The 72,089-nt window shown below is 38.3% G+C and overlaps 2 protein-coding genes across 18 annotated transcripts; both read left to right on the forward strand.

The window, feature by feature from the left end:
- Nucleotides 1-30,596: 30,596 nt before the first annotated feature.
- Nucleotides 30,597-32,478, forward strand: LOC148036367 (putative zinc transporter At3g08650). The gene is made up of 2 exons (XM_087678379.1): nucleotides 30,597-31,736; nucleotides 31,773-32,478. Exons 1-2 carry the CDS (start codon nucleotides 31,678-31,680, stop codon nucleotides 32,059-32,061), a joined length of 348 nt encoding a protein of 115 aa, XP_087534505.1. The 5' UTR covers nucleotides 30,597-31,677; the 3' UTR covers nucleotides 32,062-32,478.
- Nucleotides 32,479-32,501: 23 nt separating this feature from the next.
- On the forward strand, nucleotides 32,502-38,604 carry LOC148036368 (uncharacterized). 17 transcript variants are annotated; one of them, XM_087678364.1, is made up of 7 exons: nucleotides 32,502-32,658; nucleotides 33,512-33,654; nucleotides 33,910-34,128; nucleotides 34,207-34,293; nucleotides 34,433-34,482; nucleotides 34,653-34,755; nucleotides 34,890-38,585. In XM_087678364.1, the coding sequence occupies exons 1-3, from the start codon at nucleotides 32,510-32,512 to the stop codon at nucleotides 34,116-34,118; spliced, it is 501 nt and encodes a 166-aa protein (XP_087534490.1). In that variant the 5' UTR covers nucleotides 32,502-32,509; the 3' UTR covers nucleotides 34,119-34,128; nucleotides 34,207-34,293; nucleotides 34,433-34,482; nucleotides 34,653-34,755; nucleotides 34,890-38,585. The 17 variants fall into 17 exon arrangements, with proteins under 17 accessions (XP_087534490.1, XP_087534492.1, XP_087534502.1 ...); XM_087678366.1 differs by having other exon boundaries at nucleotides 34,223-34,293; XM_087678376.1 differs by having other exon boundaries at nucleotides 33,910-33,996.
- Nucleotides 38,605-72,089: the final 33,485 nt, after the last annotated feature.

The raw sequence follows: 72,089 nt of genomic DNA on the forward strand, positions 1-72,089 counted from the left end.
AATAGGAGATAGAAGAGAAGAAAAATAATAGACAAGAGGTACACAAGATAAAGACAAAGCTCAATGAATCATAGCACTATATATTGGTAGAACTTGAGAAGATAAACAAAATCCTTGTCTAGGACTACTTGGAAGCAATCTCCAAGCATTAGATCTCGTGGAGCTCCCTATTGGTAGACCAAACACTAGGTTCTTCTTTGCTACTCAGACGGCAAATTTGATAGTTTCATTGGCTGTGAAAGAGGGTAAAGCCCTAGGATGCTTGGTCAAAATTCACTCAGATCACTCCTTCTTCTCCCCATTCAAAGTGCTATTTGCTGCTTGTAAATTGTGATCACACACTGCACAATTTCTGAAGCCCTTCTTTTTGCATGAGATCTCCCAAAATTGGTTGAAAAGTCACTTGCTTTTTAGAAGTTCTCTACATCTTTTTAGGATATTTATAAAAAATAACATCAAAATATCAAAATAGGCTAAATTTGTCCAAAAATAATGTAATTTGAAAATTGGTTGAAAAGCCACTTGCTTTTTAGAAGTTCTCTACATCTTTTTAGGATATTTATAAAAAATAATATCAAAATATCAAAAATAGGCTAAATTTGTCCAAAAATCATGTAATTTGAAACTAACCATACTATGGACACTAGCACTAATGACTAAGATGACATTGTCTCTCTAGGTTAATAAGAAAACCGGTTGATGATGCACTTAAAAATTTTTCACACTATGTTCGTGTAGCGACACGACAGCGGCCTAATGGAGTATACCCACATGTAAATTATGTTTGAATTCCATGTTATTTTATAAAATTAATGGATTCATTAGAGATATTCTCCCCTTCCATTATTTGACCTTAGATACTTAATCCATACACTTATTTATTTCTCAGTCATGTTTGGGCATCTCTCCAATAGTTGCTAAAGTCTACTAGCTATTTTGCAATGTGATAAGGGCGACAAGAACTTGGCTAGGATTGTCTCCTTGTAACTAACAATAGAATAACTTGAAGAAGAATAAAAACTTTGTTTTTTATTACAAAAGAATAAAGTATAACAATATATTTCTTGATACAAGATTGATATAAGATAATATCTTGATATAAGACTAGATAAAAAACAAGATAAGAAAAGACATGACTTAGAAATACAATTCAAGACATACTGTATATAGATGAGTTTGCATCAAGGAAAGGAGGAGCTTGGCATGCAGATCGACGGCGGAAGGATTCAACTCTAAAGGAGTACATTGGCAACCTTGTTGCAGACTTGGTGGTCTTCCATAAGAAGTGCTCACTATGAGGGCAAGAAATAATCATGAAAATTCAAGCTTTGACCAATTTTGGACCTTATTAAGCAATACATGTGACATCTAGCTTGAAGAAGGTGGTGCTAGTTAAGTAGTCAAAGCTTCTTTACTTATTTAACCAAACATGTGGTGGAGCAATGTGTGTGCTTACTACATTAGGTGACCTTGCTAAAGTGTCAGATCTGCTTCTCCTAGAGAAAGAGCTAAAGGGGGATCGCATCATTTTTTAAGCAAAGAAGGAACTTATATTTTCATCGGAAGCTAGCCCCTCCTCTCCACCGATGAAAATGCCAAGGAACAATTGAGAGTTCTTGTTGGCTATCAGTTTTTTGTATCTACCATCACTATCAACCATTGCATGTATTTATCTTGATGAATATAGGATATTTTACTTTGTCCCTATAAATAAATATTTATTGAATAAATGTGTGGTTCATGTAAGTGTGACGATAATGTGTGATACATGAGTGACGCATCCGTATACGTTAACATAATTCAATGCGTAGTACTGCACTTGCGATTGTGTAAGTGTGACGATAATGTGTGGTACGTGAATGACACATTCACATATGTTAACATAATTCAACGCGTAGTACTGCACTTGCCGATTGTGCATAAGCAATAACGTAACTTGTATTCGTACGTATTACTACTTTCGATGCGTTCGTACGTTAAACAAAAATTAAGAGTCATGCGCTTCAAGAAACAAAACAAAACAACTTTACTCAATTATTTGAATTCAGTACACATCGCATGAGATATTATGTATATATATATAAATATTCCAAGGTGGCAGAGTATACAAAATTTTTTAGCCTTCCAATATGCTATGGTGCTATAACACTCATTACAAAACCTTGCATCATTAATCTCGTAACCTATGGAGGAGCCCCCTTGCCGTGTCGAACCCGAATGATAAAGTTCATGTCTTTATCTGTGATTGTGACACACTTTTCATGGATGGTCACAAGTTGTATATCATCGAACAAGCCGATGAGAAACCCCTCTGCAGCTGTTTGTAGGGCCTCCATAGCTATAGCAGTTCACCTTCTTGCTGGTGGGTTTTGGGATGAGAAGCTCGTATCCGCGTTAGATTCTCCTTATTTCTCAAAGGGTGACAATGCCCGGTTTCCATCTCCTCTTCTCCTGTGGTGGTCCTTGTGCTCTATGGGGAGCACCTGTTGTTGTACTAGAGGAGGGTCCGCCTTGTGCTCTAGGTGGCGGGCCTTGGCGTGAGGTCTTCCCAGGGCCACAACGACGACATGCTTGGTTGGTGTGTGCCATGCAAGCCCGAAGAGGGTAAGATGGAAAAGAGACAAAGGTTGGGGGTGTGAGAATGGAGGAAGCAAAGAAAGAAAGATGTGAAAATGAGAAGAAGAATGAACTTTTAACCCATTTAAACCCCAAAACTAGGTTAATGCAGCTTCCTATGCACTGTCCATCGTGTGATCGTAAATCCATAACCTTTTATCTGAATGCGAGGAAACTTCACACGTGTACTCTTTAGGTGGCCAAGAGTCCAATTTATTTTTTTTGGAAAAAAAAATTGCAGACCCCTAGTCCGAGGTATGCGTCTAGAGCCACTTTCTTACTAGGAAAGTGACAGATGCCAGGGGCAAGAAACTAACTCCAGATGCCAGATGATCTACAAGATTTTTTTTAATAATTTGGTCTCTTGGCCACCTAATGAGTGTACATGTGAAGTTTCATTGTAATCCGATACAATTTAGTATTTTAAAAAATATCCCACACCAAAATTATGGATGGATTGATGATTGAGAAATCAACATCGCGACTACTGGCCCTTAGAAACTTTGCACCACATAGACTATACAGAGGCATCAGGAGTAAAGTCTGCAACAAGAAATGGCAAATTTTTGCATATTTTCCCTATTGAAATTGACAGTGCTAAGAAAAGCTGTAAGTAAGAATTGAAAATACAACGAAGATGCACAGTCAAAGTTGAGAGCAAAGGACAAGAGTAAAAATTTAATTCATATTTTAAGGGCGAATATAATAGTTTTGCATTGGGACATAGTCATATGTCCAATGCATGAGGATAACACTATGCCAAAAAAGATAACATTACAAACTATGTTCATTCCATTGGAACGAATGCATCCTTCATTGCTTGAAGATTTTTTACAAGTTGGAACTCCTTGGGAGTTACAGTGATGTGCTTCGCATGTATTGCACAACGTTGAGCATCAGTCATCAAGTCAACTAAAAAGGCCTCTGCAGCATACTGTAGAGCATGAAGACATTCTTTTATGAAGCGATTAGGTCTATCCTGACCTTGTGCCAAAAACCACCTCTTGCTTTCTGTGTGGTAGAGGTCTTGCACAATCTCGCAAACAAGTCTTAAGAAGCTCGCCTTCGGAATCATGAGATGAAAAGAGCATTGATACTTCCTAATTTCTCTCAAGACCACTATACTTGGCTTCCACTTGCGTTTCTTGTGGGGATGTTGAGGAGGACCCTTGTGAGGGTGGCTTGAGGAAGCTGGGTTAGGTTGAGAAGGGGGGTGCATTTGAGCTAGTAGATGCTCCAAGGGGCTGAACATAGTGCGGGGCTTTGAGTGGAAGCTTATTTGCAACTACCTTAGACCTAGCCATCTTTCCTACACAAGAGATGTGAGAACTCAATGAATAAGATAGAAAGTGAAACCCTCTTTTATATAACCCTAAATTGTAAGACTCATTCACATAGATGTACACTCTCTCTTTCTCTCTTAAACTATGAATTGCATTCACACTAAACACATTATTCATCTTACTATCTTAGCTCTCTTCGAACCCATTTGTTGCCTTGTTGAAGCCTTGTTTCTAGCCACTTGGCATGGTTTTCTTTGGCACTTGAGGCTTCATAACTCACTCTTTTAGTGACACGACGTGATTCCATCATGTCTATAATCGATTCATCAGCACTTTTATTTACTCTCTTTTATGAAAGTTTAGCTTCATCCACTACTATAATCCTATACCACCAAGATAGCAATTGGATCATTGGATTGCTACCATTCACCCCTCCACTATGATCGGTTTTTCTTTGGTATGCACCACACGCTATCCAATGTGAATTTTTCATCCCTTGTGTCAACCTCTCTATCAAGCAATATAGGCATGGATTCTTTGTATTTGCACCATTGGAGATTCCACACATGTATTTTAAACTTTTTAAATCTCCTGAAAGATGCCATTCAATAACCAAGTATTGACTGAGAGCATCTCACCATGTTCCTGATAATCGATGATGCTTGGAATGCTTGTGTGCATAAAGAACAATTACAGCACCTCAAATGTTTCCTTAGAAACTTCAAATGCAGCAATCCACCACACATGGTGCTTGGATTGAACACTAAAGTTCCCTGGGTTGTTCTTGTCGAATTATAAATCTCTATTCATCAAAGTTAAACTAAGTCTTTCAAGCTTTACTCCTTTGATGACCTCAATTTCATCTAATTTTATAACAAATTGCAATTTACAATTACATTCCTCAATAAACATATTGTAGTACATTACCATTGCTGACTACACCTTGTATAAATCTAAATAGTAATTGTTAAGTTCGGTGAACTTCACCTCATATGCATTTTTTGTCCTAACCTTTAGTGTTTCCACGCATTGAACATGCATGGGATCTCCTATTAGCTCCAAAACCTTTGTATTAAGTTGCCGTCGAGTCTCTAGTAACTTTCAAGGTTGAGGAAGAGGCACGATTCTATTTCTCTTTAGCACAAGACCAAACCCAGCCTTCTCACCTTTGAATATCTTTGAGTAAGTCGTTGTGCTAATACCGGCCCTCTCACAAATAGATTGTGCATCCACAGTTGAGAACTCTTTTGACACATCTTTTAATATGCACTCAATCACCTTTTCCTTCATAGTCTTAAACTTAGGATTGCTCAAAGTGTTTCCCAATGTACTTGCCTTAAGCAATCTACCAATGCACGATCCAACCTCACCCTCACCTAGCTTCTCTTTCTAACCTACCTTACATGCTTTGATACGTCACTTCCACTGGCTGTTATTCACAATTAACTCATTGATTGGCTTCTTCTTTCGTTTGCACTCCTATATTAGCTTGTTGTTGATCTTTCTTATGTCGTCCAATTCTACCCTTGCCTCCTCATATGAGATACCAATGTCATGGATAGTGTCATGCATTGAAATAATTTGATTGTTTTGTTGAATTATAGTGTCACTTAGCTGTACCACTTGTCTTATGAGCTGTTGTATATGAAGTTGATGTGTAGAGATCACATCATGGCAAATTTTTATGGTTTCTTGGCAAGTTGTAAATACTTTGAATGCCTGATCATTCTGATAATTGAGCCGCCTAGTGTAATTGAGCAACCCATTTTCACCCTCACACACATACTTCAGCAAATTTGTGATTCCTGAGAAAGTTGGAGGTCTATTGTTTAAGGGGTCAATTGGGCAGATTCCCCCATCAACCCACAAATCCACATGTTTCAATCCCATTTGCCTGTAACTCTGCAAAACTTGAGGGTTGACACTTGTACGCTACGTTCTTTTGAATAGTGGGGCGTATTCAATCTCTACCTCAATATGCATCTCCTTCTTTCATGTATTCATTTTACTATTAATAGAAACAGGGAGCCTACTTGGTTGTCACAGGAGGTAGAGTGGAGATGCACAGAGAGGCACACAAAGGTGCCAAGGGAAAGGAGGGTATAAGTAATTCACACTGTTAATGAAGGTTGCATAAACACAGAAAGAGGTCATAATAGAGCATGAGAGAGTATAGATATGGGAGAAAATAGCTCAAAGGGTAGGGATGTCCAAGACTTTTCGTATTTTAGACATTTCTATTTTACCTCCAAAAAACACAAAATTTGTCCAGTTGGTTTTTTTTGACCAAAAGCTAGAATATAAAAAATCCCCAAAATATCTTAAATTTTTTTTTGAAATTTCATTTTCCTTGTTCTCGATTAAAAAATCAATTACCTCGTATGTACTAATAATTTTGCATTGAAAATGAAGTACCACACTCCCGTAACTAGCTCCTTTTTTAATATAAAAATTGGTTGAAAAAGACCTCTTGAATGAGGAGAGAGAAGGAATCTGACTATATCTTTGTAGATAATATAAAAAAGACAAAACGAGATTGCAAAAGTGGAGAGAGAAGAGGATTATTTTACTATTCTTCTCTCCTCTTTTCCTTGTTTTAAGGAGGAGAGAGGGGGGCTAAAAGGCCCATTTGTTAGTTCATTTTTTTCCTAATGAATCATGATGTCATCTTTAAAGCAATCTCAAACTACAAAAAAGTTTACATACTAATGTAAACATAATCAAAAGCTTCAACTTCACTTACCTTCCAATCATCAAAGCTTTACCAAGTTTTCCATTAAGCTACTTCTTTCTTGTTAATGTTGTAAAGAGCTACCCATACCTATGAGGTACTCTTCTTGTTCCTTAATCCCAAGAAGGAGAGGATATTATACTCTTAATTGTGATTGAAAAATAAAAATAAGGAATCTCAATTGGTACAACAAATATCTCATATTTCATATTGCTTTGATCATGATTCTCTATGGATTTGTGGCTTAGCTAAATTGTCCTTCGACAATGGCCCACTTTCCTATTATTCCTTGAGAGGTTTGAGAGGGGTTGTGGGGTGATTTTAGGCTTCTCTACATCAAATTAAGAGGTGAAAAGAGAATATAGTTTTTTTAAAAAAAATTGATGTATGATTACATCTTTGCTATGGGCTCTTACTTCAACATTATCATATATTTTCCAATCAATATATAGTTCTTACATATTGACATGCGTTGAGGCTTATTACATGTCTATGGTATATTGTGTGTACTTATGAATATCTATATGATGTATATATGGTGACTTGCATGTGATATGATTGTGTGTTGTGCAATAGTATGATGATGCATGATGTTAAGTTGAATATATTGTAAACACATGTATGTGTTTATGCATACATTTGTACGCTCAATTTTGCATGTGCCATTTATACACAAGAACAAGAATTAAGAGTCCTATCTAGAAAGTTTTGCAATAGGAAAAGATATGAAGGTATATGAAGAAAAAGACTAGAAGAGGTGGTGGAGGAAAGCAAAAGAGATAGGAGAAGCTAATGGAGAATGAGGCCAAGTCATAAGGGGGGGTTTCTAAAAAAGAGCCACACCAAGCTATTGCACGATAGGCCACCATGGTTGAAAAAATGGGATCATGTCAATAGAGGGAGATGGGGAGGATGGCGATGGATTAAAAGGAGACTAGTATGGCTGATTACTCAAAAAGGAGGTGTGAATTTTTTGCAGGATATGCTCCTAAGAAATCAACAAGAGAAGTGTTTCTCCCTTGGTGAGCTTGTTTTTTACAAGCTCTTTGAGAAGCCATTCAACTAATAAAGTCCACCTAGCCATAGGACAACTCTTGTCGAGGAAGTCACCCTCCTGCTTTCCGCACACATCCAAAACATCTTTAGTTTTCTAATTAGGTTCGTAGCACATTTATTTTGGAAATTAAAAATTATCTTCCCTAATTAATCATTCATCATCAATTTATTTTATGCCTTTAGAACACATACATGAAAAAAATTGAAACCAATTCTTTTATTTCAAACAAAGTAAATTCAATGGCCATTTTCCAATCACAAAACTTGTTTTTAGGTTGTGAGAGAGGCTTGTCTTCGATCACCGCTCACTAAACAATGGCTTTGGACTAAAACTATTGGTATCATGCCAATAAACCACCCATATCTAGAATTGGATCTTCTAACACTAGCCAAACAGCGAGATATGGAGGTTTCTATCTCCATTCTACATCTAGCATAAGAGCATCTAGAGCCTCCCTAATCCTCAAGCTTCCATAGAAGCAAAACTTACCCCCATGGTATCCTTTTCACGACTCAACCTTAAGCCACCATATCAAGCACTACTATTCAAGGTTTTTTTCCTTTATTAGTAATTTTGTGGTGAAATGATGGAGATGGTCCACAACCTAGCAATATTCTCTCATCTTTGAACCAATCAAAGGCCTCAAAATGAGCATACTCTCTAATGGTGAATGGTGAAACCATTAGAGATTATTCTAATTCATGCAACATTCCCTTTTCTGAATCAACTATAGGCCTCAAAATGAGCACATATCCTCCCCTCAAGGATATTTTGCTATTATACAAGTCAAACACAAGTAAAATTATGAAGTACTAAATTTCCAACAATGATTACAATCATTCTCCATCAACAAAAAAATTTAACTAAAGAAATCATTTTAACTTGAATAAAATAATTAACTGTGAAAGAAAAAATTGATTTTAGTAGAGCTTGTATGCAAGCATAGATAATAGGGGAGAAAGGCTAAGAGAGAGAAACAGGCTCCCTCTAACTTCACCTTATGCATGTAGATTAGTGCCTCCTTCAAATGAGTTTTGTGTGTCCCTCAACCTACCCATAAAGGAGAGCTTATCTTAAGCTTAAAGCAAGCTACTTTGAGTTTTCTTTGAGTGGTTTAGCTAAAATTAGTGGCCATTCACTTTTTTTATGAATTTAGGGTTCCAAAAAAAGTAAAATGTAACCTTTTTGCACTTGTACATAGCTCATGCTTAAAAATTTATGCACCTTGGGATAGAACTTAAAATGGCCAGAACTTTTGATCTAGAACTTGGAATTTGAATCTGTTTGTGATCATGGGAGATAAGTTCTATGATCCTATCACTTCACTTTACATATTTGAGACTTTTTTAAAAATGGAAAAATCCAATCTTCCTATTTTCTTATCAGTAATTCCTACCAATATCTCAAAAAAGTCAATAAAAATTTGGTCTTCAACACCCCCCTTATTACTATTCTTGAAGCTCACTCATTTATAAATATATATATAACATCCTTTCTTGCTTTTATTGCTATCTTGTATAGTATATCTAAGGTGCTAATATAGATATATTATATTCTGGCTTCCTTAAAGGAATCAAGATGTCCCCATCTTAGGGTTATTGTTGTTAGATTTTAAGACTTGTGGGTTGGGATGTGTTATGCTTTTGCTATGCATTCTAATTATAAAGAAACAATAATGCTCTCAAGGGTTATGGTAGTATTGTGGAAGGTCTATGCATATTGCTCAACATTGTCCTAACAAGAGGCTATAAGTATGAAGCTCTACCATGCTGTCATTCCAAGAAACAGGGATACCCATCCATAGTAGGAGCCGTGTGGTTGGATTCTATATTGTTGATAAGAGTTTATGCACTATATCGACAACTAGATATTAAAGCACTTTTGGACTCTAGACCTTCTGCATGTTTCATGGATGAGAAGTTTGCTAGATGGCATGCTATTAGAATTATAAAAAATTCATAGACTATATTGGCTCAAACTACACAATCCTAATATCAATTAGAGAAATCAAAAAGATAAACCAAGGCTGGTACAATTTACTAAAAGAGAGAATGCAATACCAACTTGGGGCAAAGGTATTCATGTGAGCAACCAAGAAAAATCCTAGTTTTCTAATATATACTTTTCCTAGAAAAAAATAGATTATCAAGATATGTTTGAAAAGCAGAAAGCCGATATGCTTCTTGAGCACTGACCATATAACTATGCCATCGAGTTACAAGAGGGAGATCAAGCACCTTGTGATCCAATCTATAAGCTATCTAAAGATGAATTGGCAAAACTACGAAAATATTATAAGAATCTAGCGAAGGATTTCATTCGACACTTAAAGTCACTAGCAAGAGCTCCAATGTTGAGAAGAAGGATGGCTCTCTCCATATGTGTGTCAACTTTAGAAGACTTGATATGATAAACATTAAGAATTATTTTTCACTTCCCTTGATCCCAAAACACTTGCAAAACTACTTGAAAGAGCAAAGATATTCACAAAGATTGATCTTCGTTGTGCTTATAATCTTTTGAAAAAAACTTATTTTAGGAAAAGTTTTCTTTAGAATAAGAGAAGGCAATAAATAGAGCATAGCTTCACAAAAGGTATGGATATTTTGAATCTATTGTCATGGCTTTTAGTCTCATAGATGTGCCAATGATCTTCAAACATCTAATTAATGACATCTTCCATGGGTCTTTGGTTGACTTGGTGGTAATATATATAGATGAGACTCTCATATATTCCTAGAATAAAAAATAGCACTAGCATTAAGTGTGGTTAGTTTTTGGTTGACTTGGTGGTAATATATCTAGATGAGACTCTCATATTTTCCTAGAATCAAAAATAGCACTAGCATTAAGTGTGGTTAGTTATTGATAATCTATGTGAAAAGAGCTTGTATGCTAAATTGGAAAAGTTCTCTTTTCTTCAATTAGAAGTGGAATGCCTTGGATATATTGTCACTCAAAATGGAATATCAATGGACAAGAAGAAGATGAAGACAATTCTTGAATGGGAAACACCAAGATTGGTTTAAGATATGCAATGTTTCTTGGGATTTGCAAGATTTTACCAAATCTTCATTAAGGATTATTCCAAGATCATCATGTCACTCATGCCATTAACAATAAATCATAAATTTATGTGAAGTTTTGATGTGCAAAAGGCTTTTCAAATATTTAATCATATTGATACATGTAGATCCATCCAAGCCTTTCTTCTTGGAGACCGATGCATTGGATTTTACTCTTAGCGATATTCTTTCACAAGGAGGTGATGATGGCCAAGTACATCTAATGGATTTTCATTCTACACAATTCTTAGAAACTAAAATAAATTATGAAATTTATGATAAGGAACTTTTGGCTATTATTGACTCTTTTATGGAGGCATGGGACACCCCATAAGATCACAATATTTACAGACCATAAAAATTCATAGTACTTCATGAGTTCTTGAGTCTTGAATCAGTGACAAGCAAGATGGAGTATCTTCCTTTCTAGATTTTATTTTGTCACAACACATCAACTTAGCAACCAACAAGGGAAACAAAGTACATTGTCTCAATGGTCATGTCTTGCATATAAAAAAGGAGATGCAATTCATGATCAACATGATTCTATTCTCTTGAGACTAGGATGATTCCAACTTGTCACAATAATGGCACAGCTCTAGACAATCCAACATTCCTTCTACAAGTCAAGAAAGAACTTTTCAAGTATTTCTTTGGACATATTATCAAGAAAAAAATTCAAAAAATGATGTATAAGTGTTGAAGGTTTACAAGAAGTTGAGTGCCTACTCTATTATCAAGGGCTATAACATATACCATCTAGATCGCTTCAATTACGTATAATCCAAATAAGGCAAAATCTTTCCACTATAAGATATTTTGAGATCAGTAAAATAATAGATATCATCTCTCAAGACTATTGGTGGCCTCAAATGTGAAAATTAGTAAATAATTTGTATACACATGATACATGCAACATAGCCAAAGTCCCTTGCTATTGACCTCATGGGTTGCTTCACCCCTTGCTTATTCCTAATCACCCTTGGTCATCTGTGTCAATGGACATTGATCTATCTTCCTCTAAGGGGTTAAATTTCATTCTTGGGGGGTGGTTAATAGATTTACCAAGATAGGATACTTTATCCCCACCCATAAGAGAGTTACTAGCAAAGGCATGGCCCAAATTTTCCTTGAACATATCTATCATTATCATGGGTTATTAGATGGCATTATTTCATACTGAGGACCACAATTTATGTCAAGTGTTTAGAGAAGTCTCTCTTCAATCAACCACCCTAAAATTAATGGAAAAATAGAGAGAGTAAATCAAGTCTTGGAATAATATCTCTGATGCACAATCAATTACCATCAAGATAATTGGGTGGATTTACTTCCCTTGGCTAAATTCACCTAGAATAATGCTAGTCATACTTCTACTAGGTAAACTCCATTCTTTGCCAACTATGGAAGACACCTTATAAAATTGACCCTTATATGAGTCATCCAATAAAGAATCTAGTAGCTATGAATCTACCTAAACACTTATCAAATATCCATAAGGAGTTCAAGTCACATATTCAACAAGCCCAAGAAATATATAAAGACAAAGATGATCGACAATAGATGGGGCTTGGACCAAGCTTGCAAATTACAACATCAGAGAGTGAGTTTGCCTTTTACAACAAGATTTATGTTCTTCTTGCTCTTTCCAACATCTAGATTATCTTGGGATATTTAAGATCATTGGCCAAGTGAACTTGGTCATTTATTGTCTCCAATTACTACAATCCATGAGAATTCACACAATATTCCATGCCCATTCCCTGTCTCAATCTCGGAGCCTTGCTATACATCCTCAATAAAAAGGGGGAGAATCTTACAACTACCCGCACCTATTGAAATTGAAGATTGCCCAAAGTAGGTAGTCAAGACTATTCTTTTCACTCCATAATCTCTCATGGAAGACTTGAATACCTTGTTCATTTGAAGGGCTAGGATGCTAATGAGCAAAAATATCTTGTGAAAGGCTTAAATACCTTGTTCATTAGAAGGGCTATGATGCTAATGAGCAAACATGGAAATCAGCCTCCCACCTTTATTGAGCACATGCTAAAGTAAAGGATTTTCATCAACAATATCCATTGAAGCCAAGAGTCTTACCAAAAAACCCTACCACTCCTTATGGAACTCATCGCTAAAGGAGGGAGTAATCTCATGGACACCAAGAAACCTAGCATCTTCTACAAACTTCTAGAAGATTTGAGAAAGTTCTAAAAGATTATAATAATTTTTAGAAGATTCTAAGAAGGTTCTAAAATACTCTTTGGAAGTTTTAAAAGAGCTCTTGCATCAATGCTTATATAAGCATAGGTTATCTCATTGTTTATGACAATGATATTGATGTCATCCAATGATGTCATCATCTAGAAGCTTGTCCTTAATCTCCTCAACTCTAGTATAAATAGGGGTCTGGGGAATTAAGCCCTTTAGTATTTCCAACACTAATTGTGAGATTCCTTCAAGGTAAATCCTCTCTAGTTCTAGTTCTTAGAGAAAACTTGAAATATCTCATCACCCTGGCTGGCAAAGATAGACTCGTGGATCCACTCATCAAAGTGTGTGCAAGCATCCATCATAGCAGGTAGGAGGGATGTGGTGGATATAAAGAGATGAAGAGAGAAAGTGTGAAATGAAACAAGTACTACACTAGTTCTACCTTAAAAACCTTAAGTTTTAAACCATTAAGGGCTGTTCGCATACAATATTTAGTTATGGCTTTACTTATGTCTTTGTAAAGTTTACATGCATATGTAAATGTGTTGATGTGGAAAGTGTATAACAAGTGTATGATTTTGCATAAATGCTATAATTTTTAAATATTGCAAGTTTGCAAGTGACAATATTCTATTGGTAAAATAAAAATAAAAATTTATAGGTGTTGGATATTACAACTTGTGGTGTTGGGATTTTTAGGGAGACTCTACAATTTCTAAAATATGTGGAGCCACACGTTTTTCGCTGGTAATAGTATCCTTAGCTTGGCTTTGAATTTTCCTACCATCTAGTTTAAAATAGAAGCTAACAGGTGGATTTTGCATAAACATTGTAATTTCCTGGCGCATTATACTCAAGGGCCAATCATCCTCCATTTGCAACACTTGGGGCTCGCAGCCCTCACAAATGATAGTAACATCCACAACTGCACTTTCACGCATGTCTTGATCAAGGCACAACCATTTACCCTTGAGCATCCTCCATCTACGATACTTGAACACTGGACATAAAGTCTGTCGTGTGACAAAGTACCTGTAATTGGAAAGGAAAGTTAGCCGATTCATCCCAAAGTAAGATAAGAGTCAACTAAGAGACAAATTTTTACCTGAAAGTCATGTCCCTTGTTGTGACTCGACACTCCACACTGTGTCAAGATTGTGAGTCATTTTTGATGTCCAAGTTTTGCCCAGAATTCTTGTTACATAATCCTTTGATGCACTTTTTATGACATATGTGCTTTTGGTACGTCTCAAATCATTACATTCCTTGAACATGTGTGCAAAAATTGCAATCGGTATGAACCAACTTAGATGTACATTCTTTGAGCCAGTGCTTGGCTTCATAGAATTCAATATGTCAGCTGAAATTTTTGTGCTACACATGTGCAAAATGTCTCTGCTATACAATGGCCATTCTATGCTATTGAGATTAGATATGTGCATAGACTCAAGGGCTCCATATTCTCGACTCCCCTTGGACAACATGTACTTGGAGTCATTGGTGCGCAGATCGGACGCAGGTAGCTCACGTAGTGAATTCCCAAAGGTCCCCAAGAACAAAGCACTCTACTTTTTAGCACAAAAACCAATGTAAAAACAAGCACGACATGAGACAAGAGACAAATTGGGTTGAATCTCCCCCATGCCTTGTGTGAGCGCTTCACAAAGCATGTATTTAATGTATATTTCCCATCTTTTTGCTCAAAAATAGCCCAATTACAAAAATATGACAAGCTTTTAGCTTTTGAGTTTGCTTTCTACCAAAAATAGGAAAATAAAGCTAATGGACGGTGCCCAAAGAGTCTGGCACGCCCAATCTCAATGTCCAAATAAAAATAACATATCCAGGCGCATAAGCGCATACAAAATAATAATAAATAATCGATGTCTCTATAGACATAACAAAATATAGGCGTGGCGCCTATCAAAATATAGTCCAAAGGTCGAAAACCCGCTAGACTCCAATGCTTTCCTCCGCCACTGCTGCTATCTCTACACATCAACTGAAGCATTCACAATCGTTAGTAAAATAACACAATTAAACCGACAAAAGTGAATACCTAGCAGTCTTCAGCTACATAAATAAATCAACTGGTTAAAAATAAATCCTAACCTTAATTTATTACGAGTGCGCACTCTAAACTCATAAACGTTTATTAATTTAATATGCATTTTGCGGAATCACCCGCTATAGAATCACCCATGTACACACTAAATTAATGAAACGCCCGAAAAGGACAGGCGTCCCCATCAACTTCTCGCACAAAGAATCCTCTTTGCGTATGAGCCCCGGTCATCTAAGTTTACGGAATCCACCGTAAAACCTCACGGAATCCACCGTGGAATATGCCTCCTGGCATCAGTCATAGAAAAAAACAAGGTCCTCTGCGAGCTGCTTAGCTGTACGTCCCTCAAAGAGCAATCTACCAGTTTCGAGGTCGTAACACTTAAAAGAACCTGTGAAACTCTCAACATTTTGCAACTCATAGCAATCCGAAGGGTATACTTTTGTAAATACGAGACAAGTTGTTACATAGATATCATGAAATTTCTCATTCTCAATGAGTTGCAAATACTCACTGTTTGCAATGTTTTGTAATATGTATTTGTTTTTGCATGAATACATGTTGTACAAACGCCTCTGTTACAAGGTGAGAATCATTATTCCTTTGTCCAAGTGCTAAAATTTTACCCTTCCAATGCTTTGATACATCTGCAATTGTAGATGCTTTCACCTTGAAAGCTCCCTTCATACTTGGATGCATATATGTACCCAAGACGAGCAACGATATGTATCAGTGATCCAATTCCCTTCTTCATCTTTTCTGTTACGTACTTCTATCGAGAGAATGCTTGTTCTTCTCTTAGGCATTATAACCTACACATTAGATGTAAAGAAGCATGTATTAACCTCTAAATAATAAGCATTTAAAGTTTGTCTAGTAATCACCAATATGCCATACAAATCAACATGGCATTAAGATATATTTACACTTTTATAAAGAGACATAAACATCGATATGGAAATGCATGTGGATATGTACATCGACACAAAGTATAGATTCAATTTCAAGGCATCACTTTAATCATACCATTTACATCAAATATAATGTAAAGAATAGCACACGAATACTCAGAGAATTTTGCCAAAATAAATTTTATTATGATGAATAGGAGTCTGATTTGACTCAATACATTGTATGAAATGTGGGTATTATAGAGTAGTTGTTACAAGGATAGTAGCCACATGGCATGCAAATCTTAATAGGCACATTGGATTGACACCTGAGATATTCTAAGACTCAACATTGTGTGTTATATGGATGATATGATACAAGAGTTTCATGGATCGTTGCCAATTGGCATGGAGATCCGAACGGACACATAGGACCAATAATGCATAGGATTTTTGAACCATCGACTTCCAACACATCCATATTGTCCAGCACAAAGGAATCACTCACCACTTCAAAATAGTCAATCGAGAATTATGACTTCACCTAAACCTTGTACAATACCTGCATGTACAAAAAAATACATGCACGAATCCCTTTTAACAAAAAATATCTAGATAACTGCATGAATAGAAGCAATATAAAACATGGCCCATTTACCTATAAGCTGATCTGCTGAAGATAAGGTTGAATCGTTTTGCTGATCAAAACCCATTGCAAATGATGGACATAAGAAAAGATCAATCCCATCAAGCATAAAAGTCACTAATTAAATGAATGAATTTTGGCACCAAAAAATATGGGTGATTTACCCATAAATTGAGCTACAGAATCTTTGCTCTACCTTGTGTTAAGTGCTACAGCAACAATTGATTCTTAAGTTAGAACTGGCATCAAACCCTATTGTAAAGATAGTAGAAAAGGGATAATGTAGAGAGGAAGAAAGTGAGAGTATGTGAGTACGCGGGAGAGAGACATAAATGAGCACCTATCCAATCTTGCCCAAATTGATATTTGCAAAAGAGAATAGCAAGAGTTAGTAGTTCCATGAAGGTATACTGAAAAAATAGTAGAAAAGAGGAAACATAGAGAGAGAAAGAGAGAGGAGAGAGAGATGAGCACTTATGCAATGTCACCCAAAATGATATCTGTAATAAAACAACAACAATGGTTAGAACTAACATTATGTTGTATTGAAAAGATATTAGCAAAAAAAAAAAAAAAACAAACATAGAGAGAGAGATTAACACCTTTGCCTCTTGCTCCAAATAAACTTTGCAAGAAAACAAAAATTAGAACCAACATAAAATTCTATTGAAAACACAACATAAAAGAGAAACAACACATAAAGAGAGGGGAGAGAGAGAGAGAGAGAGAGAGAGAGAGAGAGAGAGAGAGAGAGAGAGAGAGAGAGAGAGAGAGAGAGAGAGAGAGAGAGAGAGAGAGAGAGAGAGAGAGAGAGAGAGAGAGAGAGAGAGAGAGAGAGAGAGAGAGAGAGAGAGAGAGAGAGAGAGAGAGATGAGCACCTCTGTCTCCTGCCCAAAACAACCAGTGCAATAAAACAACAATAACAGTAAGAAACAACATCAAATCCTATTGAAAAAATAGCAAACAAGAGAAAATGCAAAGAGAGATGGGCATGGTGCATGGAGAAGAAAGTGCAGAGGTAAGCAGAATACTCAAAACCCTAATTACTTTCAGCAGGGAGCTTCAATGGAGACAAAAATTCACGAGTATAGAGAAGAGAGGGAAAGTGGTATGTTGCTCAACTTTTGGGTTAAACTGATTTCATGAGAGGGAAAAAAACTGAAATTGAAAATTATCCAAAAAAGGGGGTAAATATGAGGTGAGAGAAACTCAAATTTTGTGTACTATTCATTCTCCCTTTTTTAAAATCCCCCACTACCCCTTTTTTTAATAGAAAACCCAAGAATTGGAGAGGGAAGATTCACCCTCCATGGATGTCAACATCTAGCCTTCCTATTGGACAATCCAAAAGGCCCACATCTTAAACTATATTGTTTTCAAGGGCCCATTTGTGAGTTCTTTTTTTCCTAATGTGTGACTAGCATTAGTGTAAGCAATATTTCCTTCTTCTTCTGCTCTTGCTCTCTTCAAGGTTTAAGATACATCCCTTGATGCTTATCAAATTGCTTTGATTCTCATCTAAGTACAACTCCTCTTGGACAATGCATGCAGAACAAATTGTTCTACTATCAAGCCTATTCTATTTGATGATTACATATGTAGCATCACATTGAGTAGTCAATCATGACCAGTTGCCATAGCTAGACTCGTGGCAGTAGGGTGCCTTATCATCCCTTCCACCTATGTTGCATCTATGGGTCACACAAGCTTGAGTATTGCCATTTAGCATTGAAGATGAAGCCCAAGATGGCGGAAGGTCCCTTCTTTTGTTCTTTCTCCCCTTGCTTTTCTTCTCTTTAAGACTCCACTGTTTTTTCCTTTCTTTCTTAAAGTTTGCATCCTTGGCATATAAGCATAAAGCGTAACCACAAAGCAAGCCAACTATAGTTGGAGGGAGAGTTTTCCTTTAGTCTTCATTTACTCAAACATTCCACAAGGCTTAATCTATCTAAGCCATTATATATAGTGTATTGGAAAGCACATGGATGTGAATTTTATGAGCACATATCAAACTCAAGCCTTGTACCTATGCTTTCTCTTGATCATATATTGGTCTCCACTTCAACCTTTGACTTATGACAATATAAATTCCACTACCTCCTAGAAATTCTTCTCAACACTAAAGCGTTGTATACCCCTACTTATTTAGCTAAATAATAGCAAAGAAAATGGAATGAATTGACAACTACATAAAAGTGATGCCGCATTGATAAAGTTGCTCAACCTGGGTTTTTCAGGCATGAAAACTTGGCATCACTCCAAGATCTACAAATAATTCAAGCTCATCATTGTCAACATCCAAAGAAACATCATTCTCTGCTACATCACCCACTAAATTCTCATCAAGCTCTCTAGCCCCATTAGATTATCTTTTGTCAAGCTTTCTATTACATAGGTATGTTTATCTCTCTTCTTGAAGATTTTGATACCAAGTTGTTCCATCAAGCTTAGTCAGCTCATAAGTAGCATTGTCATATGCATGCCTCACCTTGTAAGGCCCAAAACACCTTATCACCAAATTGTGAATAGTGCTATACTAAATGTCTAGGCTACTATCGTACACCAATACCCAATCTCCCTCTTCTACTGCTAGGTCGTAGCCTATGTTTGCTATCAAACTTATCCTTGACATTCCATAGCCTAGCTTATTTGAGATTCTGCACTGCACATTGTACATTCTCTATCCTTCACTCAAGTTGGCAAATGCAAAGAGCTAAGTGCTCCTCTTTAGACATATCCTCCTATTAATATAAAACACTCCAAGTAAGTGCACAAGCCTATGTTAGCATAGTTGGGTTTTGCACATACATAAACTTTGAAGGCATATAACCTATGGTAACACTATGAGTAGTGTGATCCACCCAAAGAGCATATGGAAATATCCTTGGCCAATCTCCAATCCTTCCACCACAAGCTTTGGCTAAAGCCTCCATTATAGGTGGATGACCTCTCTCACTTTTTTCGTTTCCTTTTGGATTATATGTATAAGTCAAAGCTGATTTAATACCATGTTTAGAGAAGAACTTTCTAGCCTCATCTGCATCTAGCTCTCCAAGATCTACATTAATATTTTGCATACAACTATACTTGTAGAAGATCTCCTCAAGTAAAAACTTGCATATGATACTAGTAGACTTCATCTTTAATGCTTTCCCTTCAACATGATTGGTAAGATCCTCCCTTGCAAGCACTATCTATCTCATTTTTCAAAGCTCAATTGGCATAGTAATTGAATCAACAACCCACTTGTAGTGCATAAAAAGTGGATACATCGGATGCAACTCATCCCTATGCCAAAGTGAAGAGAAAAATTGACACTCTCTATAGGCTTTCACAAAGTGTGGTACATCCTTTTCCTCTAATAGCACTCTTTAATCTTTTTATAGGTAGCCCATACTCCTCTTTGTCTAGCCCATAAAATTTCATGAAACTCAAGCATCACCTACAATTGCATAGCTTTGTCACAGATGACAGGCAAGGGAATTCTAGCTCTCTTCTTAGGATGCTTCCAAAGTAACCCATTCCATGACAAATAGCCATAGGTTTTATGACTAATCTTCTTGTATTCTGTAATAGACCAATCATCCCTTTTAGTGAGTGTACTCAAATACCATCCAATTTGCAGCCACTCACCCGAATAAAATTTCTTTGAAAAAGCCTCAAAATAAGACACATGACACAACTGATCAAGCTTGGCTGAATTTCAGCCTCTTCATCCTTTGCAAGGAGTGATTCCTCATCCTCAAACCTATCTCTCAAAAGCTTGTTTGCCACTATGTTCTCTCTCCTCGCAATGTGTCTAAACTTTAGATTCATTGACTTAGTATATGCAATTCAACAAAGCATCCCTATATTAGGGGAAGAAAAACTAGTAATCATCCCCAATAGAGGCAAGCAATTGGTCTCCACAACCACTGAAGCACCAATAAAATATTCCTTATAACATTTAAGAGTGATCACAATGCTCCAAAGTGCTCACTTAATTTTTGGGTGCTTGTGCCGCCTCTCATTTAAGACCTTTGCTCCAAATTGAATTGCATACATGCATCCTTCCTCATCATCTTGGCTAATACCCCATCCTATCCTTATATCAACGTTAATCACAATGGGTTTTCCACTAGCATAATCTTCCATTCAGAGGGTTGGAGCAAGCTACAATAACTACTTGACCTTTCTCATAGCTTTAGCATGCCTTTCATCCCAAAATATTTTTTGCCCCTTTTAAAGTAATTGATACAATACATTTGCTACATGGGAAAAATGCGGAATCCATATAATATAAAATGCACATGCACCAAGAGATCTCCTCACCTTAGAAACTAATGTGCAAAACTTTGCAATCTTCTTAATGGCATTCATCTTAGTAGGAGATGACTTCCTACCATAATAACAACACATGTATCTAACAATAAGCACCTCATTTACTCCAAAAATAGATTTCAATCCTAATAAGGTCAAATTTGGCTCCTCCAATCTAATCAAGATCCTATCACAATTAACAGTATGATTAGCAATAAAGCATTTGCAACTAGAAGCATTTAAAATTTCATCTTTTTCCTCCTCTGTGTAGCCTTTAATAGGCACATCATCTAAAAAAGGCATAGTCAACTGTGGAACGAAGTCACACAAGACCTTGTTGATAGCATTCATCATATGAGAAATTGAATTTGTGGCTCTTTGTGGTAAAGTACACATCTAGACAAGGTCCAACGGCCTCTGTGGCCAAGTCTCTACTTTCTAATGCAAGATGAAACTGGTCATATCCAAAATATAGATCACTAAGAGAATAAATAACTCAACCAACAAAAGTGTTAGCAAAATCATCCACAAGCACCAACATTTTTGATCATCACTCTATTTATTGGATGCAAATCCTATACGAAACTCAGTGCACCATTCTTTTTAGGTATGGTAAACTAAAGATTCAAATAGGATGTTGAAGATGGATTAAGAATGCCCATCTGAATCTTCTCATTTAGTAACTCTGTCAATTTCGATGAGTGCATCTTTGGTACAGGAATGGTTCGAAGATTCCGAGCAATATGAGGGATAGTAAAGATCCATTGGAGACACTACCTCTAGATCAATACATCCAATCTCCTTTGGATAAAAAGAAAATTCCCTACCATGTTTTTCCAACATATCCATAAAACACTACATCTCTACAGGATGCAAAAAATCATCAATCTCAAATTTTAACTTTGCTAATGTATCTGTTGAGAACTTGTGACCAATCTGTGTAGGATCTTGGAAACTTGGCTACCCTACAACCCTCCTCATTTTCTCATCACTATCGACCAAGGGTAGCGGACATGCTCAGGGGGTTCACTATATATATATTCTCTATATAACATGTGCTCATGGCCTATTTATAAATATCCTAATCTATGAATTTTTATTGAATAAAACACAACCCTTTTCTATTCAATCTGTAAGTAACCCCTTTATATGACACCCTCTGTAATGTAAAAAATGTATTAAAATGATGTTTTAGAAACCTCTTATTTTGAACTCACGTTATATATACATATATTCATGAGTGACCCCCCTCGAGTGGACCTATAACTAGTTTAACTTTCTTGTCTATAGTCTTATACTTATTGTACACCCTGGCCTCTGTTTGCTCTCTCAATCTCAAATCTTGCTACATATGAATCACATACAACTCTATAAATTGAAAATAATTAGCCTTACATTATATTAGTTGAGATACCTCAACGCTCTCTCCTTTTTAGTGAACATTCTCAGCACTCATCTTCAATTGTTGTTGAAATACCTTAGCCTTTCACTGGATAAAGGTGGCAATCACATAGCACATTACTAGGGAATGCACTAATACAATACTAGAACAATCCAAGCCCGTAGTTTTCAGAATGGTCTCAAGTTCTGCCACTATATTTGCACAAGTCAAGACATTAAATAGTCCATATGCTCATTATCATGCAAAACACATGTCTCCCTGAATATCTTTATCCTCTTTTGCATGTATTGCATGGCAGTTCTTAGTATACTTGAAACACTTTGATAAGAAACCAAAGTATTTACAAAAACACCAACAAAACTAGAACCAAACACCCCGCTACTATAGGAGGTGAGAACTAATCCCAATCTGTGCCCTAGTAGTCTTGCAAGATAGGGGTATGTAATGAAAATCCATATTTTTCATTGGTAAAGGAACATCCCGTAGAGTGTCTTTGTTCCTTGGATGGCTGATACACACTTTCATAAACTAAAATGCTCTCATCCTATCTCTACAACAAACTCACACATAACCAGAGCCATCATCCATTACCTTAGTCTCCATGCGAATCTATGTAATGAATGGCTTCCCCAATATGTTATTATATGAACAAATGTCCTACACAAAGAAATGAAAATCCTCTTGCACATCACCTATGGATACTTTGATATTCGAGCATGCAACATACAAATCCCCTATTGTGTTGTTGGCCACTCTAATGCACCAACCGTGATCCACATCAACTGGCTATTTTTCACTTTCATAAATTTTGTGCACAATCACATTAATTTTAGACCTATGGTCAAGCAAAGTAATGCATGGAGTAGCCTTCTCACCAATTTTGACCACTATCTATGTAGTAGTATGAGCAAAATGAGGCCTTGAAAAGTGACTATGAGACACCATGATAAGCCATTCTCCTCATAATGCACTAACTATGCATGTTGAACAACATCTGAGCATATACAAGAGCACTCTCCTCATGAGACTCATCCCTACTCTCATCAAGCAACTCCTCAATTTGAATTCCTTTTCCCTTTGTAGTTTACACAACCTGTCTCTTCTGCTTTATGATATTGATAATATCTTCACAAAATTTCCTCCTAGCGATTCCGAAGATCTTGCTAAGAGTGAACTCCACTTTACTATTTAGAATCAGTTCTTCAAGCACCCTCTTGAGGTTTGTAGCATTCGCAATATATGAAAATAATTTATAGTCATGTTGCTTTTTAGGCCATGCATTGTGCTTCTTCTCCTTGGACTATACATCATCCATAACTTGCTCAGGAGCTGGCCTAGAAGGGAGAGCAGTGGACTCACCCTCTCTAGTCTTCTTTGACATACTAGGAGCCTCATCATCTCATCTCCTCTTGTCCTCAACTTATATCTCAATTCCTTGGGTCTATGACAGGTATGCATAGATAGAGTAAGTATCCATTGGCACATCCCAACTAGCCTCTCTCCATATGCTCAGACCCATATTAGATAAGTCTAATTGCTAAATCCCTTCTCTATGAGCTGTATTTAAGGCAAAAGTCCATAGTGCTGAATTACTCTATAAACCCTGATCAATCTACATGCCATAGGTAGAAGCATCACCCCTAATCGCATAAGAACTCTATGCATCAATCCCCTCAAGAGTCCGCTTCATCCCTCCATTTCCATAGGTAGAAGCATCACCCCTAACCACATAATAACTCCATGCATCCATCCCCTCAAGAGTCTACTTTCATCCCTCCATTGTCAAATCGGGCTTCATAGGATAATGAGTCTCTATCAGGCATATTTTGTTTTCAGGTCTCCAAAACACAAAATTCTTTCTCCTTGCTTCCTTGAAAAACTCACAATCCTTGAGTTGATGCTAAGTATTGTCATGCCAAATACATCTCCTGACATTATCTCTTCTTAGATGCACCTTTGTCTATGTGGCCTTGTTCTTTTGGATGCTATAGCTAGCCCTATAAGTTGAGAAATCAAGCCCTAAATCTTTTAAAGCTAGAATTAATTCATCCATACCATCTTTTCTAAATGGTGAAGATATAGGAGATGGTGGTGTTGTCATAGGTACAAGTACTTGCATAGGTATAGGTCTAGAGATGGGTGCAAGCATAGGACCAAAAGTAGGAAAGTAAGGTGTAGGAAGAGCAGTTGTAGGCACAATAGAGGGAGGTATAGTAGTAGGTGTAGGCAAAGAGACATGAGCTAAGGATGGAATAGTAGAAGGCATGGTAATAGGAGTGATTTTAGGAGACACAATACCATTCTTTAGCTACGACTTCCAAATCTATCACTTCACCAAAGTGGTAACAATGTTCTTCATGCCTTGCCAATTGGTCTTCAAGCCCATAGGATATGCCCTATTCTCTAAAAGCTCTCCTAGCTGCACTTGTAGCATAGGATCTACCACATGTAAGAATAGTTACACCTTTTTGGGCTCTAAGGTCACTCGATTTGTAGCATCCATTCATTAAATCTAGACTCAAACTCCTATTAAAGCTCAATAGTTGTTGCCAAGCCCTTGTTTTGGCTTATGAATCCACTCAAGAAAGCTATGCCTTGTATCCATCCCAACATCCTCTCTAGGAAGTATTCTTCTTTCAAGGCTTTCTTGAAGGTGGGCCAAACAGGGCTCATGGCATAAAGCTCATTGATGTGTGGCTTCAAAGAAGAGCTAACTAGCTCCACAAAAAACTAGCTCATCATGTGTGTAGGCATGCCAAAGAACTACATCTTTGACTCGTAGAGCTTCAAGTAGCTCATAATATTGTGACAATCGAAGAGCTTCTTCTAGCTTTCAATCACCTCCATAGCCTTCATGGCAGTGGCTTCATATTGCACATTGGCTTGTAGTTGCATCTGTTGTAGCATTTGATAATGATGGTGCATTATTGTTGTTGCATGAGTGCATTGAAGGTAAGAAGAAGTTGCTTCACATATTCAGACTTAGATGTGCCTATAGAAAATACTAATTCTTCCATCTTGCCAACAATCAAGACATGGCTATTTAGCATAGTGGGCATCAAGCTCACCTTAAGACATATTCATGGCTGTTTAGCATAGTGGGCATCAAGCTCAACTTAAGACATGGCTGTTTAGCATAGTGGGCATCAAGCTCAGCCTAAGCCATTGTATCATGAGCTACGATCAAGGATAAACCCTTCTCACAACTTGAAGACATGAGAGAAAAGGAGCACTGGTATTGGTTGTGGTTTAGAGCTTGGATCACTTTCCTAACCTTAATCCGTCTTTGTAAACACTTGAACCATATGAAAGATACAACAAGTAATAAAGTGCATCACATTACTAAGCATGTTGCCACATCAAATAGCAGACTTGCCATGGTTGAAATTTCTATTAGTTGGATGGTTATGAGATTGTGTTAGCCTCAAGGACTTCGTTATGTTGTTGCAGTGCTATTATCCTAGTGGGCTCAATCTTAATAGAAGAGTTGAAATACACTTCAAGAAGAACACTCAATGTTATGTCTCATTTATTCAATTAAAAAAATCATGGATGAGAAGTGTTGACGGCATCACAGTGAAGTTAATGCCACCACTAGCTACACTTTTATTATTCTCCTATCATCTTCATGATATTTGATAATTGCTTGTCCACTATTGATATGTATGATGCTCAGCTTCACAAACATCAAAGGCTAACTCCTTCTATAGTCTATGCTGAATCCTTCTTCCACTCATCATAGCTGCATGTGCCAACTTTCTCTCAATTGGTGTTGCTAAAAACTTGTCAGTTCCATGGAATCTTTCTCCAACCTCTACATCAACTCTAAAGCCATTTCCTCCATGTATGCATTCCGAGGACATGCTCTCCACTATTGGAAGGTTGTAGCTCTAGCGCATATACTTCAAGTCAGTCTTGATTAATGACCCCACCCAATCTTAACGAATAGTTACAAAAAGCACTTGCTTGCTTCAATGTGAAAGCACTATAGTATTAAGGTTTTTAATTTTAATAGAAAACGTAACCTAAAAGCTTGTAATTAGGCCGTCGAATTTGGCGCCTCACTGATGTTGACTGCGCAGATTTTGAAGCTCGTGATGCCCGCAAGACCAATGATGCTGATGATGAGATAATTGGCCAACTGTACTTGTTGGTGCTATACCAATTTAATTGCCGTGATTACCGTCGATGAGGGCGCCAATAAGCTGCACCTGGCATGGAATCTGCTCCTGCCACCTTTCACAGTGTGGATGGTGTGGAGTGCAGCAGTCCACCGTTTTTGCTAATGAAAAGTGCCACGCCTCCTGCTACAGGTTGCAGATTGATGAGTACTACCAATAATGTTGTTGGGGGTTGAAGCGTGAATGTTGCTGGTAGTGTCGTGTTGAGCTAGCTGCTGGAGCCACTTAATTAGCACAACTTTAGATCTAATGTGGCTATTGACTGTACTAATGGCCGGTTTGTATGGTGCCTGTTGTTGGGTTTGAAGAGTTGGCGTTTGTTGTTTGTAGGCCATCGTTCACAACAAACTCTAGACCACTTACTATATAGAAAGTTCACACTATAACTAGGAAGAATAGCAACCAAACTAGGAAGAATGTAGAATTTTCTAGTTATAACTAGATAATTTTGTCATCACGAATCTCTTCTAACTAGTAAATCCCTTTTTCTAGATAGTATCTAGAAAGTTGAAGCCTTATCTAGTAACATTATCTAGTAAGTTATTGTATATCTAGTAACAATATCAACATAACTAGGAAATTTTTGTTTTCACTAGTCATAACTAGCAAGTATTATCATCTAACTAGGAAATTATGGATAGTCTTTCAAGTTAACATAGATTCACAATTTTGCTAGGTAAAACTAGTAAATAAATATTAGTTTATTTGAATTTTACATTTGTATATTACTCACTTATGAGCTAAGCTTTCGATTCCACACTTATAGCTATACTCACTAGTTTGTGTAGCCTATGCTTAGTCTAGCCTATCCATAGCCTATATCTAGCCTAGCTTATACATTAGGCTTACGATAAGCACATGCTAGGTTAGGCATTGGCTCGATAATATAAAGTAGGAACATTATATGCTATGCATAAGAATACAACTTATATCTGGCATTTTCTAGGCACAAGGTAACCATAGAATAGGATAGGGTTGTGTTAGGTGTTGGCTCCTAGCATATGCTTACCCTATGTCTAAACTCTTCCTAGAATATGCTTAGACTATGTATACACATAGGATTGGCTTATAGTATGCCTAGTATTTGCCTAACTTGCCAAATGTGTACCCTATGCCTACCCCTTGTGTATTTATGTTAGACATACCTATGTCTAGCCACTCTATAGCCTCTATCAGTAAGTCTGTATGAGGAGCCTATGCATATACCTTTCCTATATTACTAATCCAATCTAAACCTAAGCCTAAGCTTAAGCTCTATCTTACTACGAGCCTAGCCCTAACACTAACCTTTAATGTAGTATAAGCCTAGTATATATTGACTCTAATTCTAATTTAAGGTAAATAATATAGAGAGTAAGATAGGCTTATACATCATGTGTTACTTCTATAAAAATAAGTTGTATTTAGTCATTTTGTGGATTCTCATTAATTTTGGCCTATTGTAGTACAATTCTAACTTTTTATATGTGTGATGATCATATTGTGCTAGACAAACGATAGTAGGCAAGTAATTTGTTTTACTTTTGGTGAGAAAATAACTAGACAAGTATAGAGATGTAATGATTGTAATATTGATCACTAGTGGAGTGCAATGTGAAATTATTACTATTATGGAGATTGTTATCACATAAAGCTATTTATATGCTTTAGCTTTAAAGCGATTGTACTCATCTATTTAGAGTGCATTGTTGTCTCTATTTTCTTTTATGTTATTCATATTCATTACATTTTTCATTAATTAATTGTAATTATAATATTAAAAATAAAAGATTAGAGCTAAGTTGAGGCTTATGTTAGAACTAATCATTTCGAGTGCGATTGAATCATCCTCATTTACACTGGTTGCTAGTTATAATATGCTTTTGTAATTAATTTGGCTCAATTTTCCATTGCAATCATCACTCTGATACCATCGAGTTGATTCTTACACATGGTCTATGATCATAACAGCAAAGTAATGGTTGAAGTATTGGTGTAGTGAACCACTAAAATATTACACCACATACTTCATAGATTATCTTAAGGGACTGAGAATTAGCAAGATCAGTTGAAGAAGTTGATCTCTCACTTGTGCACAAGTAACTAGCTTATTGACGAGTGGAGTGTTGTTCCCATTGCATCGAGTAGCATTTTTCTCACTTGGCTATAGGTTGAGGTGTACATGGCATCTCCCCTACATCATAAGTACCTACATGAGTCTCATCTTGCAACATATCTACAAGCTATCAATATTGTATGGGTATATATTTGCATCAACCATGGCTATGCATGAGCATTCACCACATTGGTTAGTACCCTTGAACCACACTATCTTTTCCCTCTGCATCATGCGGACCACACATTGCCTTTTTCACCCAACCACTTAAGCACCTTAGGCCACTCAACTACCATGTAGATAGGCCACATGATTGTTTAGCCACATTGGAGAACTCGATCACTTGAAGCACATCGTCCTAACTACTTGGAGCACTTTGGCCACATGTTTAATTAGACAAAAATTCAAGCACACTCTTCCACGTGCACATACTCAATCACATAGTCACATAGTTACACTTTATTTCAACTCACTTTACCATCTCCACTCTCTTACCCTTGATCACAAGGCACCCTTTGACCACATTGAGAGCTACATTTTTTTATGACAATAACCTCACTCAGCAATTTAGGCCACATTAGGCACTCATGAATCACTCTAGGTTGCATTAGCACATGATTATATAATACTTAGACACTATACCACCATCGCACTCTACTACTTAGTGCTCATAGCATAGTGATGTGGATGGTTTTGGGAATGGGGATGGGGATGTGGACTAGAATTTCCCTCCTTTGTCACCATCAAAGAGGGCTCTTATAAGTGGATGGGATTGGGATGTGGGTTGGTTTGAGGATAAGCTAGGTCTAGGATGGCAAGCTAGAAAATGGCTATCCCATGTCATTATGGCTCATAGCATTTTACTAAAAGAACACCTTAGCCACTCGATTACTTAGATATATTGAAGCACATGATTACCTTATGCACTTAGGTAATATATAAGGCCAAATTTCCACGATTCTTGGACAAGAGTGTAAACACATTCACACATTGTAGATGCATTTGTGCACACAATTTTTTAAAATTTGAACTCTTCTTCAAGCTTCTATCTGGTTCTTTGAATATGATATAGCTCTCTTATAGATTAGAAACCCTTCACATTAGCAAATGTTATAGGAAAAAAGATAGCATGCAATCTATTGATTTCAGTGGGGATTAGAAGAATAAGGGTATATAGCACATGAAAGATAGTGTGGAACAAGAGGTTTTACTAATGGCTAGTAGGGTTTTGCATGTTTTCTACCTAATTAGCTATCAAGCCAAAGAAGCTTTGTAGGACCTCCATTGAGGCAACATGATGCATATAGATATCATCAAGATAAGGTTTCTTAAAAATGACATCTATGTGGTATTGCCCAACTCTATGTGTATTCCAAGTGTGTTGCACTCGCAAAAGGAAAAGAAGTGTTTGACAAGTTCCCAGTACCAAAACACAAACTCTTGGAGTGGCTTGATCATTAGAGATAGGCAAAGCATGGACATGGTGTTGAAGCTTTGAGATGTTTTGGCAACATTTCAGAGGTGAGTGTCACTGTTTTCTACTTGCCTCCTCTTCTGTGATCATGGACATCACCCCCACATAAGCTTTTTGTGTCATCCTAAACAATCTCATTACTAGGGATTGCACTTCATATTTCACAAACTCGATTCCTCTTTTGTCCATAAATTCATAAGGATCAACAAAATTGACCGCCTTATTAAAATACATACTTCAATCCTTTTCAGATTCACAGAAGCAATTGGTATAATTGTGATAGCTCACCCATAGCTAAAAGATCTTGATAATCCTTTTTAGAACAGTAGAAAGGTGATGCAAAAAACTACATCACTCTAGAGTATGCACAAATGCTCTAGAACATTAGAAAGGTGATGCCAAAAACTACATGACTCCAAAGTACGCACAAAAGCTCCAAAATAAGCCAACAAACCGATACAAAATTTAATATTGCACTTGTTGATTGCAACTGCCAATACATTATTCCCCACCTAAGGAATTTGCCACTCCATTTAGGCACTGGGACCGTTCCCATGGTCATGTGCCCCAAGGAGAGAGAGAGAGAGAGAGAGAGAGAGACGCTGGGACTGTTCCCATGGTCATGTGCCCCAAGCAGGTCAAGGGCCCCTGACCCCTGCCCCTGCCTGCCCTGTTCTGCCTCCCCTGTCCTGTTGCCATGGCCGCAGACGATGACACCTCCCAGCATCGTCACGGCCACGAGGAGGAGGACGATGCCCACCTCGATGAGCCCCCCCTCCACCCTGGGGCGTGGCATCGCTGCTTCCGTCTGTGTGTGCACGTGTGTGGCTGCAACAGTCACAAGTAGCCCGCCATCGTCGATTGTACCATCGGCCATCGGCTTGCATTTGCCATTCCTTGATCCTTCACGGCATGCCACTCGCATTTGGAACATCAGTGCAGGACTCCTCATGGATATTCCTCTCGTAGCATGGCCGTGGATCGTGCGCCTTCCTCCTGGATGGCCTTTCTCCTCTGCTTCATTTCTGTCGTAAGCTGCCAGGAGAGCCCTAGCACTCGTGGCATCGGTTCTGCGCAGGTGGATTTGTAGCAACTCGCAGCAAGCAACAGACCAAGTATCAAAATCAGTTATGGCAACGGAGCAGGAGTCACAGCGAAGGTGCAGAAAGAGAGGTTGCACGATGGTGGTATCACCAAGACGGCATCCAAGGGGCCTAAAAGAGTGGTCGTATCCACTGTTGCCCTCCTCACCCTCGTCATGGCAGGGACAACAGGTTTAGGTGCGTTGCTATTTTTCTTTATGGACTTGCAGGCACAATGGGCTGGGATATGCAATGGTATTGTTGTAGGTGTAATGCTAGCAGCTAGCTTCGACCTGATACGGTGGAGGCACCTAGGTTGTTATGGGCATCATTGCCGGAGGATTCTTCATTATTTGCTGTCAGAAGTTTCTGGAAAGATATGGTGAGGTTAGCATGTTGAATCTCAAAGGAGCTGATGCAAAGAAGATGATGTTGGTGATTGGCATCATGACACTGCACTCTTTTGGTGAGGGTTCAGGAGTGGGAGTCTCGTTTGCTGGCCCTAGAGGGCTTCCGCAGGGGATTATGGTTACACTTGCATGCAGTGCAAAATATTCCAGAAGGATTGGCTGTGACCATGGTTCTGGCATCTCGTGGCATTTCTGCTCAAAGTGCCATGCTTTGGAGTATTTTCACCTCTGCTCAAAGTGCCATGCTTTGCAGTATTTTCACCTCCTTACCTCAGCCTTTGGTGGCAGTTCCTGCTTTCATGTGTGCGGAAGCATTTCAAAAATTCCTTCCATCGTGTATGGGGTTTGCAGCAGGCTGTATGATATGGATGGTTCTGGCTGAGGTTATACCTGTCAGCTTGAAGGAAGCAAAGCCTCAACAAGTAGCTTCAGCTGCAACACTTTATGTGGCATTTATGGACTCTTTAAGTGCTGCCATGGAGAACTTTGATGAAACGAAATGCTTGGAAGTTCTGAGGCCAACAGCGAATATTCTGACTGATGATCCTTAGACTGTTGCTGTGACTGTGAGCTTTAAACTGATGGGTGAGAGTCTACTCACAGACCTTCTCTGTCCAGGAAATGATCGCATCACAGGCGAACTTTCTTGCCTGATTTGCATTTGCCATTTGCAACGTGCTGCCTGGCAAGGAATTGTGATTCATCCTGCAACCTAATCTCAGTGCCTGTGTCGAGGTCTACATGTAAAATTCTGAAAGCATTCTTGTTCATGTGGGATTTAAAATGACTACACGATGCTGGAAGTGGCACGCAAAGCAGTAATCCTGATGTCTCCCGGAAGAGAAGATGACAATGTCTCCTTGAAACCAAGCATGTAAGGTGGGCTTATGGGGATACACCTGGGAACCCATATCTGAAGAACAACAGTGCACTTCCCTTCCGTCTTTTGATGATCTTCGAACAACCCCCTGCCATCTAGGCTTATGACATTAAGGCTGCATGCCTTTTCTTCCAGCAACAAGTCTGAGGCCTTTATTGGCATTGCGGGCATGGATCTGTGCGCCTACTCTAGATCTGCTTCCGTGCTTCAGCTGGTCCGCAGTCCTAATCCAGAGGAGCACAAAGCTATTGAAGCTGCGCTCGCTCAGGTATGCTCTCTTGCTTTTCCCGATCACGCATATCTTTCTTGATTTTTCCTGAACAAAGTGTAATAGGCATGGCGCTTGATTTGGAATAAGTATCATTTTCTCTATGTCTCGGTTAATTCATGGTTTCCATGCAATCTTCTATGCTTCAGTCAGAATCTGTTTGCAACTACACAAAGCAATGTTATGATCAATTTTAATATGAGAATCAATACATTGAGAGACAAGAAACCCCGTTAATGTCAGAAAAAAAGCCGTAATGTCGTTCTGAACATACTGTGCAAGCTGAATTTATGTGCTCAGATAATGCCTCACAAATCAATGGATTCAACTAAATTTGCTACTCTGAATCTTGATCGCCTTCTAAGGAGCATTAAGCATTGGTGTCCTAGCTACTTTATGATTTTCAAGTGGTGCCACATTTTTAAAACTTGCAAGCATATTGTGCAGGCTGAATTTAACTACTAGGATTGTACTTCATAGATCAGTAGAGTCAGCTTCTACTGAAGTTACTAGTTGAAACAGAATCACATTTGAATGGGCATTAAGGAGCACTAAGCAATGATGACTTAGCTGGTTTATGATTCTCACACCATGTTGCATTTTTAAGACTTTCACTTCCACTCTAAAATTGTCTTAATACTAAATTTTTTGGATGATTTGGAGTTGGTTCTAGACAGCATTTAGAGTTTCTTCTACCTTATGCAGCTAAATCAGAAGAGATAATAAGATGGCATACCTAAAGTACCACCTTAGGCATGTTTTGAATGTTAAAGCTAATTGTGTATGGTTCAATATGTCAGTGATGTCATTCTTTGTAATTGACTACCTAAACATTTGGACTTTTAATGATCAGTTTTCAGTATCAGCATGTACCTAGTCACCTCATGGGTTTGCTTCAATTTGTTTTGACACCAAGTGTAGAAATTTCTGTACGTCAAGTTGCAAGTATACAGTTTAAGAACCTTACTGCAAGGTACTGGTCTCCAGATAATTCAGGTACTGCTCTTCTCAAGAAAGCTTCAAAGTTAAGAGTATCTTTATTTTTGGGCTACTTGAATCAAAGTCTTATTAACTCTGCTTAAGGGATGCAAAGTTAAAGGGATTCTATTGATTTTAATTTTTTTTAATGCTAGCTAAAAGAATATCAGCCAATTACAAAAACGCAGTTCGTGAAAGTCTTTTGGAAGCCATTGTTTCATTAGCAAATAATTTTAATATCATTTCATTATTTAATTGTCTTGTGGTGGATAGGACTACAAAGCCTGAAGTGTACAACCACTAGCACAGATTTTTCCATGGAGCTATGGGAGATTGCACTCTTGCAAGATCAAAGGGAAGGTAGTTTACTAAAAATGGCAGGGTTTCTCTTGGTTGTGATACATCAGGGCAGCTTTGACATAGTGCTTTTGGCCTTTGCCATTGATCAATGCTTGCACCTCTTGAAAAGTAGTGGATTATAAGATTTTTAAGGTGATGCATCATTTGAAAAGATCTCTCCCAAGACTCATCAATAGGAGCAGTCCATAAATTTCTAATGATGTTTCCTAGTGTGTAGGAAATGCAGATTTTGTTGGGTGGATGATGGCATCAACTCTCCATGATGGTGCAGGAGTTGGGCATTCTCCATGATGAGAGGTACCAAATGTTTGAATTCATTTTTAAGGACACAAACACTTTTTGATTATACATCACAACAAATTCATATACTAATGTACATGTTGATGGCCCTAAGTTGTAGAGAAGCATCTTACTTGCACTTGTCATGTTGTTGTAGGACTCAATATCAGATTCTCTAAGAATCTTCAAAAGCAGGGATTCTTTTCAGTATGCAACTACTTAGCCAATTCTATTTAAGCTTGTAGGAAAATTTTGATCTCTCTTAGTATGATTGAGGGACCAAATCAAGGCTCACCACATCAAATACTTTCATGGTTGACAGCATCAAACTTGCTATGAGTTTGTCCTCTTTAACTCTCATCTACATGTCTTGACAGATACAAACACATGCTCCTGAGTCCTACCTTGCCGCACATAATGTAAATGGGATCTCATATCCTGATGCTGTTGCTTGTCAATTTGCAACATCGCACAAGCTTGGTAAGTTTTATTTTGAGATAGCATTAGTGAGTCCTTACATTGAGAAGAAACTTAAAGCTGTTAGGTGTAAAGTGCTTCTGAAAACAGGGTTCGAGCTTTAGATAATGCTTCTTCCATTCTTGCTACACTTGCAGACCCAGTGAGATGCAACACTCGTTCTCTTAAAAGCTGCTGATCTTCCAACACCTGTTTTTGAATGGCCTGACTGTCATGACTTGCATCAGCTCCAGCATTATCAGTGTCATCAGAAATCCAGGTGCACTTCTGTAACATGGAAAGCTCCAATTGACAAGCGATCCGTATAAGATCTTCTTCCAAAATCTAGGCATCTTGCACCTTCCAAGCCACAAACTGATAGAGGTATGAGCACCAGGCAGCATCAAACTCTGCAAGCTGCACAGCAAAGGGCCGTACTGAAGAGCTTCCTCAGGCAGCATCAAACTCTGCAAGCTGCACAGCAAGGGCCGTACTGAAGAGCTTCCTGCATCCCAATTTGCCTTTTTCTCCCCAGCAGAGTTCGGTGATGATGATCCTGTAGTTGATGTAGATGGTGGGCCATCTAAAATAGTGGATACTAGAGCCTCCAATTCTGGAACAAGCTTCCTTGCAACTTTTGACAATGCAACTTCTCGTTCTCCTTGGGTGCTGAAAACAGCCTCTGGATGCCCAATTATCATGTAGGCACAAAGGAAGACCTGAGGAGGATACATGTCCATCTCTTTATGGCCACTTTTCTGAGATTCAGTTGTTTTTTCCTGCAGTTGTGCTATTCTGAATCTTCCCAGTATCTTTACCACAAGCTTTGTTCACAACTTGACTGGAACCTTTCGCTGATATTTGTGAATGGCTTCTACGATTCATACGGCCTCCACTACCTAGAGACAATCATTTCAGAAGATCAATTTTGGCAACATTAGAACTGCTTGCTGATGACAACAGAAGAGTGTGTGATTAATGAAGAAGCAACTGAAGAATGCCGCAAAGGACACCGAAGAGGCTATCACCTCAAGTCCATGAGGCGTGGTTGTTTCCTTTGGAGGACTCTCTTGCACTCAACTTGCTCGCTGCTGCTTCTGCCTCCATTAACCATCTCAAGACAAGTATTAACAAATGCATTGTGGTAAGTGCACATATTGTGATAATGCTGCTTCCTTTGGAGTAGCCTCAGACCTTCTCTGTACTTTGCAATCTCCGGGTTATAGAGCCCACCCTTCAACTACTGTAATAAGTCTGTCATAGGACTACTGAAGTTGAAATTACTCCCTACAAAAAGCTGTGTCAAAGTCTCCTTGAAGGTCGACTCGTCCATGTCTGGGAGATATGCAGACAGGCTTTCCCTCTCTTCTTCTGTCAACAGAAAGTTCCATGACTGGAGGGATAAAATGGGGCGCAGGTCCTCAAGCTCCATGAGGTCAGGAGGCAGGTGGCAGATGCTATCCCCAACTTGGTAGGCCTGAGAAACTCATCATGAAGTTCTCCATCCTGTAGGGTGCGCATGAGGCCAGAGACTGAATCCTTCAAGCTTGTGAGACACCTTGCTTGCTGGCAGGTTATCTGGGAGACGCAAGGCTTCACATCACATCAATAACTCGATTGCCATCCATCAATAATGCAACCATTGAGACAGTAGTTTGCAGAAGCATTAAAGACCAAGAAGCTTTGAAGACCAGTTGCAATTGTCTGCCAGTTTGCGGATCCGATCAAGCAGAGCTGCCTGTAGGTGCCAGTGCGAACTTCATCGATAACAATGGGCTCCAGATCTACAAACACTGCTCTAGGAACATGCTTCCCTGCTCCAGTCTCACTGAAGAAGGTATTAAATGCATCATCACCACCTCCAATCGTCTTGTCACACGGCATTCTTGACGCCTTCTTTGCCGGAAGTATAAGGTGGAACTGTACTGCTGGCATCATCTTGCTCTGTTTCAGCCCACTTGCATCTGGCCTTGCCAAGCTGTCTGGGTTTTCTCGATGATTTAGCAAGTAAGTTTCCTCATAATGGAGTCAAAACCCATGTCCAATGCAGCCATGGCATCCTGTTCATTATTCTCATGATCCAATTGTACAATAACTGGAATCTTGAAACCTTTTGCTGCTGCAATACAACATGCAACCAATGGCAGTTTTCCATGCTTCAGAGAAGATCTGATTGTCTCCTGGCTCACTGGAGATACAGATTCATACATTGCATTAGCATCATCAATGATATCTGGAACTGTGCTTTCTATAGAAATATGACTATGAGGATAAACTTCAGCAGATTCACTTGAGGACTTTTGCTCAAAAGCACCTTCCTTAAGCATCTTCCATCACCGTCTTTATCAGGCCTATTCCTTGACAATTGATTACAGCAGCAAGTAAATCTTAGATTTCTTCTTCAAAATCATAGGGTTTTCATCTATTCCACTACTTGAGGTCTCTACTTATACCCTATGACCGACATTGAAGGACCTTTGAGCTTGAAGCTTAGTTAGGGCATGGCTATGAGGTTTCAAACTCTAGGATTGACAGTTTTGGACAGCACTAAAATTGTTCAAAATTTTGAAGAATTTCATGGGCCTTTTTCTCTTCAACACTTCCTGAATGTTCTTAGCATCAGTGTTGACTGACAACATTTGAAGGTTTTTCCCCAACATTGAAGAGATTGAACCATTTCTTGAAGGCTCAACAATGATCTATTTGAAGAATCTTGTGCCACTTGACGTCTCGTCATCAACCTATTGCCTATGGAAGACCGATGGAGCATTCTCAAGGGTATGATGCTTTGGGGATGCAATCTTGTAATGCCATATTCATGGAATGCTCTCTCCTACTCATTTGAGTGTATAGGTATTGGGTATTGACTCAAGTTGGATAAGAAGTACTCAAAACACTTGGAATTGGGCCAAAACAGGGTGCAGTCCTAACAGGGACAGATTTGGAAAAGTTGCTACAGAAATTAGTAGCATCATTCTAATGACAAAGGAACAACTGGAATTGATACTAGACAGCACAAGCTTCGAGTGGAGCCATCAAACGTCTCATTTGGACACATATTTGGGTTGCATGAAAGTGTATCTTCCATGTTGGGTTGTTTTTCGCCCATTTTGGGTTGTTTGGGGGCAGATCTGAAGGATAACTTAGTTGTGAGTAAGGGATAGGTGCTAAAGCTCTAGGATAGCAGGGCAACTTGATGTTGAGCAGATTCTAGGGCTGCAAATGACAGGATGCCCTAGAAACAAGGTTATTGACAAGTGTTGGTGCACAAATTAGGGTTTCAGACAGTAGAACCCTAATAACCAGCAGGTGACCTTATTTTTTATCTTTGAAACAACAGAGGTTGCTGTTACAACACTTTCTTGGCAGCATATTGAATTTCTCTCTCTCCTCTACTATGTTCTGCCTCATCTTAGCAAATCTGAAGATATTCAACATTGTTTTGTTAAAATCAGGCCTTATTACTGCTGTAATTAGAGTTTTTCTGTTGTCTCAAGAAGTGCACCATTGAATATTGGCCATTCTCAGTTTTTCTCACCTGTTTGAAGGTGGACAACTCTTATATGCTCTTGGAGGTTTGGCAACAATGATGGGTCAGTGGCTTCTTTTGCTTGGCTAGCAAGCATTGGAGAAATATAATCTTCAAGTTGCACTTAGTGTACAGTGGCTCATGGTGCAAAAACAAAAATTGGAAGTTTAAGCCTAGATAATGTTAATGTAGTAGAATAGGGACAATTTGGATTTCACATTATACTTTGCTACTTAATTGGCAAAAATTCTATTATTCACTTTTACTTTATTAAAATCACTTTTTAAATCAACTATTTTTCTATTATTATTTATATAAAAAAATTAAAATGACATTCTATGAGATTTGATTATGCCATTATATGCCTCCTATATGCTAAGTTTATATGATAAAGTTACTACATAGATGTGATATGTTATAATTTCTTATATGGTAACTTTTTCGATGAAGTTACTATATAGATAATGTCTATTTCTGAAGTTACTATATAGTAACTTTTTTTAATAAAGTTACTATATAGATAGTTATGATAATAAACTTCCTATATAGTAAGTTAACCAAAAAAAGCTTTCTATATGGTAAGTTAACTAGAAAAATGTTTCTATATTGGAAATTCTCTTTTTTTTCCTATATAGTAAGTGGTTTAGAGTTTCTTGTGGTTTAGATCAACGTTGAGTACGTGGAGCATTAATAGTTATAGGGGCAGAAGCAACTGATTATGGGGCTTAACAAATGGTGTCTTGGAGCTGAACTGTGAATTGATGATGTAGACTATCCAATATGCAGATAGTAGCACTGTCATGAAGATTGCTAATGACGATTTTCCTTCTATTGTAGAAGTAAATAGATGTTGTTGTGAGTCATACTAAGCAAGTAGTGTTGTTTAAGAGCCTCTCTCTCTCTCTCTCTCTCTCTCTCTCTCTCTCTCTCTAAAGTAGGGAGGTGATGATAATGAAGAAAGAGAAGATGTGGATTTACAGAAGTGAAGCACTTGATACATGAGATAGAGTGCCCAACTTATCTCTAACTTTAGCCCTAGGAGCTCAAGGTGTATGTTATGTTTTGGGAAGGAGCCCTAAGATCCTAGGAACATGCAAGTCCTGGGTGATTCCATTTGAACAGGAATCATTGACACTAGAGCTAGGGTTAGTATCATCAATCAAGATGCCCTTAAGGTTTGGGGAAATCCTCCAATAGAATAAGCCCATTTTAACCTACCCAACCTACCTCCAAGTCTAGCCTTAAGAGCTCAAGGTGCAAGTACATTTTGGGAAGGAGTCCTAGGAGCTTAGGAGCCTAGGAGCATACAAGCTTTGGGTGACTCCATTTTAAGAGAAATCATTGTTGACACTAGAGCTAGGATTAGTATCATCACTCAAGATGTTCCTAAGACTTGGGAAAATCCTCTAATAGAATGCCGTTGGGATCACTTAAGAATTGGCCAATCACAATTGTAGGAGCTAAGTTTTTAGTGGAATTTTTAGTCATAAAAGAGGTAGAGTGCACCTTATGTTCAGATTATTAAATTTGCCTCTCTAATAGGCTCATGTGAATCCTCCTCTAGTTGGTGGAAAAAAGGGGAGATATATTTAGACACTTTTGAGAGAAGTAGTCGGCTGACCCATGCAATCCTTATATCACTAATTATGTAAGCAAGCAACTTGCCTTAGCCTATACAAGAGGCTCATTCTCATTGTAACAAACAACACTTGGATCAATCATCACAAATACTTTTCTTCTTTGCATCTAGTTTGTGTCTTGCTCTCATTTCTCTCCACATATACATTCTTTCTCACATACAACCATGAGCACTTTAAAGTATCATCCACCATAACTATGTCCTTGAGCTCATGATAACATGTTGAAATACTAAAATTTCAACATGATATCAGAGCAGTCGATTGTTAGGACCTATACACTTTGGCTAGACTAAGATTCTTATCAATTACATATAGGATAATGAACTCTTTATTTCTTGGGTACTAAAACTCTTTTTTAATCCTCTTAAGCAATTTCCAAATGACTGAACTTCCCTTGAATAAAGTTTCTAAAGGCACAATAACACTAGTGGATGCCAAATTAGCTAATATGAGACTAGGATCAAGATCTTGATATTTGAAATTTTCGGTCCTTAGTCCATGCCATTGTGATTGTAGCACCTCTTGGTGGTATCCCTCATGAGCTGTTGATTCAATAGTAGGTCTCCCAAAGGTATGAGGGTCAATGGGGTTGCATAGAGTTGCTGTGCATGAGATGCCTGGAGCACTCATGCCCTCCACCACTCTCTTGATTGGTAGTTCATCTTGCACCTCTTCAACCCATTGCTTAGCCTTATTGATAATTTTGAGTTGTTGCATTGAGTCAATTTATTCTTCCACTTTAATTGTTGTCTTCTTTTCCATGTGGGATATAGTATTGACTCTTGGCTCTATTTCTCTTTGCTATACCCTAGTATAATCAGAAATGAGTTGATTCATCTGTATCAGTATTTCGGTGTGGGAAGGAAAAATGATTTCCCACCCTTAAAGTTTGGTTCAATCCATCTTTTAGCAAGGTGGATCGACTTATTGGATTCCCATGAAGTAGCCGAAGGAAGGATAGCGCATGCAAATGTGTATGCTTAGGAAAGCACAAGAGAAATATTGGGACGGTGCAATTTTCGAGTTAGGATGGTCTTTTTTTTCTTTAGGGGTTCTTGTTTTTGAGGACATTTTGTAGATATGTGACCAAGTTGGATGTAGTTCCAATAAACAAGGGTCTCTCGAAGTTGTGTCATTCCTCATCCCCTTGTCCTAGCATCATGATTGGTACTAGGTTACCATTCCTAAGAATGGAAGTGCCCTCTTTGTCATAGATGACATATGGTTTTGTGTAAATTCCTCCTATTCTACTATCTCTTCAACATAATATACTAGAGCATCACTTTGAAAATGAGTAACAATCAATTGGGTCGAGGGATACCTAAAGGATTAATTTCAACTCTAGGAGTTGGAGCTCTTTGTTCTAGAAAAGTGAGTAAGGCAAGCTAGTGCTGTTTCTAATATGGAAGTCCTGAGAATTCAGGGTATATGAGGTTAGGGGTTGAGGTAAGCATTTCCTTTAGTTAATTAAAGTTGTGATCAACTATGGCATCCTTAAAAAATGATTCCTTCTTTAGTCAATCTAGCAAGGGTGCTCCAATTGTAGCATAATGCTTGATGAATCTCCTATAGAATGATGAGGGACCAAGGAAACCATGCAATTAAGTGTCATTCCATTACACATTGCACCCTTTTGGATTCATCCTATGTGCCATTTTCACTCACAATATGTCCCAAGTACTCCACTAATGTCCGTATAAATACACACTTACCTTGTTTAGCAAATAAACTATGCTCTCTCAAGATGTCAAGCACCATTCTAACATGTGCCAAGTCCTCTTCCAATGAGTTGTTGTAATAAATAAGAATGTCATAAAAAAATATGAGCACAAACTTGAAAAGGAAAGGAAGTAAGATTTTATTCATGAAGCTATAGAATGTGGTCGAGGCATTCTTCAATGCAAAAGGCATCAATAAGAAATGATAAAGGCCATGATTGATCCTGAATGTCATTTTTACTTTATCATCATCTCTCATGCATATTTGATTATAGCTAAACCTCAAATCAATCTTAGTAAAATACCTTGCCCGTTTTAGCTCACCAAGCAAGCGATCAATCCTAGGAATGTGATACTAGTTCTTGACCATAATTTTGTTTAAATCTCTATAGTCAATGCACATTTAGAAAGATCCATCATTCTTGTTGAGACTAATAGGACTAGGGATGCATAAGGAGAAGAACTTGGCTTAATAAATCCTATCTCAAGCAACCTACTTTGCAACTTCTTCACATTCACACTTAGAGAGTCTCTAAGGGGTTTGTTCTCATTGGCTTAGAATTGGGATCTAGGTTGATAGGGTAATCCACTTATCTCTTATGAGGGAGGGCTATATGCATCTAAAACAAACCTTTATGCTCTTCTAGTAAGGTTTTCAATGTTGAAATCTTGGCCACTTTCAAGAATTGATCTATGATCTCCTTATTCAAGTGCAAAACAAATATCTACCTCCACATCCCTCCATACTACTGATCCCTCCTCCCTTTTCCCTCAAGGACACTTGCTATCTACCTACCACCCAATTTCTCAAGCATCGTATGATGTCCCTTATGCACACATCCTCCCATACTTGGGGGACTCACTATATATGTATCCTCTATATAACGTGCATTCATGGCCTATTTATAAATATCCTAATCTGTGAAATTTTCTTGAGAAAATTACGACCCTTATCTATTCAATCTGTAAGTAACCCCTTTATATGACACCCTTGTGTATGTAAAAAATGTATAAAAATGGTGTTTTAAAAACCCCTTATTTTGAACTCACGTTATATATACATATATTTATGAGCGATCCCCCCGAGCTCCCATAGTATCGATCCCTCCTCCCTTTTCCCTCAAGAGCACTAGCTATCTTCCCACCACCCAATCCCCTAGGTGTCCCTTACTAGCACGAATCTCCAACCACGTGATCATCATATCCATCCACTAAGCCTCACTACCTCTACTACTAGTCATTAGCCCGGTAGCTCTAGCCCTTGACATCAATTAGTTTGAGACACCTAGGGTCATCAACACTGTTCGACCCACCCTTAGCCAACTTTCTTGCCCGCTCCTCCTAGTCAACACCAACTGTAGTGCCACCGATGTAGCCTCCTAGCCCCTTCATCCTAGCACACTAGTATTGACTCAACTAGTTACACCACCCATAGGCCCACCCATTCTAGTTCTTGTGTTAGTCCCTTCCCAAGAGCACACATAGTGCCACCTACTTGCTCCATTAACATGCCAATCATAGCAATGTCACATGCTATAGTGCCACATGTGGCCTCTCAACTTTGATGCCCCGCAACCCCACTAGCCACCCATGCCCCTAGTCCACCACCTAGTAACACACATTGCTATCCTTGTCATTGATATCCTCCCCATTTGCCTCCGACCTACCACCTATGTGGCAACCACGTACCTCCTACTCCTTTAACAATCTTCCATACCCCCTTATTGCAAAAGGCTTAAAAACCTCCACATGGTTTCCCCAATATTACCCATCAATTTGAAATTCCTAGTTGAAGCTATCTCTGTTGACTCCATGGCTACTCTAGCATTCCCCACTAATAAGTGGGAGTTCCCATGCCCTGCCAAACTCGAGTCCCCCCCCACTTGAGTCCCTCCACCACAATGCCCTCTCAATATTCCAACACCACCACCTAGATTTGGATAAATTTAATGATAGAAAGTACATGACCACCTTTATGTTTGGCTTGTAGTTTGCACTAATTTGGAGAGAATGAGCAAAGATGCCTTGGCTTGTGAGTTTCCTCCCCAGAGGATCTATCTATAAGAAATATTCATCTATATAGCATGCATTCAAAGGATATTAAGAGATACCCTTTCCTTACATGTTATAAGGCCTTAAAATGACCCCTTTTACTTTACTAAACTTATTTTTTAATTATAATTAAAAAACCCTTTTGTAAATATAATCTTTTAAATTTTACTAAATATAATACCCTTTCTTTTGATCTCACATGGTATCTTACATGTTCTATAAGATGGACCCTCGAGGTTTGCCAACGGAGGTCAAATTTTGATACAAGACAATAGACTCAATCTAGCTTAGTTTGGGTGACATTGGGACTATAGAGCTCCTCTTGCCAATTCTTGCAATCGAGCCTTATATGAGTGTCCATGAAGCTTGATTAGTGCAAATGGACTCTACGAAGATAGGAGGGATGTAAGTAGAAGCATGGATTGTAATTTCTCAAAGATATCCATCCTTGAAATAAGTGACTTCATTGAGCAAAGTGATCCATCCATCTAGAAATTTTGAAATGGCTTGTTCTTCTTACATGATTAAGTTAATGAGTCTCTTGATCAAAAAGACTCGGTAGATAATATCTGTGTGCTCATAATTGTTTTAAAAAACTCAATAATTTCTTTGGAATTTGTAAAGGTCTTTACCATTTGAACTTTCCTATCTTTACACTAGAGGATGATTTTCACGAGGGCTGTGAGGTCCATGCTTGGGCATCTTCAACATTTGACTAGATGTCACCAAGTCTTCTCCCTTCTCTTGACACAACTTTCTACAGATTAAGTTGCATTAGATAAAGCTCCATACATAGCTTCCACATTTTGTAGTTATATTTTTTAACTTTTCGATGGAGAGGTATCATGCCTTAGACATGGCACTTGTGGATGGCATGCTAGCCATGGAAGCTATAGAGGCAATGGAGAATGAGCAGAATATGATAGGCAAGTGATATCCCCTTTGAGAAGGGAAAAAGAGAGAGATATGGAATTAATCACTTAGTACCTTTGGATGGAAAAAAGTAGGATGGAAGAAAAGAGGCTTCTTTGATTCTTAGAGCTCGCAAGCTCTAATACCATGTGAGCTTAGCATCCAATTGAGAATAGTATAGGAGAATGAGAGAGTGTATAAGTGTAGAATGAGAATAGAGTGAGAGAGAGCATGAGAGAAAATAGAGTCGAAATTGAAGCAACACTTGTATTATAGTTCTCTCTTTTATAAGAGAGACTATGGTGATAGGTGTATTGCATGATTCGTGAGTAGGTGCTAACATGGATGTTTGCTCATAGAAAGATTCTAGGAGGAATCTCAATTTTACCTTTTATAGTTCCATCCTCTCATCCACATAAAATCCACTCACTCATAGATACAAACTCACCACTCACATAAAACACACACACTCATCCACATACCCAATCGGCCACATAACTCACTCTCTAAATCACACAAATAAACCATTTAGTCATCATGTAAAACACACTTCCTCACATAAGCACCACACTCACTCATTAAACCAACACCCTTATTCATATACCTACTCACTCATATAAAACACACACTCATCCTTATACCCAATCGGCGACATAAGTCATTCTCTAACTCACATAGACAAACCATTCACTCACCATATAAAATATAATTCCTCACATAAGCACCACACTCACCCATATAAACTAACACTAGCACTCATATACCCACTCACTTATGTAAAAACACTCAGTCCCATCACAAAATATACTAACACACTGTCTTACATACCCACTCACTTACTCACATAAACACACTCAGTCCCATAAAAAAATACACTCATTTACACAACACACTCATTCACACAACTCACTCACTCATGTAAACCAACTCACTCACTCATGTAGACCCATGCACATGCATTAAGTGAAAAACTATGACCCTAACTCACACGTACTCACACTCATGCACTAAATCACATTTGAAGCTATACTCACACACACACTCATAGACACACTCCTCTGCATAGTCCACTCATGCACATACACTAATGTACATAACCATTAGGGCTCTCACTCATCCACATAACCACTAACACATTGTCACATACCTATACACATAAATGATAGGGTGTACACATGCACATCCATTCAACTATAGTCATAGGTCTAGGACACATTCATACTAGCACACACACACTTAGTTACACTCACATATATCCCACATCTACACTTAGCTAGGGGCACAACTAATGTACATGCTTAATCACATTCTTAGGCTCTATAGGCAGTCATTTGTACATGCAGTTTCTCACACACTTGTGCATAAGAACCCACCACCTTAGAGCACTTATGCACACTCTCATAAAACCTATCTCCACATAGCCACCATCCAACTAGTGTGACCAAGTCCACTCAATATGTGCCTTGCATCGGGCTTGCATTAGGCACTCACATGTATGCAATGGAACTTAGGAAGGATACAGATCTATACTCATCCTAGTTTGAGCTTGAATCCCAATACATGTAAATCCTACCTTAGGCACACATTCTATCCCCATACCCATTCAAAATTAGGTGCACATAACCATTCTACTAGGTGTGCTCATAGGGTGCATACTTAAGTCACATAGGCATAGCCTCTTAAGCTAGTGGCACTAAGCATCTCTTAGTGCCACACTAGATATGTCCTTAAGGACACATCTCTCAGGTTGTATGCAATTCCAATTTAGGGCAATGTTACCTTAGGATAGATTCAAAATTCTCATTGTACAAGCTCCCAAGCCATTAGTACTTAGTCTTAAGAACTCCATAATGTCTCATCCTTAGGCCTACACAATTGTTCCAAGGTTCATACACTTGTACCTCTTGGACTTAGTCTAGCTTTCAAGACACTTGCACTTCACTTTAAGATCTGCTTAGTTGCACCTTAGGAACCCTTTTGTAACCACACCTTAACTTTAGATTTTTTTCCCTACAACCAACCCTAGATATATGCACACATCCCTTATAGGATAGGCTCTCAGTTTCCCACACCCTTAGTATTCACATTCACTTAGGGTTGCAATATCCACAACATTAATAAGTAGGTGCATCTTTTGCATAAAGACCTAAGACCATCCCATTTAGGCATGAAGATTAGACATGAAAAGTGCATCTAGAACCGTCCATAACATCATAGAGTTCAACTAAAACACAAAGCTAACCCTAAAGATGAGAGGCTTGAGTTATATGAGTAATTCATAACTCTACATTGAGAACTTGTTTGAGCATTACACACACACACATTGCTTGGAAAAAAGAAAACCTGATTGTGCAAAAGATTTTCATTGCACATGACCCTAAGCTATTAATTTCACACTCACACACATGTGCATGCACATGCACATGCACACGCACACATACATACACAAAGAAAAAGGCAAGGGAATGAAAAGTCATATACAAGCAAACAAGAAACAAGAAATATATTTTATAGAAAGAACCCCAAGAGATTAAGGCCCTATCATGAGCCATTCAACTTTTAGAGCCTAGGGAAGGTGCAAATATATATGCTTTTGGAGCATTGAGAGATTATGAGCCCAAATGAGGAAAGAATTCCTAGCCTTGAATGGTCAGCTGTGAGCTTAGCCGTTGAATAGATCCACGCTCTAGATCTCATTCATCTAGTTAACGAAGAGACAACAAGGACTGCACATATCACCATGGAGGATTCAAAATATCCTACTCGTATTCCTAAGGAAGTTCAAAAGTCCCTAGAGGACTACAAAATGGCTACACCCTTTGAGAGTTTTGATCTCACAAATGATACCATGGAATAGAACATAAGGAGCTCAAGGATCAAGGGACTAGTACCTTTAACAAGCTTCTAAATCACACACTAGATGCCCAACAAAAGTTAACCGTGATGAAAGTAGAGTTGGACCACATCTGAAAAATACTTTTGAGCATATGGATGGTATGAATATCTCTTGAACCCATCAAGGACTTGGTAAGGCCATATGACCATATAGACTTCGAAGATTATGTGTGTAGACTTTGCTAGCTACCATGGTTACTACACCCACTCAAAGAGGCCATGCTAAAATCCTTCTAATATAGGGTAGGGACAACCCTTACAACTTCATAAAACAATTTGAGCACGTGTGTGAGCCTAACAACTTAGCCAAGAATGAAAATCCAGCACAAGCCTTCAAACTTTGCATGGGCAAGAAGACTAAGACATGGTTCACATGCCTAGATATTGTAGATAAGTCCATAATCTTGAATGAGGTCAGGATGGAGATAACCTCATTGTTTAGCTAATTCCAACAAGAAGAAGAAGAAGAGGAACCCATGCACAATTATGTCTCCAAGGTTTGAGGAATTTATAAAAGCATTCCAATCATTGAACAACCTACTAGCAAAGCAATCCCTAAAGCTTTCGTAAAAGCATCTATGGAGTGAAAATATTGGATGAGGCTATTTGGATCAATGACCTCAATAGGGAGAGAAATAGAGTTAACAAATCAAGTTCCCAATAAGAGCCTAAAACTAGCAAAGGAAATATAGTGTTGAATGCCACTCATAACCTTGTTTAAATATCATGAAGCAATAGTAGGAACTCTTGAAAATGATGAATGGACTATAACAACCATGTCCTTATAGATAGAATGTGTACTGCATACACTATGGTGCAAGCCATCTCTCATTTGAGTGCTCCTGATCTAGTCAAATATACACTAAGTACAGATGCTTTGGGAACAAAATAACCTATTGCAATGCTCCTAGAAGGCTTCCTACTCCCTATACAAACATCAATACTAGTCACCAAACCAAGGACTTCCATATTAGAGGGAGCACTACTTTTCCTTACTTACCTTGCTAGAAAAAATTCCTAAAACTCCTAAAGCTGAAGTTAATCCTTCAAGGATATTGGCCATCAAGTTGCCTATTGCAATGCTGCTAGAAGACTTCCTACTCCCTATGCAAACATTAGTATTACTTGCCACCCAATCAATCACTATATTTGCATTACATACACTAGTTACATTTTATAAAGGAGGGTGAGGCCCATTTATGTAGCCTCACACTTTCCATGTGTGTCCCCATGTGATACACTATTACTCACACTCTGCATGGGTGCACCTATGTTGCACACTTCTGTCCACACCTTACATCCATATCCTCACACCATAAAATCTCCACCACATAGAGTGCTTTCAAAACACACACACACACACACACACACACACACACACACACACACACACACACACACACACACACACACACACACACACACACACACACACACACACACACACACACACACACACACACACACACACACACACACACACACACACACACACACACACACACACACACACACACACACACACACACACACACACACACACACACACACACACACACACACACACACACACACACACACACACACACACACACACACACACACACACACACACACACACACACACACACACACACACACACACACACACACACACACACACACACACACACACACACACACACACACACACACACACACACACACACACACACACACACACACACACACACACACACACACACACACACACACACACACACACACACACACACACACACACACACACACACACACACACACACATACAGAAAGTTTCTTGTATTTTATGTTGTAGGTGTCAATGGAAGTACCTGGCTGCTATCTTGGTCACCCCCTTAACTAAGTAAATATCGTGGAGGTACCCATGAAGAAGGGTAAGAATGATAGCTAAAAGGAAGGTAATAAAGTAAGAGCAATTCTAAGGGAGATGTAAAATAGCATGCTGTGGCTAATTATAAGGCCTAGATTAGAAATGAGTTTGAGTAGCTCCAAGGCCTAGCAAAAGTTGGAGCGAGAGTATCTCACATAGATAGGCCATGATTATGTGGCATATAGGTAGTTAGGGGTAAAGCTAATTGATTGTAGACATGTGAGTAAGAATGCGAGGCAATAGTAAAATGTGAGTTGGATTATAAAATTAGTTATATCAATTAATGGGGCAACGAGAGAGGTAACCGATTCTAAAAGATAAGTGTAAGATATTACAATCATATGAGTTATAATCACAATTACATCTATAGGCCAAGACTAAGCACCTATAAGAAGATTAATTAGTTGAAAAATAGACTACTATTGAATTCAAAGAATAGTTGCTAAAATCCTAGCAAAACTAGTAATATTACTTAGGAGAACTTACACTAAAAGAATCATGGTATAGGAGAGGCAACTAGAGGGGGATAGGAGCAAGGCAAGCATAGTCCTAAATTAGCTCTTCATTTCCCATTCCTCATCCAATATCTTGCCACGAAGGTTTAAAGATCCAATGTCTTGGTAATACTAGCATAAATTGTAGTATCAACAATCATTTTATAATATAATAGAAACAAAGAAGTCATTTGCATAAAATATCTTAATAGACAAGGCTAATCAAAACCAGTGCTTGTAGTATCTTATAATATGATAGAATTATGGCAGATTGTATATATATTGAAGTTAGTTAAAAATTTTATCAACAAAAATTCAAACATTTTCTTTTGGATTTAACAGATAATGAAGTTTAAACATGAACTTATAAATAGAAATTTAGACCCAAAGACTTAGAATTCCACATCAGTATAAGAGAAATTTAGAAGTTTAATTATTGCAAAAATTACATAATTTTTAGAACATGTGGAATAGGAAGGTAAAAAGTACTTGTGCAAGCATATGCATGGATTTGGGCACAACTTTAACCCTCATTATCTAGCATGTTTACCTTGCAATTAACAATTTCAAAAATTTGATGATTGTCATATCTAATTTATTAATATGCAATATCCAATATTGAGAACCTTTAAATAGTGCAACAACCATAAATTGATAGAAAATGCATAATTATAGATTGATAATATTCAAAATTACAATAGTAATTAGAGATTATGAAAAAAATTTGTGTGTGAAATGTTAAGAGTAGTGAGGGTCCATAGGTACTACATTGCAGAGAACCAGTATGGAACCTTCAGGTATGCTATGGGTTCAGGCCTTAACATTACCATCACTACCCACACATGCAAGTCAACCATACCATCATAGATAAGCAGGGTATAAAACAAGGGATCCCCCTAGATTTTTAGTTTGTAGATAGGTGGGCAAATTTTTTTGACTAATCAATGGTGAAGAGTTTAGAAAATTGGGCAAATGTTATGACAAAACCCTATTTTTGAGCTATTTTTGGGTCAAATTTAGCTCAAAATATGTAAATTTTTGTATATATGGGCTATTTTTTGAATTTTCAAGCCTAAAAAATTAGCATGGTGATCAATAAAACCTTTGAAATATAATTGTTGGGCTAAAATTTTCCCCTAACTTTTACCTTGGAGATAAGGTGCATTAGAAAGAAAACCAAAGGTAAAAGACTATCATGGAAAAAGTACCAAGGATATGTTACAACACAGAAAAGGCCAATGAATTAGAGTAGTAGCAACCATAGGAGGCAACACAATACTAGAGAAGAGCTCTTTCAGATTTGCGACTTGCAACCCATCCACATGTAAAAGTGTGGCAAAGAAACAATAGTTCAATAGCCAATAGTGGTTAAAGGCATAGGCCTTCCATCAAGTAAGTGGTGTAGGGAATGTGCGAGGAGATCTTCAACCTAGCTTGAATGAAGACACAACATAGCTGAAATGACATCAAGCAAGTGGTGTAGGGAATGTGTGAGGAGATCTTCAACCTAGCTTGAATGAAGACACAACATAGCTGAAATGACATCATGGCACCAAGTGCGTGACACTAGCACAAGGAAAGAGGAGTAAAATGAGAGTAGATCCTACAATAGAAGGGATCAAAGGGGGTTAAACTGTAATGGTTTAGGGTTAGGGTTAGTTAAAGCAATAGGGATCCAAGGTAGGCCAACACTGCTTAGTATCTTTTAACTCTATTTGTGTGTGTGGATTCATACTAGAAGCCAAGTGTGTATTAATGATATACTCTATTTCTCAAGCTACAAGAGGTTTTGAGTTATATGCACAAGTCTTAGTATACAAGCATTGCTATTTCTTTTTGTAGTGTTATATATATATTTGGTATCCCTTGTTGATGATAGTTCTATAAGATTCAAGCATAAAAGAAGTTGGGGTAAAGGCTCGGGGGATCCACCTATAAGAAATCATCTATATAATGTGTGCTCAAAGGATATTAAAAAATACCATTTCTTTACATGCTATGGGGCCTTAAAATGACCCCTTTTACTTTACTAAACTTATATAATTTTTTCACATTATAATTAAAAAATCCCTTTGTAAATATAATCATGTATATTTTAGTAAATATAATACCCTTTCTTTTGAACTCAAGTGGTATCTTACATCTATAAGGTAGACTCCTCGGGGTTGCAAGCAATGTGCAGCTTGCTTCTATGCTTTTCTTAAACCAATCCTTTTCTCTATTATAATTGTAAAATGCATGTGCTATGTCACTAAAAGAATACCTAAATCATTAAATTCCTTTGGAATACCCCACTATAGTGCTTATGATGCATGGCAAGCACCATTGTATAAAAAGTTGATTCTCTTGTGATGTAAAGCTTTCATAGTATTTACTTGGAGCATGGGGCCACTATTCATATTGAGAATGGAAGGAGGGGCAATCTTATAGATCATTTTTGTACAACTATCAATGGCTTTCTTTGTCTGTATTGATAAAATTTTCATTAGAGATAATATATATTTACTAAATAAATTAAGTGATAGAATATGCATTGTATTATATACCAAATCTAATGATAAATCTAACCCATGTAAGTTGTATAATCTCCAAATTGATGACTCTCCACACAACCCTTCTATCTTTAGTATATTATCCGTTGCACCTATTGTTGAAGCTCTCTTTGCTTTAGATAAGGCTATGACCATATCACTAGCTTTTCATTTGATTGGTGGATACCTAACTAGGTATCTATTTAAATCATACATGTGTCTACCTTGAAAGGATGGATTTCTAGCATCTAGACTTGCATGAGCTGTGTCTCTATGACAAAAGAATTGACCACCATCTTTAAATGAGCCTATTTTACATTGTGTAGGATAGTCCCCAGTAACCATCATCTACATGTTTTAAAATGGCTTGTCGAGTCTCTAAATATACATTTTAGTGAATGATTATAAAATTTCTCAAGACCATCAACATAAAGGTCTTCTAACTCAGTAATTAAACATTGCAAAAAGGCATGAAATATATCACTAGATTTTTGTATGACTTTACAAGTACTAAAATGTAGAAACAAGATGGGAAAGACACCTACAATATAATCTCAACATTTAGAATCTTAGTTTTTACCACTCCACAATCATGTTGAGTTGTTCGAGAACCTTCATGGCATGGCTTGGGGCCTGGATCTACATATGAGATTGGGGCTTTTAATTGTGCATGTGCAATGTTTGTGTGTTGGTTGTATGCACCTGTAGTAGAGATAGAGGGAGGAAAATAACAGATTATGGGAGTGGATAGATCTCCTAGTGTGGGAAGGGAAAAATAGTGCATGTAGGAAAAAAGAATGGGGGGAGGACCATCATGACACCGGTGCTATGATGTATGCACATTGGGGCATTTCTATCCTAGTTCTCATGATCAAGTCACAACTCAATTGGCCATAATAACAAGACAACAAGGCCCCATCAATGTAGGATATATAGAGTTTGGAGCTCAAGCTTGGAGCTCAACTTGTAGATGATACCAAGGCTACCATAGAGTTTGGATCTTTCTGTGGTAGGGACAGAAGGTTATGGTCTATTGATTTCCATATAAGAACCTTCATGGCATGGCTTGGGGCCTAGAGCTACATATGAGATTGGAGCTTTTAATTGTGCATGTGCAATGTGAGTGTGATGGTTGTATATACATGTAGTAGAGACAAGGGGAGGGAAGGAGTACATTATGGGAGTGGATAGGTCTCCTACTATGGGGACTTTGCAGCTCCATGGCATGAGCAGAACATCAAACGAGGCAACATCAATTGCATGAAATTTCCTTGTGAGAGAAGGGCTAGAGACAGACATGTTGTCCTTACTTGCATGCAAGCGTGATTTTGATCCATGTTAGCTTGTAAATAAAGCAAAATATAGTAGCAGTAGCACCCTTTACACAAGATGTATAGGTTGAGGATCTTTATGATTTGAATCCAAAAGAAAAGACATCATTATGTTGTAAATGTCACTAGAGAGCAACACTCAAATGTGCTTCAAAGACAAATTCTCCTAAAGGTTTTACACCATGAGAGCTGGATTTTAGGACCTGATTTAGACCCATTCTTGAAGTGCTAGAGCCCGTTTTGGAGCCAAAAAGTGTCTGAGAGGCGTTCAAGAGCCAATTTTCATGAAAAATCAAACGGTGGAAGATGCCCGAGCTGGAGTTTTCATAGATGCATTTTGACATCAGGAATCCAAGGCAAGTCTTGGTTCGTCGATCGGAGGTCGTTTGACTCCCCATTTAATCCTCGCAAGGTTTGGCATTGTAAAGTAGCCACTAGATTTGAGAGTAGAAAAGTGTGCAACGGGGGCCAAATTTATAGATTTCAATGTCATGAAGTCATCCCTTTAGTCAGATCGCAAATCAAAGTCTGTTTGCATCTCCAAAAAGGATGAAAACCCTTTTGTAGTAGTGTGAAAGTGATTTTTTTGAAGTGGACATGCTATAAATGAAATGAAATGAAACTCTAAATGAAGAAAACATGCAAAAATATGTCCAGATATAGGGAGGGGCGTTTTTTAATTGACGCCCTATTTTTTGGGGGGTTTTTGTGCCTCTTGGGTGCTCAATCATGTAGAGAGAGAGGGGGAGATCCCTGATCTATGCAGGGAGGGCAAGATTTTGATGGTAACCATGTGTAATATGATGAAGGGAATGAAAATCTCAGAAAGAGGAAAGCGTGAACAGTGGCCTCTCAATCTCGGAATATGCACCTTGAACACATAGGTTTCTATGAGTAAGTGTTTTTTTTCTTTGTTTAATGAAAAATAATTGAAGGAAATGATTGATGATGATTGATCTTGGTTGCATATGCTGAATTATCTCTGAAATGAAAGAAAAAACCCAACTTTTTTTATGCCATAATAAATTTTCCTCAAAACACGCAAAATCGCAAAGTGCGGTTTTTGAAAAATCATGGAAATTGGGGGTTTTAGTGAGAGTTTTGAGTTTCCATGCACTAAAAATGAATATAAAAGTGGGGCTGAGCGCTTTTGATGAGTGGGAGATCACAAGTTTGATTTTTCATAAATTTTTAATAAAATAAATAGGAATGAATAGAGAAAAACAGGAAAATTTAGGTTTTTCACAATAAATAATTAGGAAAAAAAATGATTAATGTTTGTGGATGTGTAGCAAGGTTGAGGCATGAGGATTAAGCCTCATCTCATCCTTGTTTTTATGTTTTAGTACATTTTTATTGCTTTCCATATGAAAAAATGACATACAAATGAACCTTGAACCTATGCAACGTGGCAAAACCTAACCGGTTAGGGGAAAAAGAGATTGTAAAAGTGAGAGATTGCTGGAAATACATAAAATTCAGATTTACTTGATTTATGTATAGCATATAGGACGATAAACATTTGTCTAAAGAGGCTAATAGCAGGAGGTAACTTGGTGCTAGTCTCTAGCAATGCAGCAACAACAAATAGATTGGAAATAATTGAAGGCTGATTTTTACACTCCACTTTGTTGATTTGTTTTAAAATAAAATGTTTGTGCAAAATAAGCATCCACTTTTGCATCTTGCGTGCCGCATGGTATAAAATCCTGGATGCATAACACTTGTATGCTGAACATTGACCAACGCTAAGAGTGTGAGGAAGTCCTTTGCTGTAGGTTAGAAAAGCGATTCCTTGGGGTAAGTTAAGTGAGGAAATATAAACTCATGGATCGTTTGATAAATCAAAGAGTGGACTATGTATCGTGTGTCTTATATTTTGAGATAGTGCATCAAGGGGCGAATCCCTGAGATGTAGGAGAGCTGCAGTAAGGCCGCGGTGTTTCAGCCCGAGAGGTTGCCTCCTGTGTATGTGATATGAGGTGTTATACCTATATGTTATGGGATCTCCCCCTGTTACAAATACAAAATCGATATTAGAGTTTAGTGTAGTGTGAGCCTCAGACGCTCCTTGCTGCGAGGCCGTGTGGGGTGTCTTGTGTGTCTTAGAGGTCCGGCTAGTGCTAGAGAGCTAGTGTCGGGCCTATTTTAGGTCACGATAGGTGGTGCGTCTATCACCATGAGCTAGCTATAAGTGGAAGTTTTCGAATCTAGGTTGTAAAGGGACCTAAGTTTATAATTTCCATTAGGAGTGTACTAAGCTAACCATAAAATGAGGGTTTTTCAAGGATGGAAAACCTTGGCTTTCCCTATATAAAACTTACTGATGGACTTAGTTAGTTATGTAGAGCATGAGTCCTCTACAGAAGAAAATCTATGTGATGAGAAGAGTAACCAGTTAGTGGTTACCCCATCCTCTAATGCAATGGCATGGGCCGAGGTTCGCCTTGGTGTGGTCTCTACCCAAGAGAAATCATGTATAACCATCCATCAACCTAGAGGGCATGGAATAAGTATGTTGAAAGCTATGGCAGTCATGGCATCAACAAGTGATTATGCTAAAGCCATAGTGCCATGGGAAAAACTTGATATACAGTGGAGTACAGTTATGGCTGAAACATCCCATGTGGTGGGGCATCGTGCTAAAATTTTAGGTATCATAAGGATGTTAGAAGCCCTAGATATAAGGGAAAAACATTGCTTAAAAGGCACGGTCCTGAGATCCTAAGTGCTAAGGATTATTTGATGAGGGGTAGAAGCTCCTAGATAAAGCCATCATGGTACTGCCTAAGAAGGGGCAAGATATGGGAGATCCTCTAAGAAAGGATCAAAATGACATGTTAAGAGCTATAGGCCTCCTTAGACCACTTTATGAGTTGGCAAAAAGGGTCGTTAAGGATAGTATTAACCTTCCTACACCAATAAAGGTGGAAAAGGAAGAGGTTAGGTACCCTAAGACGTTGGAGCCAAGTCATGATTATGAATATTTTAATGACCCAGTGCTAATCCCAAAGGAGAGGACTAAATGCCCTCCTCCTTATGGGGATCTCCCAGTGTTCATGGGCTAGTAAATGAGGACCCGATGTTGCACTTAAAGGAATACAACCTAACTTGCCTTGCAAGTGGGTTTGATGACACACATCGGATGCTTGTGTTCTCTAGCACCTTGAAGGGGGAAGCTAGGAAATGGTATCATTCGAGGAGCTGCACAATAAATTTTTAGATGAATATGAAAAGAAGGTTTCTATGACCTAGATCTTAGGGAAGCTTATGCAGATAAGACAAGAGTATTACCCTTCTGGTAAAGAATTCGCTAGATCCTTTGATGATATCCTGAGACTTTGACCAAGAAGAGCTACTATGTTGCCTAAGGATGTACTATGTGAGTTCTTTATGAGCGGGTTAGAGATTAGTACACAAATCCAAGTGACGATGCGAGATTCTAAGTCATTAAATGAGGCCAAGAGGCATGCAATTGACTATGAGTAGTATATTCTAAGATGTTGGGAAAAATTTTGGAGTTTCCCCCGCTTGCTGCAAGCGTATCCAAATACCCAGCCAAGTTTTCAAAGAGAAAATCCTTTTGTTAATACCAAGACAATCTTAGCGAGAGATCTTGGTGGTCAAACTCTCCAAGTAGGAAGGGGCAAACCTATGAACAGTGATAAGATGCCTCTTGGGGATAAAAATATTCCATGCCCACCAGCAAGTCCCATCAAGGCTTACAACAACTCCATGAGAGGTAGTTGCAACAGTGGAATTGATAGAACCATTAGGTCCACAAGCTTAGATGAGCGTTCTATGAGTGGTTCTAGTTGTACTGCTAGTAAGCCTCTTGAGAAGCCTTTTCAATTTATGGATGAATCATGCTTTCCAGTAGATGTTATTCCTTTTAGTAAAAGCATGGTTACTATGGCTAAGCAACTGCAAAGTGGACAAAGGAAGGGAAGACATCTCATATGAAGAAGATGTACCATGCCCAAGGTCCACCTATACTGAGTAGAAGCCCTAAGCATGTGAGGCCATATGGCTATAGCAATAAGTCCTCTTTGAGTCCATTAGACCAATGTTGCAAAATGAGGTAGTATATGAATATAAAAAGCAAAATGAGATGGGTTTGGAGACCCAAAATTTCTAAATGTGTTGTTGGTGTGCCAGACGAAGGGCCAGGAATTGCATGTGGACATGCTTTGATGGATTCCCAAGTGGATGAGATCATCGGCCATAAGGACACATGTGACAATATGCACCACCCTAAGTTGCATCCATGTGATGTGCCTAGGCGTGAAGCTCTACTTGGTTTGGGTTGTACCATTGATACATGTAATGATCCAATTAGGGAAGGTTTGAATTATCATAAACCCATGATTCTCCCTATAGGAGGAGTTACTGGAAAGTTGGGACAAGCGATCCGTTTAAATGATGACCAAGACGATGAGATATATCGACCTAATGAGGTCATTCATTTAGCTCATAGTACCCAAGAAGAGATGGCCCTTATTACTGAGATATCAATAGAAAGGCTTGGGCTAGTGGATCTACAAAAGGCCAAGATCCCAGGGTGTTCACTATAGATGTTGTATGGTATCACGTGAGTGTAAGGGAGGGGGTTTTTGGAAGGGGACACTTAAGCATATACATTTTAGGTAGACCCCTCTTAATTTCATATATTGAACTTAAATTTAAGGAGGGGATAGAGGGAAAAAAGAAGGGGGGATTCTCCTACTCTCTCTCCTCATGTGGTAAGGAGGCACGGGTACTCAAAAACATTGCGACACATACTTCGATGGTATCCAAGTGCCACTACATAAATCACTTTGTGACATGACCATTTTGATACTTTTAATTGCTTAGGATGATTCCAACTTTTAAAAAGAAAGTTAGTGTATGTTCTATGAAGACTTACATTTAAGAAAGGGGATACATAAAAAGTCATATATGTATATATCTTATAAGCTTAAATAGGGGGATATATTAGTCTTACAAGCTTCATAAATAGGGGTTTTTTTAGAATTCCTTGCATGTAGGCCTCGGTGGAATTCCAAGAAGAAAAAGGAAAAGGCTATCTCACATTCGAACTACGATGCCGCCGAAGAAAATCCAAGGTGTAGCTGCGGGAGGGTCATCTCGCGGTATCCATGTGGATATCTCACCTCAAAGCCAGGTTTTTCTTCTTGGTGTTAATTCGGTTTTAAGTCGATCATGCAAAGAAAAATTGTTAAGGGTCCAACTAGTGCTAGAGAGGCAGTGCCGAGCCTATTTTAGGTCCTGACACACCATTATATGTAGGGTATTGAATGAAAAGCCGAGGTTGCTAAGACTCAATGAATTTCTAGAGGTATGTAATAAATGATCTGTCATTTTGGCTACTATCTTATTTTGAAAACTTTTTGTGTATATAAAAGGTTAGTTTTTTATAATGTCCTATGTTGAGAAGAGCACTAGATAGACCAATTGTGCCGCCTCTTCTTCCTTATTGAGTTAAGCACATAATGCAGAGGTGCTATACACATTATAGGTATACATACATATGCATAGTGGGGAGCAAAAAGAAACCTCCAGGAAGAAGCTGAGGTTTAGTGCTCAAAGTCAAATTGGTGAATCAATAGAAACTGAGGTCTTTTATAATGAATTTGGTTTGATGTAAATTGAGTGAAGGTGGCTACACTCCCCTCTGGTGCTGCACACACAATAGCCAAAGACACAATGGACTTAATAGCTAGCCCCCATCAATCAAGCAAGAGACTAAGCTATCCCCAATTGTTAGGACTGCAATCGTTTGATTGACTTTATCTCACAACCTATGAATGGTTACCCTAACTTCAGCTTATAATAATCCCCCATCAATGTAGGATACATAGATTTTGGAGCTCAATCTTGGAGTTTAACCTTGGAGCTCAAGCTATACCATGGCTACCATAGAGTTTGGATCTTTCTGTGGTAGGGACATAGGGTTTGGTATGTTGATTTCCATATTTGAATCTTTATGGCATAGCTTGGGGCCCAAAGCTACATATGATTACCTTCAATCCATGAGTCCTTACTACAAATTCTTGATTATTGCACATTGGCAATTTACCTCCTTGCATTAGATACATCCCTAGAGGAGGAGATCGATGAAGATATAACTCCACAGGTTTTTGCTATCACATACACGGGAGAAGAATTGATTGAAGAGCTCATAAATATTGAAGAGGAACATTGGGTGGTGGCAGAGTAAGGGTTAGCTCTCATGGTGCCATCTTCTTCAGAACAGCCACAAGTCGCCAAACCTAACCCTACCTCCTTGATGCCCATTGAAGTAGATATTGAAGTAGATGGTGTACAATACTTGCTTCTATCAGATGTGCTGCAATACTTGGAAATGAAGGAAGAATAGTTGTTTTCCATCCTAGTCAGGGATTTGATGGAAGACCTGATCGATTATGATTACATGGATGTGCATCCGATGATGGTAGAGATTGAAATATATGAGTGCCATCATAGTAGCATAGGAGCATATTACCTCAGTTGAAGAAGATTACCTTGTGTCGGATGCTGAATTTGAAGCACTACAGCATGATCTGTTCAGACCAAGGCCCCAGCTTCCTACAAGGGAGTTTGTAGATCCCTTTGCCCAAAGAGGAGCCTCACTAACATATGAGGAAATGAAGATATAATATGATCAGGAGAAGGTGAGATTTCTAACTGCCATATATTATTATGCAACAAAACTTGACAGTAGAGTGCATCGAGTCCCCCGAAGTCCATTAGTGAAATCTTGGCAAAAAATGATACCTCTATCAAACTTCGGACATGGCAGCTACATGCATCATTTTTTGCCAAGCTTTCATCGATGGACTCTGGGGAACCCGACGCACTCTACCATCAAGTTTCGTTGCTTTCTGATAACTCTAGGTTAGTCGCTAAATATATTGTTTGAGTTGACTTTGTCATTCAAGACATATTGTATATAGATGAGTTTGCGTCAAGGCAAGGAGGAGCTCAGCATGTGAATCGACAGAAGGATTCAGCTCTGAAGGAGTACATTGATAACCTTGTTGTAGACTTGGTGGTCTTCCATAAGAAGTGCTCACCAAGAGGACAAGAAATAATCATGAAAATTCAATCTTGGACTTTTTCAAGCGATACATGTGACATCTAGCTTGGAGAAGTTGTGCTAATCAAGCGGTCAAAGCTTCTTTACTTGTTTGACCAAACGTGTGGTGGAGCAATGTGTGTGCTTGCTACATTAGGTGACCTTGCTAAAGTGTCAAATCCGCTTCTCTTGGAGAAAGAGCTGAAGGGGGAGCGCATCATTTTTGAAGCAAATAAGAAACTTATATTTTCATCGGAAGCTGACCCCTCCTCTCCACTGATGAAAAAGCCAAGGAACAATTGAGAGTTCTTGTTGGCTATTGGCTTTTTGTATCTACCATCACCATCAGCCATCACATGTATTTTTCTTGATGAATATAAGATATTTTACTTTGTCCCTATAAATAAATATTTATTGAATAAATGTGTGGTTTGTGTAAGTGTGACGATAATGTGTAGTACGTGAATGACACATTCGCATACATTAACATAATTCAATGTATAGTACTGCACTTGCGATTGTGTAAGTGTGATGATAATGTGTGGTATGTGAATGACGCATTCACATACATTAACATAATTCAACACGTAGTACTGCACTTGCGATTGTGCATAAGTAATAACGTAACTCCTATCCGTACATATTATTACTTTCGATGCGTTCGTACGTTGAACAAAAATTAAGAGTCGTGCATTTCAAGAAACAAAACAAAACAACTTTACTCAATTATTTGAATTCAATACACATCGCATGAGATATTATGTATATATAAATAAATATTCCAATATGGCAGGGTATACAATTTTTTTTGGCCTTCTAAGATGTTATGATGCTATAACACTCATTACAAAACCTTGCATCATTAATTTCCTAACCTATGGAGGAGTTCCCTTGCTCTGTCGAAGCCAAATGATAAAGTTCATGTCTTTATCTGTGATTGTGATACGCTTTGCATGGATGGCCGCAAGTTGTGTATCATCAAACAAGTCGATGAGAAACCCCTCTCCAGTTGTCTATAGGGCCTCCATAGATGCAGTAGTCCACCTTCCTGCTGGTGGGCCATCCCACACTCGTGCCCAAAATCTTTCCATTCCCTTCTATCTCCAAGTCTTGCATGAATTCCCAAACAACCTTATGAAAAGAAATTTTTGGGATGAGAAGCTAGTATCCACCTTGGATTCTCCTTATCTCTCAAAGGGTGACGGTGCCCAGTTTTCATCTACTCTTCTTTTGTGGTGGTCCTTGTGCTCTATGGGGAGCACCTATTATTGTACTATAGGAGGCTCCACCTTGTGCTCCAAGTGGCATGCCTTGGCGTGAGGTCTTCCTGGGGCCGAAACAACAACATACTTACTTGGTGCATGCTATGCAAGCTCGAGGAGAGCAAGATGGAGAAGAGATAGAGGTTGGGGGTGTGAGAATGGAGGAAATAAAGAAAGCAAGTTGTGAAAATGAGAAGAAGAATGAACTTTTAACCCATTAAAATCCCAAAACCCCAAACGCACTGTCCATCATGTGATCGTAAATCCATAACCTTTTATCGGAATGCGACGAAACTTCACACGTGCACGAGTCCAAATTCGAAAGTGACTCCAGATGCTAGACCTCAAATCAGGGGTCTATATACATTTAAAAAAAAAAAAGGGCTCTTGGCTCCTACACCAAAATTATGGATGGATTGATAATTGAGAAACCAGCATCATGACTACTGACCCTTAGAAACTTTGCACCACACATAGACTATACAAAGGTATTAGGAATAAAGTGTGCAACAAGAAATAGCAATTTTTTACACGTTTCTCCGATTGAAATTGACAGTGCTAATAAAAACTGTAAGTAAGAATTGAAAATATAGCAAAGATGCACAGTCAAAGTTGAGAGCGAAGGACAAGAGTAAAAATTTAATTCATATTTTAAGGGTATATACAATACTTTTGCACTGGAACATAGTCATATGTCCAATGCATGAGGATAACACTATGCCAAAAAAGATAACATTACAAACTATGTTCATTCCATTGGAACGAATGCATCCTTCACTGCTTGAAGATTTCTTACAAGTTGGACGTCCTTGGGAGTTACAGTGATGCGCTTTGCATGTATTACACAACATTGAGCATTAGTCATCACGTCAACTAAAAAGGCCTCTGCAGCACACTATAGAGCATGAAGAAATTCTTTTGTGAAGTGATCAGGTCTATCCTAACCTTGTGCCAAAAACCACCTCCTACTTTCTGTGCGATAGTAGAGGTCTTGCACAATCTCACGAACAAGTCTCAAGAAGCTCGCCTTCGGAATGATGAGATCAAAAGAGCGTTGATACCTCCTAATTTCTCTCAAGACCAATGTACCTGGCTTCCACTTGCGTATCTTGTGGGGATGTTGAGGAGGACCCTTGTGAGGGCGGCTTGAGGAAGGTGGGTTAGGTTGAGAAGGGGATGCATCTGAGCTAGTAGATGCTCCAAGGGGCTGAACACGATATGCGGCTCTGAGCGGAAGCTTATTTGCAACTACCTTAGACCTAGCCATCTTTCCTAGCAAAAGAGATGTGAGAACTCAATGAATAAGATAGAAAGTGAAACCCTCTTTTATATAACCCTAAACTGTAAGACTCATTCACATAGATGCACACTCTCTCTTTCTCTATTAAACTATGAATTGCATTCACACTGAACACATTGTTCATCTTACTATCTTAGCTCTCTGCGAACCCATTTGTTGCCTTATTGAAGCCTTGTTTCTAGCCACTTGGCATGGTTTTCATTGGCACTTGAGACTTCATAACACACTCTTTTAGTAACACGATGTAATTCCACCATTTCTAGAGCCGATTCATCATCGCTTTCATTTTCTTTCTTTTACGAGAGTTTAGCTTCATCCACTACTATAATCCTATATCAACAAGATAGCAATTGGATCATTGGATTGCTACCATTCACCCCTCCACCATGATCAGTTTTTCTTTGGTATGCACCACATGCTATCCAATGTGAAATTTCCATCCCTTGTGTGGACCAAATTCCAATGCTTCTCTTTTATACAAAGTATGGCCCATGTGCCTTAAGGATACACTACAAAGATACATATCACACATGAGTAAAACTATGCTCAACAATTTATACAATTCATACAATTTTAAAATATTAACTTAGTATGCACCATGTAATGTGTAATAGAGCTTTTTCCCCATGCTTCCACCATGTTTTCATAGAAGCTATGCACAGCATTGATCAATTCTTGCTTATCTTCATTGTTAAACACCATCTTGTGAAGTAAGGGAGTCAATTTGTTAAGACTTATCCAAACCTTAGCTTTGGCCAACCTTGTTTTTCCTCCATTACTTCGATCAGGAACTACAAAATGTAACTTTTTTCACCCATTATAGTACTGCGGCCTATGAACCATGACATTTCCTTCCTCATTGATGGGTGCTAAGAGAAACTTCCTAGCCTTTGCTCCTCCAAAGAAATGCTTTTTTGGCAAGTTACCAAATTTTCCTGATCTCTTCTCATCTTTTTCAATCGTCACTTGATGCTTGTGTAGCCCAATTTCTAATAGCACTCGCTCCACATTCCTACACGTTGCAATGGCTTCTTTTTTTGGTTGCATCCTATAAGCAAAGAAAATATATTCATATACAAGTTTCTCCATGATTCTGACAAAAGCATGCAATGAACAAATTTGAATATGATCCAATGGAATGTTGAAGATGGGCTTCCAAGTGGGATCTTCTCTATTGCGTGTTGGTGTAGTACTTGTCACCCTTTGCCAATTCTTCTTTTCGTCCTTTCCTTCCACCCTCTCTGTCAAGTAATATAGGCATGGATTCTTTGTATTTGCACCATTGGAGATTCCACACATGCATTTTAAAATTTTCAAGTCTCTTGCAACATGCCATTCAACCAAGTATTGACCATGCCCTTCAACCGAGAGTATCTCACCATGTTCCTGATGATGGATGATGCTTGGAATGCTTATGTGCATAAAGAATAGCTGCAACGCCTCAAATGTTTCCTTAGAAACTTCAAATGTAGCGAGCCACCACACATGGCGCTCGGATTGAACACTTAAGTTCCTTGGGTTGTTCTTGTCAAATTGTAAAGCTCTATTAATCAGAATTACACTAACTCTTTCAAGCCTTACTCCTTTGATGACCTCACTTTCATCTAATTTTATAACAAGCTCTAATTTACCATTACATTCCTCAACAGATATATTGTAGTACATTACCATTGCTGACTGCACCTTTTACAAATCTAAATAATAATTGTTGAGTTCGGTGAACTTTACCTCATATGTATTTTGGTCCCAACTTTTAGTGTTTCTACACATTGAACATGCATGGGAATCTTGTTAGTGGGATGAGCGTAGCTCAAATTTGGGTTTACAAGGCTTGCTTCTATTTAAAAAAAAATTGGCTTTTTGCGATCTTTCTTCTTTTAGATACGGAAATCGATGAAGGTCTTCTTTCAAGTAGGAAATAGACTGTGCATTCTGTAAAAGCTAGCAAGACCTAAGAAAGAATGTAATTCATGCACATTTTTAGGTATCGACTAATTCAAAATTGCTTCTATATTTTTAGAATAAACTTTAATACCATCAGATGAAACAATGTCCTAAGTATTCAATGTGGGTTTAAAAAAATTCACTCTTTTTAGGATTAGCATATAATTGATTCTCTTTCAATAATTTAAAAATCAAAGATAGATGTTCATAATAGGTGGATTCTGCATTAACATTGTAATTTCCTAGCACATTATACTCAAGGGACAATCATCCTCCATTTGCAACACTTGAGGCTCGTGGCCCTCACAAATGACAGTAACATCCACAACTGGACTTTCACGCATGTCTTGATCAAGGCACAACCATTTACCCTTAAGCATTCTCCTTCTATGATAGTTGAACACTAAGCATAAAGTTTGTTGTGTGACAAAGTACCTGTAATTGGAAAGGAAAGTTAGCTGATTCATTCCAAAGTAAGATAATAGTCAACTAAGAGAGAAATTTTTTACCTAAAAGCCATGTCCCTTGTTGTGATTCGACACTCCACTGTGTCAAGATTGTGAGTCATTTTTTATGTCCATGTTTTGCATAGAATCCTTGTTACATAATCTTCTAATTTACTTTTTATGACATATGTCCTTTTGGTACGTCTCAAACCCTTACATTCCTTGAACATGTGTGCAAAAATTGCAATCGATATGAACCATCTTAGATATACATTCTTTGAGCTGGTGGTTGCCTTCATAGAATTCAATATGTCTACTGAAATTTTTGTGCTACACACGTGGCAAATGTCACTACTACATAATGGCCATTCTATGCTATTGAGATTCAATATGTGCATAGACTCAAGGGTTCCATATTCTTGACCCCCCTTGGCCAATATGTACTTGGAGTCATATAAAAAAACAAGGTCCTCTGCGAGTTGCTTAGTTGTATGTCCCTCAAAGAGCAATCTACCAATTTCGAGGTGGTAACACTTAAAAGAACATGTGAAACTCTCAACATTTTGCCACTCACAGCAATCCGAAGGGTATACTTCTGTAAATACGAGACAAGTTGTTACATAGATATAATGAAATTTCTCATTCTCAATGAGTTGCAAGTACGTATTGTTTGCAATGTTTCGTTGAAAGGGCACAGTGGGTGTGATATGTATTTGTTTTTGCATGAATACATGTTGTACAAACACCTCTGTTACAAGGTGAGAATCAACATTCCCTTGTTTGAGAGCTAAAAGTTTACCCTTCTAGTGCTTTGATACATCTGCAATCGTAGATGCTTTCACCCTTAAAGCTCCCTTCATACTTGGACGCATATGTATCCAAGACGAGCAATGATACATATCACTGATCCAATTTCCTTCTTCATATTTTTTGTTACGTACTTCTATCGAGAGAATGCTTGTTCTTCTCTCAAGCATTATAACCTATGCATTAGATGTAAAGAAGTATGTATTAAGCCCTAAATAATAAGCATTTTAAGTCTATTTAGTAATCACCAATATGCCATACAAATCAACATGGCATTAAGAGATATTTACACTTTTATAAACAAATATAAACATCGATATTGAAATGCATGTGGATATGCATATCGACACAAAGTATAGACTCAATTTCAAGGCATCACTTGAATCATACAATTTACATGAAATATAATGAAAAGAATAGCACAAGAATACTCAAAATTTTGCCAAAATAAATTTTATTATAATGAATAGGAGTCTGATTTGACTCAATACATTGTATGAAATGTGGGTATTATAGAGTAGTTGTTACAAGGATAGCAGCCACATGGCATGCAAATCTTAATAGGCACATTGGATTGACACCTGAGATATTCTAAGACTCAACACATTGTGTGTTATATGGATGATATGATACAAGAGTTTCATGGATTATTGCCAATTCACATGGAGATCCAAATGGACACATATGACCAATAAAGTAGAGGATTTTTGAACCATTGACTTCTAGCAGATCCATATCATCCAGCACAAAGGAATCACTCACCACATCAAAATAGTTGATCAAGAATTATGTGCTTCATCTAAAACTTGTACAATACCTGCATGTACAAAAAAATAATTGCATGAATCCCTTTTAGCAAAAAAATATCTAGATAACTGCATGAATAGAAGCAATACAAAATAGGGCAAATTTACCTATGAGCTGATTTGCTAAAGACAAGATTGAATCGTTGTTGATTAAAACCCATTGCGAATGATGGACATAAGAACACATAAATCCCATCAAACATAAAAGTCACTAATTAAATGAATAAATTTTGGCACAAAAAAATATGGCAGATTTACCTGTAAATTGAGCTACAGAATCTCTGCTCTACCTTGTGTTAAGTGCTACAACAACAATTGATTCTTAAGTTGGAACTGGCATCAAACCCTATTATAAAGATAGTAGAAAAGGGAAAATACAGAGAGGAAGAAAGAGAGAGTGTGTGAGTACGCGGAAGAGAGAAAGAAATGAGCACCTATCCAATCTTGCCCAAATTGAGCTCTGCAAATGACAATAGCAAGAGTTAGTATTTACATGAAGGTATAGTGAAAAATTAGTAGAAAAAAGGAAATACAGAGAGAGAAAGAGAGAGGGAGAGAGAGATGAGCACTTGTGCAATGTCACCCAAAATGATCTCTGCAATTAAACAATAACAAGGGTTGGAACTAACATTATGTTGTATTGAAAAGATATCAGTAAAAAAAAAAAACAAACAGAGAGAGTGATTAACACCTTTACCTCTTGCTCCAAATAAACTCTACAAGAAAAAACAGCAATTAGAACCAACATCAAATTCTATTGAAAACGCAACATAAAAGAGAAACAACACATAGAGAGGGGGGAAAAAGGAAGGAGAGAGAGAGAGAGAGAGAGAGAGAGAGAGAGAGAGAGAGAGAGAGAGAGAGAGAGAGAGAGAGAGAGAGAGAGAGAGAGAGAGAGAGAGAGAGAGAGAGAGAGAGAGAGAGAGAGAGAGAGAGAGAGAGAGAGAGAGAGATGAGCACATCTGTCTCCTGTCCCAAACAACCTCTGCAATAAAACAACAATAACAGTAAGAAATGACATCAAACCCTATTGAAAAAATAGCAAACAAGAGAAAATGCAAAGAGAGATGGGTACCTGTGTTTTGCCCAAAATCCAGACCTACATGGAGAAGAAAGTGTAGAGGTAAGCAGAACACTCAAAATCCTACTTACTCTCTCAGCAGGGAGCTTCAATGGAGAAAAATTCACGAGTATGAGAGAAGATTCACCCTCCATGGATGTCAACATCTAGCCTTCCTATTGGAAAATCCAAAAGGCCCACATCTTAAACTATATTATTTTTAAGGGCCCATTTGTGACTTTATTTTTTTCCTAATGCCACCTTATTCCAATCAAAACTAGCTACAAAACATCAAATATTGCCAAGTTATTTGTTAAAGAAATCTTTAGACTTTGTGGACTGCAAAAAAGAATTATTAGTGATTGTGATTCTCTATTCATTTCGCATTTTTGGAAGGAATTATTTGAAGCTCTCTGTACACAGCTTTGTTTTAGTACAACTTATCACCCTCAAACTGATGGGCAGATAGAGAGTGTGAATCGGGTCATTGAAGACATACTTAGGGAATATTGTTGCAAAGAACCCAAATGGTGGATACAATATCTACCTTTGGTGGAATTTGCTTACAATGCATCCTATCATCAGAGCATTCAGATAACCCCATTTCAAGCTCTATATGGGTAAGAATGCCTAACTCCGTTAAACTTCTCCGACCCTACCTTGAAGGTTTAATCTTCTAAGAACATGCTTGAAGAGATGGACGAACAAGTCAAAACCATCAAGCAAGATATACAAGCTACCAAGGATTGGCAGAAAGCCTATGCTAACCTAGGGAGAAAATAGTGAATCTTCCAAGAAGGGGACAAGGTTTTTATCCATGTACGCCCAAAGAGGAGTTCTTTATCCTTGGGAAAATTCAAGAAGATAAGCCCAAGATACTACGGACCTTATAAAGTCATAAAGGCTCTTGGACCTAATACTTCTAAGCTACAACTTCTTGAAACCCTAAAAGTTCATGATGTATTCCATGTAAGTTTCTTGAAGCCCTATGTACCTAGTCCTGATCATATTCTTGATGATCAACAAGTTGTAATGCCAAGCCAAGGTTTACTTAAACTTCAACATGATAGAATCTTGGATGTAAAAGAAAGAATCCTTAAGAATATGACCCTCATCCAGTGGAAGGTTTATCATCTTCAACAACATTATGATGAACCTCTTCTGAGAGTGACAAGATAATGGTAGACTTACATAGCTCATCAACTTCCATCCAAACATCATCATCCATATCCTTGGGTTTAACATCCTTGAAACTCAAGGGTTTATTTTGCAACTTCTACACTAAAACCTGCCATATATGGGACTTTCAATACCCATAGTTGGTACCATCCAACTTGGCAACATTAAAGAGAGCTATGTCTTTCAGATGACCAGCCATACTGTCCCAAATCAAAGCAAAAAGGAAAAATTGCAGGTTGCTGTAATCAACAAAAAATGCACTAAAACCACTGCTAAAACTGAGTGAAAGAGTGGATATCACCGAGAGAAGCACCTGTCCACCAAATATGACCAAGATAACATCAAATAGTAACCATTAACCTCATAGAAGTGCTCGAAATCTGTAGATATCAACTTGCTAGAATAAATGACAGCAATATGTAAAACTGTCCCAAAGTGAAGCAATAAGTGATTCATATGTCACTGCAACTACCAGGTAGCAAGATACATCCAATAGTGAGTGTCAAGTGGTAAGAAGGTACCAAGAACTGTCAAACCGATAACCTGTCAGGCAAGAGACGTCTCATAGGTCTAGAAGTCATGCATGTAATGGGTCTCGGGGTAAGAGAAGAGACGAAGCACAAGCACAACTGATAGAGCAAGAAGCTCAATGCATAATCATCCAATATGCATACAAAACTAACAAACCTGTGACAAAGATAGGTGCCTGCCCCAATAGGCATATCAAATCAGCCCACTACAGACTAACTGCAAACATAAAGCTCTCAAGAGAGCAAATGCATGTAATTGTCCCACAAGCTCAAGCTCAAGTGTAAACTAAGACTCGGTGTACATCCGAATATACCAAGAGGCTCCCACTGGAAGTAAAATGAGATGCATATAGAGCAAGCAATGCTCTAATACATGGAGTACATAGCATCAGACATGCCAAATCCCAGTAGGGTACATCAAAAGCATAAATCCCATGCTATCTCAGACTTATAAAGCATAAGCCTGAAGGCATTCAAATAGCATGTAACACACAACCAAATGTAATGCCCAGTAGGTCCAAAATGCTCAAGTACATCTAAAGACGAAGCTCCAAGTAATTGTCAAGGCATCCATATCTGACCAAAGCATAAATGCAAGAAGCCTAAATGTCAAGCAGTGACAATAGGCATAAAATGGTCCAAAGCATGCCAATTGAAGCCAAATGCCAATGAATGAGGACCAAGTCGGAGCCTAATCCAAGCTCAAAAGCATTCCGAAACCAAAAAGAAGCATTTGAAAATCTCCAAATACATCTGTATGATCATTCAAATCTCTAGTAAGCACCCCGTATCTAAGAACCAATGCATACACCAAGTAAATGAACTTTAGCCCATTATATTACATCAACATATTTACTGACAAATGAAGCTCAATCGGTGCCCAATTTGCTCCAAATCAGTCCCAAAGGATAGACATAACATCCCATAACATCTGGGCATCACCGAGCATCAATAGGCATCAAACGGGCAATGCCAAGAAGAATCAAACAGTAAATGTCAAGTGCTGCCCTGTTTTGACAGTCATGGGACTGTGTATACAGCAATGGCTAAAGAGGGAAGCACTCGAATCGATCATCGAGAGCCAAGAATTAATATCGGGGAGTCCAAAGATGATCGCGAAGGTTGCCAACAGTGCCGAGAAGCCAGGGAAGGAGCTGGATTAAATGCCAAGAAGAGATTAGCCCAGCCCCTTGAAAATGTGCGCATTTTGCGCTGACTACTCTTGGGGGTTGGGGGGTCTTTAGCAGTGCTCTAGAGCACTTGGAAATATTGAGGGGGCTCCGATTTAGCCCTACAAGGTGCCAATGGAAGGCCGAAAGATCAAGGAGGAGGCGGGAGATCAAAACATACCTGCAAATAAAGGTGCTGTGGCTACCATTGAAGCTCGGGTTGAAGCTCTTCAAATCTGGGGTGAAGAGAATCCCAGGCAAGCTCCAATGCCTTTTCTCTGATACCAGTTGAAAGGAAAGTGGAACCCAGGAGGAAGAAGCTTGGCAGTGAGAGCTATGGAGGATGGAGAGCAAGAGTAAGAGAGAGAGTGAAACTCAAAGTGGGAACTCCAACAACCACAATGTGTGGCCGGGACTTCCTTTATTCAAACGATCGCTAAAAGAATAAAGAATAAGTGACTGTGATGGGCGCCCGCCACCTGTAGTGTGCAGTGGCGGGTACGGTTAGTGTAGTAAAGCACGGCTGGCTAGGCGGAGGCACCTTTGCCCCCAACAACCACAACATGCATGGAGTCATTATTTTTCCAGGCTAGCCAAGCATGGTCTTCAAGAAAGAATCCATGGTCTTTTGTGGTGAGATGGGGATTGGGCTGCATTTAAAAAAGCCCTACGTGAAGAATTATTCTTAGAAGACTCTGGCCTAATGACAAAGAAAAGTTTTACAGATTGGGTTGAGAAACCCAACAAAGGTTTAGCTGCAACA

Source organism: Lygodium microphyllum, chromosome 5 (assembly GCF_053477565.2).
Source record: "Lygodium microphyllum isolate KBCC chromosome 5, Lygodium_microphyllum_v1.1.10, whole genome shotgun sequence".
Lineage (NCBI taxonomy): Eukaryota > Viridiplantae > Streptophyta > Polypodiopsida > Schizaeales > Lygodiaceae > Lygodium > Lygodium microphyllum.

Coding starts and splice junctions, on each gene's coding strand:
- LOC148036367 (XM_087678379.1), top strand. CDS start 31,678: ATGGTTCTGGCATCTCGTGGCATTTCTGCTCAAAGTGCCATGCTTTGG. Junction 31,737..31,772: donor ATGCTTTGGAGTATTTTCAC/CTCTGCTCAAAG, acceptor CAGTATTTTCAC/CTCCTTACCTCAGCCTTTGG.
- LOC148036368 (XM_087678370.1), top strand. CDS start 32,510: ATGCCTTTTCTTCCAGCAACAAGTCTGAGGCCTTTATTGGCATTGCGG. Junction 32,659..33,511: donor TTGAAGCTGCGCTCGCTCAG/GTATGCTCTCTT, acceptor TTTAATGATCAG/TTTTCAGTATCAGCATGTAC. Junction 33,655..33,909: donor CTGGTCTCCAGATAATTCAG/GTACTGCTCTTC, acceptor TGTGGTGGATAG/GACTACAAAGCCTGAAGTGT.